The sequence below is a fragment of the Tachysurus vachellii genome, chromosome 12 (genome assembly GCF_030014155.1).
Source record: "Tachysurus vachellii isolate PV-2020 chromosome 12, HZAU_Pvac_v1, whole genome shotgun sequence".
NCBI classification, from domain to species: Eukaryota; Metazoa; Chordata; class Actinopteri; order Siluriformes; family Bagridae; genus Tachysurus; species Tachysurus vachellii.
In genome coordinates, this window is record NC_083471.1 from 21,973,062 (window position 1) to 22,034,277 (window position 61,216).

Sequence of the window (61,216 nt, forward strand, 5' to 3'; positions counted from 1 at the left end):
TTTAACAGGTTTCCAATATCTCTACTCAATCATGGTGTGGAGCAGTAAATGATGCTCATCCATCACACACTGCCAGGCAGACAGAAAAACAGACAAGCAGATTCACACACTTGAATCATACGTGCGTTTACCGAAGGCGGTCAGCACACATTGATTAGAACTCACGGTTATCATTTTGTCCATGACTATTGATTGGTTGTTAATTACATTCAAATTAAACTCTCATTATCTTCCCCTATAGACTTACACTCCCCTACTGGACCCACGAGAGCTCCCTGTTCATCTCCGTCTGTCAAACTGTTCCTCTTCATTCCCTCATTTGCATTGTCTCTATTTTACTGAATCTCCTATGGTTTCATGCACAGCTTGATCTGATGTCCTACTTCTGTAAATCATTAGCTGGGTTTTAAATAAGAGGCTGTATTTAAACTCTACACTTTAATGGCATGAACCAACTACACAACATTTTTATATTGCAGATCTTTTTCATGTTCCTGGCAAGTGATATTGTTCTTCCTCCCGCTGCTGTAGGGAAGGAGATGATCGAGATGTATTTTGACTTCCGTCTGTTCCGGCTGTGGAAAAGCCGGCAGCACTCCAAACTCCTCGACTACGACGACCTCTTGTGACATCTCGTCCTTTCTCTTTAGAGCGCCCGAGAAAGGCGCGTAGCTCCATTTAGGGCCCTATCGTGGCTGTGTTCCCCTCTAGAGCCTCAGTGTAAACGCTCTGAAGCTGGAGGAAGATGATGAGGAAGCATGAAGATGGCTGTTGGAATCGTTCGCGCCGACATGCGGACGAAGGCAGGAGATTCAGCCATTGCTGGTGTCATTTGATGTCCAGACCTTTTGAACTCACGCCTAGGAATGAGAAAAATAACGGATAATGCTGATGGATGGTAGGTTCGTCTAGAACTTAATGATCTGTTTGAACGGAAATGGATTTTCTTATGGGACATCCCAGGAAAGGAAACTAACATAGCCACATTTGTTATTGAGTAGCTGTGTTGTAATGAACCAACAGGGACAATTTTTGGTCTTTGCGATTCAGTCTTTGTTAGCAACTTAGAAAATACTTCTATGTTCTTTATCAGGTAGAGACAGTAAAATGTTTTACTAATCTCACAGGACTCTGTATAATACTGTAGTCAAGAAATTCGTCATAGTATTCCTTACTTATTCAGAGCATTGATATTTTTTGACATACGGCCTGTTTTTTTTTTTTGGAGGAGAACTCAGGTTTTATAAAGTAACCTCCCTGACCTTCTTCCATAGTCAATAAGAGAACAGGCTGGTAGACAACAATGATTCATAATTACTGACAGGAGTAATGGGAGTTGCGGAAAACGAGAGGTCAGACAACATATAATGTAGAATTTCTTTTGAGTGAGTGTGTGTGTGCACTAGATTTCCATAGAGTTAGAAATTAGATTTTTATAGTAGAAGTTTTCAGGCATCTAATATTTGAGTAATGCTTGCGTAAAATTTTTGGGTATTGCTATGTATTTGCAGGGCAGATGCTAGATTTAAAACCGCCGTCTCCGTCGGATGTAGGTACGTGCCAGTGACAGAGCAGCATTTGGTTCAACACAGCATCACACTTACAAATTTAATACAAATCGGATGAATTTAGAAATTCATAACAGGAGCAGGTTCACATGCTGAAAAAAATGTTACGATATTGTTTTTCAAAACAAAAAATAAAACTAAAAATTAGCTATATTTTGTTTTTTAACTTATATTGAAGGTTTTATTTCAGTGTAATAACGTTAATATTTTTTTTATAGTAATATCAGATTAAATCCTTGAATTGCAAAGAATTTGGTCCACTGAACGAATGAGAAATTGAACTAAATTTAGAAACCTGAAAATTCAGTATGTTTTCAATAAATAAAAACCCAATTAAAAGTTAAACTGTTAAAACGCTGCCAAATACAATAGTGTGAAGATATTGTGTGAAGTATGTGTTAAAAAGCTAGGTCATTTAAATGAAAAGCATATTTCGTAGAGTAGATGTTAATATTAGTTAAATCTGTTTCATGTTTCATGTTTATTATTGAGGTGTTCTGATAATCTGAAGTTCATCCTGAGTAGTATTGTTGTAAAACCTCTCGTACATACACGTGTGTGTGCATTCCTACATGTTCAGATGTGTACTGCTACTTTGTTAATGTAGACCTTCATCTCTATAACATTAGAGGGAAGTACCAGAGCTAATGCTTGTTTATAACATAAGGCTAAAAGCTGCTGTTCTTCGCAATACTTATTTTATGATCATAATCATTAACAAACAAATGCTGCTGTGAGAGATTTTAAATCACGATTTTAGATTAAACTTTTAATCTTGCCATAAAATTTGAGGTTTGTCTGTACTCACATGAGCCTAAAAATAAGTAATAAGGTAAATAATACAATACAGTCAGTGCAGTTATAGGAAAATAGTCAATGCCTGTTATGAAGCAGAGCTATTCTTACTACACCAAAGTTGATTGTTTTCCAATACAATCAAGTGTTTTATTAATCTTATACCACTGCATATTAATCCTTCTGTAGTATAATATTAATTCGATTGATCTTATACCATAGCATTGTTGTAGGATTTATTTGTTTATAGTTACTCTTAATTATTAATACTTTTTACTTGTTTTAAGTTCCTGTTATATGTTTCTTTCTCTCTTTAAGTGTAAATAAGATCCTTCCTGAAGATTTCTGTGTCTAAAAGCTTAGTCACAGCTTTTTCTCTGACTGTTACAACACACTGACACTGGAGACTCCTTCCGTTAATGTTAAACACAAAACAATTAGTTTTTAATCAGGCCCTCCAGGAATTTCACCTTCAACCCAAAAACAAGCAAACTCTGCAGTGTCTGGGGCAGTCTGCAACTTAATGCAGATTTTTCACAGATTTGAGTTGAGACATTTCATGTGACGTCATCACAACGAGCATTCAGTCAAAGCCCTCATTTGAAAGAAGCTCAAAAGGAGAATCCCGTGCTTGCAATTTCACCAGCTCAAGTAGTTTTCTGATGAAAAATAAATCATAAAAAACTCTGCAAGTTGCTTTGCAAATTTTGGTGAAAACAAATGAGGTAAAAAGAGGTAGAAATGTGCTAGATTTAAAAGCACCGTCTCCGTTCGGTTCAACACAGCACCACACTTTCAAATTTAAAACAAATCAGATGATCAATATCTGTAACTTTAAACTACACATATATATATATATATATATATATATATATATATATATATATATATATATATATATATATATATATATATATATGTAGTTTAAAGTTACATATATATCAACCATTTAATTACATTTGCCTTTAAAATTATAATAGGATTAGATTAAAACTTTTTTAACCTTTTTATCAAAATGCAAAAAAAAAAAAAAACAGCAAAATCAAATGTTTTTGGTTGCAATTATCACAAAAAAACCCCAACTCATTTTTCCAGGAGGGAAATTCCTGGAGGGACTGAATACATTTAGGTAGAGCGTTAGGTAGAGCAAGTTAATTAATACAAACATTGTTTGTATTTTAACCTTCTGACGAATCAAATTTGAGAATTCAACAATGCTGTGGTATAAGCTTTAAAAATGACCACCTGTGTATTTGCTGTGCTCTTGATCAATTCTGTAATAAGAGGAGAATGTTTAATCTTCCAGCTCCTGTCTCAGACATTTAATTTTTTCCAGCACTGAGCTGTTTGATTTTCTTCTGCTGTATGGGTGCATTTATGATATATCCATGTATGTGAGAGCCAAGGATATATAGGTCAACAAGAACAATAGTGCTGACCTTAATGAGCTCATCAGAGGCCTGGGCTCGGAGCCAGTCACAAAGGCGAGAACCATAAGGACTCAGCAAGAGATGTAGAACCATCTGGGTGTTGGGCGCTAATCTCTTGGACAGGACACCATGTGACTGTGACTTCCACACATGCCTCACCTAAAGCTGGAGCGTGATATTCCAACGAGTTTGTGAGATTTCGCAGATTGATAAATGCCTGGAAGTTTGTTCTGCGTCATGAATTACATCGCCCCGTCGGCTACGAGACTGAACTCTGAGCTCAGAGGAAGTTTTAAACCTGCATGTCTCTCAATAGACATCTTCGAATTCACGGCTTTATTTGGTAGCAATAGACATTGTGACATCAACTGTAGAATATTTGTATGTGAAATGTGTTTTCATGTGTATCTCAAACTATCGTTTATCAGTCACTGACATCGGCGTCGCAATAGAGTGTGTGAGAAACATGTTTAGGATCAGACTCAGGACTAAAATGCTTAACAGATAACAGATAGTGTATAAGTGTAATTATAGATGTATTGTATTAATAGTGTAACATTACACTAAGGACACTAGTTATTGTTTAGAGAAGTCCTTTGTAAGTGTGATTGTGAGATTTAACTTTAGAAGGTATTATAAACTGACTTTACTAATATGTTATTGATACCTAGTGCTAACAGGGTAGTGTTCATAGGGCTACAGAACACCTGCAGAAGCCTTTCAGGACAAATAATATTAACCTACAGAAAATGTTTGTATTATTTCCTCAATTGGAAACAAATGAAAAAATACAGCCACGTGACCTAGAATTGTTGTTGACAGAAGATTATGGTATGACATTTTAGGACTGATGTACATTAAATGGTCTCACTATACAATAAAAGTCATGAACTAATACCTGAATTAATACTTAAATATATAAATATGAACTAATCATGAGTTAAGGTTTAATTAATGAAGAGCCTAACCCCTACCCTATTCACTAACGTTATCCCAACTACTAAACACAAACCTAATTCCAACCCTAACCCTCTTACCCCAAGCCTTAACCCCAAGCCTTAACCCCAACCCCAACTCTGTTACCACAAACATAACTTTGACCCATAACTCTAACCCATAACCCTGACCCCTGAGAACAAATTACAAAGAACAAAAAACAATTGTGTTCAATGGTTAGGGTTATGGGTTAATAGTTAATAGTTAAGTTAGTATTAATTCAGCTTCAGGATTAGTTGTGTGCTGCTAATTTAAAGTGTTACCTTAAATATTAAAGTTCTTTGCACTTCTGGTATGATAAGACCCATAATGGTGGTGATATTGTCTGTCTAACTCGATGCTCTAATTTATAAAATATTAATAATAGCATCAGCGCTAATATACATTACTTACCCTGGTTTTGCCATTGAGTATTCATAAAGATCTGTTAAGATTCATAAATAGTAAAAATTCACTTTACTTAATAGGTACTGAAAATACACACATTTGTCATTGTGTTTCATGGAATCGTTATAGTACACATCAACTTTAACTTTCATGATGTAGTTAACAATGTAATTCCACAGGTTTTCAGGTCAATGTCAAAACCAAATGCCTAGTACAGGAAGCACCAAAGTGTTCAACTTTCCAGCTTAACCTTTATTAGCATCAATGTCAGCCCAAAAATTTTATCGGTCTCTTCAGGATTCTGTGAAAATCAAGCTAACACCTTGAGAACTTCTCACTCCGATTTTCCACAAATTTGAGCCAAGATGCATTTAGCGATGTCATCACAACACACATTTAGCTAGAAATTCATTGCATATGTGTTTTCACCAGAAGGAGTTTAAGAAAGAATCCCGTACTTGAAATTTCACTAAGTAGTTTTCAGCATGAACTTTGGAAAAAAAAACAAAAAAAAAATTTTTGGCCGATTCTCAAAAAAAAAAAAAAAGACAAAAGAATTGATGATGTTGAAATGAAATAACCCTTTATAAATATTTCTGTAGGTTTACTGTATCCCACGGGTAATTGAGGTGTCAGGAATCTCTATAAACACTACTCACTTAACAAAATAAAGCGTTACTCATATAGTATAAGGTTTGATGTCAAGGATGAGTGTGTACTGATTTTAAGGGGTCTGCATTTATATTCGATGAAACAGAATAAAATGTGCACAGCAAAAAGTTCACGATAATGTTCAATGTCAGGAAAGAAATCACACTGGGGTCCTTTTGACCATCTGATTGCTTCTTGGAAAAGTGGACTGCAGAAATTCACATCAAATCATTTCTCATCAGCGCCTTGAATAATCGAATCGCAAATGACACCTTCTGAAGGAGGCCCGAAGACTAAGGTCCTTTTGGTTGTCCTGTTGCCATAACGTTATTTTCTAAAATAACTCCAGGGATAATGATTGGATTAAATTCCTGACTGATTGGCAGTATCGTGAATGCGCTGCATGGTGTCGGCTCACAGAAATGAAAAGCCAGGAGTCGAGGACACTTAGAATCGTCCGGCGTTGAACTTAACGACTCCTCTGGTAATTTTGATACTTTAGAGAACAATGAGCTAACTCATGGTTTATATCTTTATTAGTCCAATATATTTATTTATTTCAGAAATTCTATTAGAAATCTACAGATTTACTGTAACGCTGTACTTACACAGTTGTATGGTTTTACCTTGTCCTGTAGCAGTACAGCACTGAGCATTAAAGATGTTTCTAAAATGGATTTTTCAATAAAAATCTAGGTTGAAGTCTATATCTGTCTTGTTTCCATTTTTTGACCTTGGATATATTTTGTTGGAATACACCTCAGAATAAAAACAGGTTTATTAGATTCATAAATAACATACACACTTACAGCTTAATGGAAGATTCGGATGCTAAAGGTGAGCTGCTAGCTGTAGAAAGAGTTATAATAATGAGGTGATAAATAGAAATAGCATGTTCCCCCAGTGTGTGTATAATTCATCTCACTCATCTGTATTCCCTCTTTATCTGTAATAATGTGTCAGTGATCGTTATTGAGCACACAACAACCTTTTCCAGGACTGAGGAAATAAATCGGAGAGTGTGTGCAATCCACTGGGCATAGACGATCCATATCAACTTTTAGCTAGTAGGTTGGACGCAGTGTCTGATTAATCCGTCTATAGGACGTCCAATCAAACTGGTGTGTGAATGTATGATTCCTTTTATTTTATTATTCATTATGATTTATCTGAGCAATTTAAGAGTCATATGGAGTCATATCTCATGCTGGAAATAGAAAGGAAGGACAGCTTAGTGGCACGTATTTAAAAATTATTAAGATATTCCACTAATCATTGTTTATTTTAGTAACAAGTCGAGGTCAGATAACAAACCGGTAACAATCATAAACCATATCTAGCCCTGAGAAAGAAAACAGTGAAAAAGAAATGGCTTGGAAACATACAGTACACCACGATGAACTTCACAATGAATTAAAGGAATATGAAAGTATATAAAGACAAACTGATGATGGAATGAACACAGAGCACGCACACTTCAGGTAACAGACCAATGATTAGACAGGGGATGAAGACAGAACTGAAACAGAGGCTAATTTAATTTGTGGCCTTTTTTTTATTTATTCATTTATTTGTTAATAAACTCAAGGCATTATGCTGTATGGGTTAGAGACTGTAGCAGTGAGGAAAAGACATGAGGCAGAGATGGAGGTAGCAGAGATGAGGATGATGAGGTTCTCTTTAGGAGTGACGAGGATGGACAGGATTAGGAACGAGCACATCAGAGGGACAGCTCAGGTTGGCTCTTTTGGGGACAAGGTCAGAGAGACTAGATTGGACATGTACAGAGGAAGAAGATGGTTATGTTGGTAGAAGGATGTTGGAGATGGAGCTGCAGGTAAGAGGTCAAGAGGAAGGCCAAAGAGGAGATATATGGATGTGATGAAAGAGGACATGAAGGTAATTGGTGTGAGAGTAGAGGATGCTGAGGATATACTGTAGTTAGGTGAAAACAGGTGATTCGCTGTGAGGACCCCTAACAGGAAAAGCCGAATGTAGAAGGAGAATAAACTCAAGGCAATAATGACAGTCTTTAAAAGCAATTGAAGGTATAAAAAAATAGAAATATAAATTAAAGACTTTGAATCAAAGTTTTTTTAAGCCATTATTAGGGTTTTATCATAATATCAACATATTGATCAGAACACAATCAGCCTTATTTGCCAAGTGTGCACATACACACAAGGAATTTGTTGTGGTTACAGGAGCTCTAGTAAACATAGTGTATACATTAAAAGACACACACACACAAACACACACACACACACACACACACACACACAAAGAAAAATACGTAGACTTAAAAAGTAAAAAGATAAAAATATAAATAATATACAGAGGTATGATTATTATATATAGTATTTAGTATTTTTTTATTATAGACTCACATTCACACAAAATGTGTGTATCTCCTCGGAGCAGTGATGGAGTGGAACCTTGGAAACCTTTCAATTTAATATCTGTTCATATTTTATACCCCATGTGTAAGTGTTTTTTAAAGTCTTAGTTCCTTTATCCCAATTGCACCATGAAGCACCTCTAAAAAAAATTCACTGTGCTTCTTTTAGGAGGACAATGCATACATAATTTAGTAATATTTTTCTTTGTCTTTTTGTTCTACCTCTCAGTTCTCACAGCGACTCCAGCCTGCAGTCCCAAAGGCCAGAGAACTGAATCTCTTGGCATATTCGTAAAGTTTGCACATTTAATTGGTGTTGGTGATATAAAACAGCTTCCCCTTGGGTCTTCTTGCTTCATTAAAAATAATGACTCAGAGATGTTCATCAGTGTAATGTTCTGTTGTGTAATCTGAATACCAAAGGACGTGTGTAAGCAAACACGTGTTCTGTGTCAGCAAAAAGTCTTTGTCAGACTCCTGCTGTGCGCGTGTGTGTGTGTGTGTGTATGTGTGTGTGTGTGTGAGGAGGTGAGTGGCACTGGAACATTGCACATACAAACAATTTTCTGCTGACTCAAACAAAACCTGTATTCTCTGGGACTACATAATTTGATTTATAGTCCTAGATTTTCACACACACACACACACACACACACACACACACACACACACACACACACACACACACACACATTTATCTTTCTGAGGATCTTCCGCTGGCATCATTATTAATGCAGCCAATCATTAATTCTTGCCTTAACATAAATCTAACCCTGACTTTAACCCAGGTCCAATTATTATTATTATTATTATTATTATTATTATTATTAGTGGTAGTAGTAGTAGTGCTTGGAGTATTATTAATTATTAAATTTTTATTTATTTATTTTTATTTATTTATATGTTCTTCTTCATCTTCTTTTTTTTTCTTATGTGTATGTGTAGAAAGAAGTAATCACATGCAAACGTCCTTCACATGTTGTTGGTGTTTTAACCACCATTAGATTTTAATCAGCTGCTTGAAAAGCTTTATGATGCACAAACTCCCTATGAGTTCAAAAAGTTTTATACATCTGTTTCAAAGGCAGGGAATAAAAGTTGACAAATAACATTTGGTACATCTGCTTGTAGCACAGCTAGCTTGCCTCTGGCTTGAATCTTCTCGCAACATATTCTTCCCCAAGCTCCCATAGGTCATTAACCCATAAAGGAAGACATAAATGTAGTGGAGAAAGCTAGTTCCTGTAATATGTAATATCAGACCTTATTTCTTTCAATGAAAAATATAAAATAATCTTAATATCTATATAAATAAATTGGTAAGTAAATAACATTGGCATTGAACCTGCCAACCATTTTTACCCTCCACTTCTTCAAACCAAACTTTAATAACTTCGAAAGTGATTTTCTGAACTTGTTTAATTTAGTGATAATATCTTGCTCTGAAAAGCTCACTGTGTTAACTGGTGCATGCGAGTGCGAGTAGCCAGATTGCACTGCAGATTGCGAGCTGCAATCTAAAGCTTGTGGCATTTAAGTGTACAATAAGTGTACAATAAATGTACAATGTGTCACACACTCCATAGCTCATGGGAGGAAAGTATGAGGATAAGTCTACATTTAAGCCTAGCTATTGTCTTTCTTTTTTTTTTTTAAAGAGAATGCCTTAGTGATAGTCTTATTTTTCCATAATTGGGTTGCCAATTTTTTCAAACTGACATACAGAAAATAGGTTGAAAAAAACAATACAGAAATAAAAAGTCATTAAAAATAAAGTCAGCTTAAAAAAGTCTAAGCTTAATGAAAGAGTCCATTTTAAATAAAGATTGATTTATTTTAGACAGCTTTAAAGAAAAAAAAAATCTTTACATGAGAAAGAAATTCTTAAATTATAGTAATTTGTAAGTAATTCATTAATCCAAACAAAAATTTAGTCGATTAGATCACACCATTGGCATGGCAGCTTGCTAACCACATTTTGTATATTTGCTAATTCTATGCTAAGCATTCAAATTTCTCATTTTGCCACTGAGAGCAAAGACATCTGCCACTGCAGCCACTGAGTGCAAAGACATCTGCCACTGCAGCCACTGAGTGCAAAGACATCATGTAAAAATGAGATGGTTAACACATTTGAAATGGGAAATTTCACTATAAGATTTCTAGTGGTTAGTCTTCTGCGCTCTCACCGCGGTGGCCGGGGGTTTGGTTCCCAGCCAGTCAACCGACCCTGGACACTGGGGGTCCATAAGACACAGAAAGGGAATCCGGTGTAAAAACTTAAGATGGCTAAAGGGTTAAAATAACTAAAAGGCATCCTAATAGGCACCCCTAGGCATATAAACCACATCTCTTTGAACTGTAGTGACTTTTGACTTGATAAATGCAGTGTTTAAAGCTGTGTTTGCTAAATTAAGCTTCTCACCACACTCTAGATGTTAGCTGCATATCAGCAAGCTGGGAAAGTGTGAACTACTGGACGGCAAAGCTTTCAACATTTGCCTGCCCACGTCTCCCTCTCAGGGCGAGTGTGAAGAGGTTAATTGGATTAAAGCGTATAGATCTGTTCAATCTGCTAAATTGAGAGAAAGTAAAAGAGCATGTGGGAGGAGAAGAGAGAGTGATGGGTTTTTACAGCAAAGTCCCGCTTTCTCAAGTCTAATGGTCTAATACAGGACCACATCTTCACATGCGGCTGATTAAAATGAAGTTTCAAGCTATGTACAATACGACCGGCGCAGGGAACTTACTCCCACTAAGACACAGAGAGAGAGAGAGAGAGAGAGAGAGAGAGAGAGAGAGATAACCTGCCCACTGACATTTTCTATTTCTTCACACTTTATTAGCTCTAATTGGTTTCGGCATCACTGTGTCCAATGTGATTAGAGGGGAGATGACAGGAGGGCTCATCAGAGAAGTGGGGATATGAGATATGTTTCCTCGATACATCCATCAATATTATAAGGGACAGGGGTGCGTGTCCACTCGTTCCATGTGAATTACAACCCTAATGATGAAGGGAAGTAATTCTATCTATCTATCTATCTATCTATCTATCTATCTATCTATCTATCTATCTATCTATCTATCTATGCTAACTTGCCATATACAGTATTATTACATTATGCTAGAGACCACTATTCATTTAGCCAATGAATACATGGGACTGGGCAACACTGACTATTGTTAGTAAGCTAAATAACATATTTGTCGTCCCACGCTGATGTTTTAGTTATGCAGGTTTTATTCAGGTTTTTATTCTGAAATATTGAAGCATGTAATTCTATTAGTGTAAAATGTTAAGCATGTGTACGTGCTGTCAGTCAAGTTATGAGGAAGATAAGAGCATAGTCTTAGTTCCTTATAGATGCAGCTTCAGACTAGCTCATGTTCAGTCTAGTTTGCTCAATGCTGCCATGTCTGTAGCTGGAGTAATTCACTGGAGTTGCAATCTGTGATCTTCTTTCCTGATTATGTAATTATCACCTGTAGAGTCCTGTGCCTTAAACCAGCACTCAAATCACTCAGACTGATACTAACGGCCACTTGTCTGAGTCGCTCTTATGATGGCGCCGCGTGATCGCTCAGCCTGCATGTCGTCCCTGCTGTGTCTTCTGATGTGGATTTGTGGGCTGAACTCAGTACATCCTTCCGTCAAGTGCAGTACTATTACACGCTCTTTTGTTCTCTTGTAACTGCCTTGAGATATTTATCTTGTCAATGAAACAATACAAGATTGTTAAAAATCAGATATTCCCTCCAGTGCTGAGTATATCTTATAGCTTTGCGTAATGAGGTAATCATGGGTCTGAATAACCAACCCGCTGGGAGCAAAGCAGTTTATTAGGCATATTTAATTCACTGACACATCCAGCACAGTGAGAGGTTGAATATGATTGCTGTAATCTTAATGCAATCAGAGGACTGTTTGCTCAAGTTATGCATGGACAGTGTCCATATAGAAGTGTTTGTTAGAGTTACGCATAGTTGGCATTGGTCATGAGAAGCGTTTATTGACCCTTTGCATAGACAGTGTTTGAGTCTTCTGAAAAGTGTTTGTTTGAGTCTTCTGAAAAGTGTTTGTTTGAGTCTTATGAAAAGTGTTTGTTTGAGTCTTCTGAAAAGTGTTTGTTTGAGTCTTATGAAAAGTGTTTGTTGGAGTCTTATGAAAAGTTTGTTCGAGTCTTCTGAAAAGTTTGTTTGAGTCTTCTGAAAAGTGTTTGAGTCTAATGAGAAGTGTTTGTTTGAGTCTTCTGAAAAATGTTTGTTTGAGTCTTCTGAAAAGTGTTTGAGTCTAATGAGAAGTGTTTGTTTGAGTCTTCTGAAAAATGTTTGTTTGAGTCTTCTGAAAAGTGTTTGAGTCTAATGAGAAGTGTTTGTTTGAGTCTTCTGAAAAGTGTTTGTGTTCTGAAAAGTGTTTGTTTGGGTCTCATGAGAAATGTTTGAGGCTCCTGGAAAGTGTTTGTTTGAGTCTTCTGAAAAGTGTTTGTTTGAGTCTTCTGAAAGGTGTTTGTTTGAGTCTCATGAGAAGTGTTTGAAGCTCCTGGAAAGTGTTTGTTTGAGTCTTCTGAAAAGTGTTTGTTTGAGTCTTCTGAAAAGTGTTTCAGTCTAATGAGAAGTGTTTGTTTGTGTCTTCTGAGAAGTGTTTGTTTGGGTCTTATTAGAAGTGTTTGAGTCTCACAAAAATGTTTGTTTGAGTCTCTTTGAAAAGTGTTCATTTGAGTCTCATGAGACATTTTTGAGTCTCCTGATAAGTGTTTGTTTGAGTATGCTAAGTTTTGTTTGAGTCTCATGAGAAGTGTTTGTTTAAGTCTGTTTGTTTGTATAAGTGTTTTAGTCTCACAAAAAGGGTTTAAGTCTCCTTAGACGTTTTTGAATCTCCTGATACGTGTTTGTTTGAGTCAGAACAGACCTGTTTTTTTAAATCTATCTGCATTACACACGCATTATGGCTGCTTCCCATAGGATTACATATAAAATGCCAAGTGTGCCAAGCACCCTAATAATTCAGAAACCCTTGCCGAGTCTTAACAGGTGATCATCTAAGGTGCTTATTAATAAATAAGCGTAAAGAGCAGGAGCTTTTTTTTCAGCTTTGATTTTTGACCAGGTTTAAGCATGTTGTTATATAAGTGATTTTATCTAAAATATCATAGCAGTCCCACAGCATGTGCCCTCCTGAACCCATAAAACCCAAGGGAAGCTGTGCAAGGAGGCATGCCATCGCTGCTAAATCGGGTTTGTTCATCCTTGACGTCTACCTCACAGAGAGTGACAGACAGCCGCTCAGGAACAGGGGCACGATGTTTTGGTGCTTCAGGGTTCATTCTCAGCAGGCAGTGTTCTGCTCTTCAGCCTGTCTATGAGGACTTGGTGACATCAAGCCTCTCTGACAGAACACAAATGAGTCCTGAGAGGGTTTATTTGTGCTAAACTAAACTCCTCACAAAGAGTCTCTGCCTTGACAATGATGAAGCAGGGACTGTGTGTGCTGTAGTTTGACTCAATTATACAGGAACATTGCTTTTGTTCTGCTGGAATAAATAGCTGAATTCACCACGAATTCTGGTCACGTAGACCTGTAGGACATCTGATTTCATGTTCTGTGGAGCAAGAAATCAATACATTTCCATGGTCAGTTACTTTACAAAATTTGTTTCTTGTGATTAGTGTTGTTCGATAGACGACACGAGTAGGATATAGGCGTTAAGAACGTTGCACAGTGCTCCATGCATTTTGTCCAGGTTTTTCACACACTGGTGCAAGTGGAGGAATAAGTTCATTCCTGTTGATATTGATTCATGCTGATGCCACTTCATATGCCGTGACAAGTCCATCAGCACTTTTTCTGTACCTACTGTTTCTCTGTGTGTTTATTCAGCTTGCTATTTTGCAACGAAGGTATCTTTCTTTAACTACACATGCAGAAAAATCAGAACTGGCTAGTATAAATGGGCTAGGAGAGCTCTTTTTATCTTTTAAGGAAACATACATAAATTGTTCAAGAGGGTTTTTTATTTTTCAGAACCATCCACACCCCCAACAATGACCCAATTGTATATACAGTAGTATATTATATTTAATGTATTTAGTGAAGTACAATACAAACACACGATACAATCTTGAAAAATCATTGAATTTTTTTTTCCCCCAAAATACCTTCAGCTAATGCCTTCAACTAAGCAATCTGCACAATCAAGTACAAATTCCATAAAAGAAGTGTACATTTTGAGTGGTTTAAATGGAAGAGCTGGCTAACAGAAAGAATGGCTCTTCCGGTTACTTTGTTTAATATTCAGTAGAGACATGAATACAGATTCTCTCTCTCTCTCTCTCACTCACTTTCTACCGCTTATCCGAACTACCTCGGGTCACGGGGAGCCTGTGCCTATCTCAGGCGTCATTGGGCATCAAGGCAGGATACACCCTGGACGGAGTGCCTACCCATCGCTGGGCACACACACACTCTCATTCACTCACGCAATCACACACTACGGACAATTTTCCAGAGATGCCAATCAACCTATCATGCATGTCTTTGGACCGGGGGAGGAAACCGGAGTACCCGAAGGAAACCCCCGAGGCACGGGGAGAACATGCAAACTCCACACACACAAGGTGGAGGTGGGAATCGAACCCCCAACCCTGGAGGTGTGAGGCGAACGTGCTAACCACTAAGCCACCGTGCCCCCATGAATACAGATTAGAAACACTTAAAAAAATAACTAGCGGGAACTGTGTTCTTCAGTCGCAGATCCTTTTCCTGTTAGTGTGTGCTGTGTAAAAGTTTTATGCCTATGTTTAGACTCAGTATAAGTTTTTATTACAGTATAAGTATTACAGTATACAGTATTACAGTATAAGACTCAACCGTAATGGTTTCATAATATCATCACTGAGTTATTGATAAAGAGCAGAATTTCTATCCCATCTGATTCAATATCCTTTATAAGTTATCACTGATAAGTTATGTATACTTACTTTTGTAGTTGATTATTATTTGTATTTGTCTGAATGCTAATTTCAGCCAATTAGTTGGCTGAGAACTGATGACTTCTCTCAGGCTGATAAAAGCTGCTTAGAGACTCAAAGCTCAGTACTAATCTGCATAAAAGCTCAGTCTTTTTCTGCTAAAAATGCTTTGTGATGGACCTCCTCATTTCATTTTAGAGAATTTGCCTGCATTTGCATAAAGCTGTTCGAATCAGACTTTAAAACAGGTCTCTGTGGGTTTTAATGTCAAAACCATCCGAGTACCAACATTCAATACCAAGCAGCGTTTAATTTATTCCGGTTGATGCCAAGCTCCAGTTCATGACCCCACATGACCTATGCAATGATTTGCAATCGTGTCACAAGCTTAATTAGAGAAGCATGATGAAATATTTATTAACATGGCAAGCTACCAGATTATAATCAACAGCTTTGGCTTGCATTGATCTTGCATATACTATAAGAAAAGATTCTGACCTGGTTTTCTGTTAAAGTCGCATTGTTGTGTTTATAGAAATCTGGTGGTGTAATGTGAGAGGTGTTTGCCTTGGATGGAGGAGTCATGTTTACACATTGTTTCTCTTCTTAAATTTACATTTACGGCATTTAGCAGACACCCTTATCCAGAGTGACTTACAACTGAGAAATTAAGGGTTAAGGGCCTTGCTCAGGGGCCCAGCAGTGTCAGCTTGGTCCTGGGGTACGAACCCATGAGCTTCCGATCAGTAGTCCAACACCTTAACCACTGAGCTATCACATCCCACTTAAATGATTCAGTGGACTCACTGCTAACTTGTATTCTATTCCTTCGCTTTTCCTTTTAGGTGACAATTTTTCATCAAAGGAACACTCCAGAATTTTCTACAATTATCCCTCTTCACCACATTTGTAGGTATATTTGTAGGGTATATACAGTTCTCATCGCCAAAGACAAGAACTTTAACAGATTTTCAGGGAAGTTCAGTCCAAACTTATCATCTATCATCAAATTCCAGCTTCTACTTGGCAGATCCCCAGATGTACCTTATCCAACTGTGGGATATAATCTCTTTAACAGGTCCTGGGTCTTCACACAGGTTCTTCACCCAGTATATCTCTAGCAGGAGGCATTCTTGTAAGGTGCCCTAGCCACCTCAACTTGCACCAATTAATTTGGATGACCAGCAACCCTACTTTTTATTTTTGAGGTTTTTGCTCATCCAGATTGCATGTGGACACTAACACCATGTCTGCACGCAGGGTTTATATTTGCTAAACCTACTCCAGGCAAAATACACTAGTTGTTTTTTGTTTTTTTTTCTGTTCTGTGGGGTCACTGATCATCTGACCTCTGTCACCCTTCTGGGAGTATTAAGCTCCTGGTGACATGGTTTGAATTGGTCATGTTACCACTTGTGACTGTTGCAACGATCTCAGAACAGATGATATGCGTTGGTTTTAAATGTGATGCTGGGAGAATAAAACAAACCTCGGGGCAGTGGTGGTTCAAGTGGTTAAGACTCTGGGTTGTTGTTCAGAAGATTGTCGTTCAAGCTGTCACTATTGGTACCCATGCTCTGCTTCAGGGGCACTGTATCATAGCTGTTCCTGCACTCAAAAGCTAGGATATGTAAGGAAAGATGTTCCACTTTGCAGTAATGAATATGTGACATTAATAATAAAGGATTCTATATGAAAAAAAGGTTCTCTTCTTTGTCAGTTTTTTCCCAGCAGTTTGTTTTTGCTATTGTCTTTTTTTCTATTTAACAAACTGTGCCACCAGTTGGCTCAGACCAGGGAGGGTAAATGAAATGAAAAATTCATAAAAACCCTAGTCATGTTGCTAGCCTTTGGTCTGATGAGCTACATATTTTACATAAATGCATTTTACCGGTTGCTGCAAAGATGATACAAATCTACAGATGTTTTTTTTTTTTTTTTTTTACAGAATTTCTTCTAGTAATCAAACTGTTCTGCTGTAGCCTTGATGACCCCTTTATTATATCATGTTCACACACTCATAAACAGATGTTTGGTGATTCACTATTCTTATAACTGCACTTCACCTCCCTCTTGTTCCTGTTTGAAATGAAACGCTTGTAGTACACTGATATCAACGACGATCACAATGTACACTGAAGCTTGTCACTAACCACTCACACCCACACACACACACACACACACAAATACATTTATTTCTAAGCCTGTTTACATCTCCAGCTTTCTCTTGTCACTCCTTCATCACATGAGCAGAAAGTATATTCTACTTTACCGGCTCTCTGCAGCATCTCAAATTTATCACCCATGCATTCTCTCATTCCCTTTTCCATCTCGATCTTCTCAAACCTCCCTCCTTCCTCCCTGGCTGTACCACTTTCATCATGTCTTGTGTGTAGCACAAACAACCTTCATATATTTTTTCATTATGTACTCGACAATTTTCTGTAGAGGGAACAAGATTAAAGTGCTTTCAAATCGTGCACAGTGTGTACACTGTCTAGATTTGATTACCTTACTATGCTACCTTGTGATTTAACTTGGTACAATGTGACCTTTAAACTATAGCATAAGTAAGTAAGCAGTACAAAATATCAGTGCAGAAATCTTTGATGAAAATGATGACACTGAAACTGCTGTTAGGGGTCTTTTTTATCCCCACAGACATCACTTTTGTCACTTTTCATAGATGATGAACATTTCCTGTTAAAGTTACCCTATAATGTTTGAACTCATTAGTCTCACCTGTTACTTGTTACCTGTTACTTACCTCTCTAAGTTTGTCAGTTTAAACCCCCAGAATCTGACCAAGTGATTAATTTTCTTTAGTCTTTAGTGTGATCTCTATGCAGAGTTGAAAAAAGACAGGAAAAGAGCATCAGAGTATTGATAATATTGTTGATCTGTTTACGCAAAACTCGCCTCCGCCATGTTTGGGTGGAGTTTGCATGTTCTCCCCGTGCCTCGGGGGTTTCCGCCGGGTACTCCGGTTTCCTCCCCCGGTCCAAAGACATGAATGGTAGGTTGATTGGCATCTCTGGAAAAATTGTCCGTAGTGTGTGAGTGAATGAGAGTGTGTGTGTGTGCCCTGCGATGGGTTGGCACTCCATCCAGGGTGTATCCTGCCTTGATGCCCGATGACGCCTGAGATAGGCACAGGCTCCCCGTGACCCGAGGTAGTTTGGATAAGCGGTAGAAAATGAATGAATGAATGAATGTTTGCGCAAAATGATTCAATCACTCTGATCTGAATTTTTTCAACCTAGATTTTGTCATACTTCAATTTGAACAAGAACCTCAAGCTGACAGTTGATATAGTCAATTTGATCTATATAGTCATCTGTATGTATGCTTACATCTAATGTAAATTAAACACTTGGCTGAGACTATAACCCATCCAGCTGATAGTTAAAGGTCTAGCAATAGCTTAAGATCCCCTAGAACCTTAGCCACTGACCTACTTTCATGGATTTGATGGCTGGTAGCGCCATATCGCAAAGTGGGAGGTGGTGGCTCAAGCAGTTAAAGGCTCTGGGATGTTGATTGTGGTTCAAGTACCAGCACTGCCAAGCTGCCACTGCTGGGGTATTAAGCAAGGACTTTAGCCCTCTCTGCTCCATGGTCGCTATATCATGGCAAACCCTACTCTCTGAACCCAACCTCCAAAACTGGGATATGTGAAGAAAGAATTTTTTATAAAAGGCCTCATATTAAAGTGTTTTCTTCCACAAGCCAGTGTTTAATAATGTTTCTAAGCATGGTCATGTTGTGTGGTACATGTATTTATAATCGTATATTTCTAAAAATACAAATGTATACCTGTTGTTTTGTGGATGAGACATCCGACATTGAGATATGGTTTCAGCCATGAACAGTGTTGAAAGCTGCACCATGGAGTTAACGTTAATTCCTGTTGACTCTAAGTAAACCTTAGTGTTAGTTCTATATTAACTTTAAAGTTCTATGTCTACTCAGTTAAGACTGAATGGTAGATAACGCTTTTAAATCTACTACTGACTAAAATCAATGATACATGGCAGCACTGTCCTCAGGTTGTTAGTTCTTTTTACTGATTTCTAAAAAAAAATTGTCATTATACTGTCAAATCTCAAGCATCATTTCAATAACATTGATATAGAAAAGGAGAGTGCAATCTATTTCACTAGAAAAAAACAAAAACCCAAAAACAGGCTGATCCAGGCCACTCGTCTTCGCCTCAAGCCACTACTAGCAAATGAGAGATGCTGGCAGAAGAGTCTGTTCTTTGTGCAAGGATTTTGGTATCAGGGTTGCTGGGAGTGTCGTATTACCACGGATTATTGTCTCTGGCCGTGTACTGCAACCCTGTGGTAAATTTAGTCGCTTTCTAAACCCTCCACACAAACAAAAGCAGCGTGATGGAATCGTGAAAGAGATGGAGTGGTTCAACACTGATCCACTTCTGCGTCCTTTCTCTGACCTGGCTCAGAGTTGGCCTGACACACTTTTGTTGGTCTAGAAACTGGGTTGTTTATAGCTGACTCTCCTTCTCTTCTTCTCCATTTGTTTACTATTGACCCAGAAGTCAAGTCCTGCACCACTCTCTCTCATCACACATGGCTTGGATTAATATCGATCGTAGTAATGTGCTTTTTTTCCCCCTCCACATCTAAAGGAGTGCCTGATGTTCATTTACTGCTTCAGTTAGTGACAGAGGAAGTGGAGAGAGTATCACTAAAGGTGCATGTTTTTAGTACGGAATGCAAGAGTTATAATAATAAAGTCGAATAGAGTCGACTAGATTACGGCAGGTGTGGTCAGCCTGGAAAAAGGACCCAATTCTGTCAATGCACTTAATTGTACGCGAGACCTTTTTAAAGGTTTCCACACTTATCACTCAGCATCACTACCCTCCTCTACACCCTTCTCAAATCCCTTTTCATCATGCTCTTTTTGTCCATTATTTTTTTTTCCAACCCAGATAAGTGCAGGCTAAAAGAATTTGGCCAGCAGTCATCGGATAACAAACGGCCGTGTCATCCACCCGGGTGCAATCTGCTCGCTCTGATCTAGCTTCAAAGCCCCACTATGCGGAGAAGTGTAAATCGTTCACCATGGCTATGCTCCAATTACAGAAAACAATGATAATATACAACCCTATTTACACCTACAGAAAGTACAGAGGAGGCTTCATGGAATACAAATTACAGAGAACTAGGGTCACAGTCGTGGATCTTATAGCCTATACAGCCCACAGGCTCTATAGATCTCAAGAAGTAGACGTTATCACCAATGTGAAGCTTGAAAGCGTGACTTTGGCAAGCTTCACTGGCTTGGAGGTCAGCGTTAAGGCATGAAATGAATAAAGTTTATTCCCCACCTTGTTCATGATCCATCTGTGGAGCAGGTCCCTGTATGGCTGAATGTTGTTTTGTTTTTTACATTTCTTAGGAAGCATTAGTTGACTTCAGCAGCGCAGATGCTAATGGGTTATCACGAGCAAGCTGCGGAATACCAATGAAGTGAGCCTCCTTTCTGTTCAACACTACATCATCATAAATGTGTCAGCATCAGAGCAGAAACCAAGATCTACAGGCTTGTTGGCTCATTCCTCTTATTTACTAAAACAATCAATATATTCCAAGCTGTTAAGCTGAGTATCACTCAATCTTCCATTAGCATTTGCAGAAAAGTAACGCTTATCTGTCACCCATATGGTTATTTCATTCCAAATCACTATATATATAGAAAGAGAGAAAAAAGCCACATGTTTACATGTTGTAAATGACATCTGCTTATCTTTTTTGAAAATAATGCCTTAGCTGGACACCATATTAGTGCAACACTCTGCATTTTCTCCATTCGCCGTCCAATCAGTCATAACCTTGACCTATTTTTCGCAAGGCGTCCATCAGGTAGACTACGGCTCTGTATTAGAAAAGCTTCTCTTAAAGAAACACAGCTCTTGGTGTACGAAACATTCCTAATATTCAGTGTTGCAGTAAAATTAGTTATGAGATTTAGTTATGAGATGCATTTTTATTAATTTCCTGTAGAGTAAGTTCAGGTTGACCCGAACAGCTCAAATAAGATCAACGGAAATATATTTGCGTTAAAAAATGTGTATGGTAAATAGAAATAATAAAACTAGTAGGATAATAAAGTAAATCAGTTTATTATAATAAGGACCTTAGCTAAATATACATATTAATAATAATAATGAAAAACCTAAAATTAAATCTTATAATAATAATATTATAATTATATAAATATAATAATAATAATAATAATAATAATAATAATAATAATAATAATAATAGGGGGGGCACGGTGGCTTAGTGGTTTGCACGTTCGCCTCACACCTCCAGGGTTGGGGGTTCGATTCCCGCCTCTGCCTTGTGTGTGTGGAGTTTGCATGTTCTCCCCGTGCCTCGGGGGTTTCCTCCAGATACTCTGGTTTCCTCCCACGGTCCAAAGACATGCATGGTAGGTTGATTGGCATCTCTGGAAAATTGTCCATAGTGTGTGATTGCGTGAGTGAATGAGAGTGTGTGTGCCCTGCGATGGGTTGGCACTCCGTCCAGGGTGTATCCTGCCTTGATGCCCGATGACGCCTGAGATAGGCACAGGCTCCCCGTGACCCGAGGTAGTTCGGATAAGCGGTAGACAATGAATGAATGAATGAATGAATAATAATAATAATAATAATAATAATAATAATAATAATAATAATAATAATAATGGGGGGGGCACGGTGACTTAGTGGTTAGCACGTTCGCCTCACACCTCCAGGGTCGGGGTTCGAGTCCCGCCTCCACCTTGTGTGTGTGGAGTTTGCATGTTCTCCCCGTGCCTCGGGGGTTTCCTCCGGGTACTCCGGTTTCCTCCCCCGGTCCAAAGACATGCATGGTAGGTTGATTGGCATCTCTGGAAAATTGTCCCTAGTGTGTGGTTGCGTGAGTGAATGAGTGTGTGTGTGCCCTGCAATGGGTTGGCACTCCGTCCAGGGTGTATCCTGCCTTGATGCCCGATGACGCCTGAGATAGGCACAGGCTCCCCGTGACCCGAGGTAGTTCGGATAAGCGATAGTAGATGAATGAATAATAATAATAATAATAATAATAATAATAATAATAATAATAATAATAATAATAACACTAAATTATAATTTATTAATTTATTTGACAGTTTTAACTGATGGTGTCCCCTAACATTATTCAGCACTTGACAATATTTTGTATTGTGGCTTCAGGATTTCCGACCTTTTTTTTTATTTTTTAAAGACAGACTAAGAGCAAAACTAGTATTTATACATATGCATGGTTTTTGATTACCTTTAGTAGAGTGGCTGCCACATCCCTAATATATCATATATAATGCAATGGCAAAATGATCAGCTTTGGGGTCTTTTTCCACTTTACACAACCCTGACACTGATTCTTTTCCTCTAACAGTATGTCCTAAACTGCACGATTATAGACTGAACCAGGATTCATGAAGTGATTTTTTAAGGTCATTCCACCCCCTTACAACTCTTACATTCACCAAAAACTAAATGTTGTCCTCTTAAAGCATTTATTAGTCTGCATTTTTGAAAATCAACCCACGAGGCTCCCTGCAGAACTCTAGGCCTGTTAGATTTGACTGTGACATTTAAAAGGTGTCAATTGATCACAGGTTTTGCAACACACCCCGGGGAGGCTGGACCCTGAGGAGGAGGAGGAGGAAGAGGAAGAGGAAGAGGCAACCTCAAGTACCAGAGAGATTGAGAAAGAACGGAAGTGGAGGAGGGACAAAAATAAAGAGGAGGAGATGAAATGTTTGGGCACAGCACGGTCTGATGAACGCCAGACTGTTATTTCTCTAGATGGATACACTGAAAGAAGTTCCATGCTGGCTGGTGTGCAAAGAGCTAATGATTAGCCTCAACTTTTGCTTTTCTATTTAATTACATTTCACTTAATTTCTAGTTCTCCTTGGTTAGCAATTGATAGTTTAGTAGATCAGGGTATAAATAGGCTAGAAGGGTTAAAGTAACCCTTCTAGCCTTTTTGTACCCTGATGTACTGAAATAATAATAAGTTTACTTTTTTACATTTTTTGTTTGCTGTTAACAAATGAACCTGATTTGGATTAACCTTTTTATTTATAGTGAAGCACATCAGCAGTACCCATATATGAACATTGGGGGTGACTTCTTTCTAGCCCAGAGTGTAGATTCCCACACCATTACCCTGAGAGATGGTGGGACAAGTCGAGCAATGATGGTAGATCTGAGAAAGCGAGGTGCAGTGTGAGGAGTGATCAGAGCTTTGCGGTCAGAGGGAGCTGTTCCATTTTTGCTTTTGTAGGCAAACATCAGTGTTTTGAATCTAATGCGTGCAGCTACCGGAAGTCAGTGGAGGGGTCCAGCAGTGGGGTGGTGTGGGAGAACCTAGGCAGGTTGAAAACAAGTCATTCAGCTGCATTTTGGATCATTTGCAGAGGACGAATTGTGTTCATACTGTAGGTAGACCTGCCAGCAGTGAGTTGCATTAGCCCAGGTTTGAAATGACAAAACATTGAACAAGTACCTGGGCATCCTGTGTGGTCTAAAATGGCTGAATCCTTCTGATGTTGGACATGGGTGTCATGGTGCCATGTCCAACATCAGAAGGTTTCGGCCATTTTGACACCATGACACCATGTTATTATCATTCATATCATCTGATTACATGAACTGAAATGATTTAATGTTCAATGAGAAAGCACTTTATTTCTGCCTAAGGTGAGACCGATGAAACCATTGAAATGCCGATGCGACCATTGAAATGCCATCCCCTAGAACCTCCCCTTATGCACCTCCTTCAACTATTTTAAGTCAAGTTATCGTTTTTTTTTTCATTTCCTCCGAAGATCATGAATGCAAATCCTTTCAATGCCAAAGGAACAAAACTAGTTTTGCTGTCTGGGTGATAGGGACGGTTTTCCTCTGTCCTCTGTCACTCACTGCGACAGCCAATCGTCGGGGTCTTTGACTTTACATATGCAGAAGAGAATGGATAGTAAACATATTACGCATGTACTGTCCAATTGAAGTATAAGTGGTACACACTACACAATAGATCAAAGGACAGAGTTGTACATTACTAAAGATATGTCTAGAGGTAAGTGAAGTGTGTTGCCTATGTGTTTATCTATGGCAGTCTGCATTTGTAATAGCTTATTCCAATCTCTAAGAGAACCTCTGCTATGAAGCACCATAATGGTTTTAATATAATAGAGTAGAATTGTTTTAGTCCAGGGGGCACGGTGGCTTAGTGGTTAGCACGTTCGCCTCACACCCCCTGGGGGTTCGATTCCCGCCTCCGCCTTGTGTGTGTGTGTGTGTGTGTGGAGATTGCATGTTCTCCCCGTGCCTCGGGGGTTTCCTCCGGGTACTCCGGTTTCCTCCCCCGGTCCAAAGACATGCATGGTAGGTTGATTGGCATCTCTGGAAAATTGTCCGTAGTGTGTGAGTGCGTGAGTGAATGAGAGTGTGTGTGTGCCCTGTGATGGGTTGGCACTCCGTCCAGGGTGTATCCTGCCTTGATGCCTGATGACGCCTGAGATAGGCACAGGCTCCCCGTGACCCGAGGTAGTTCGGATAAGTGGTAGAAAATGAGTGAGTGAGTGAGTGTTTTAGTCCAGTAGATGACACTTCTGAGAGTGATCATACCCTTGAACCACTCGCACAATTAAAATGCATAGGGATTCGAAAACCACCAAGATCATAAGTTAAATAAAGATATTGGACACTCGTCATCAATTTCTTTTACGTACTACACGAGCTCTTCAGATACTCTGCCCTTTTCCCTCGTTCATTATTTTGATACTACAGCCAGCAGTCAGATGATAACACTGACACTCCATAGAATATTTGTCATCCAGAAACTGCTCTTTTGTGATCTTTTATTTGTATACTTTTCAGGTAAATCTTACCCTTTTCAACTTTATAGTGCACGCACAGCCTGCATATCATTTTAATTAGCACAAAAGAGCTTGAGAATATGTGCACGTGAATCGGCCGTAACTCAGACTTCACAACCGCTATTAAAGCCGTTTATGCAGCAATAGATTATATGATTTCAGCCAACTAGAAGTCAAACGCCTAGCAATTCATCATGCGTTTTGCTATGCAAATGTTTCCTGCAGCATTCAGTTCGCAGCAAGAGACCCTGATTTTTTTTTTTCAAGCTTTTATTAGATTCAAACAAACCTCAAATACAATCACTCCACCATTCGGTTTATCGTATAAATACTGTCATAGACTGTATGATATTAGGAAGCTAATGAGGATCTATGATGACAATAACGAAAGACTGTGGATAGACAGGATAGATGGAAATGTGAGATGTAAAGAGTTATAAAGAGAGAGAGAGACAATTACGGGTTTAATTAAGATAGTGATACAAGGCTGTGAGTTTAGTGTGAGCCACTCAGAGGCTTCTCAGGAGTTTAATTGCAAAGCCAGATTAAGGTCATAGAGCTTTTTCGAGTGCCTCATTTTTCAGCTGTTGTCACGAACCTGAATGGCTAATCATGTGTTATGATTCATTCTTTTCCCGGGACCGGTGGAGCACTTTTAGATGGTGGTAAAGGAACAAGAAAGTGATCAGTGCTTTTAAAATGCAGCATGAAATATTGGGGATTTTAGTCTTAAAGAATTAGCATGAAAACCCATACATTAAGCCATGCTAATAAAAAAAAATTGCACTAGAGCTCACAAGTTTGAATCCCAACAATGATACAGACATTCGAGGCCCAGAGCCACAGCAGCAAAATTGACCTTGCTTTCTGGGTGGGAGCTTTGTCTGCTCTGTCAATCAAACGTCTTCTCTCCAACACCTCCAAACGCTCACACATCACCCCTGTCCTCCACTCGCTTCACTGGCTTCCGGTGCGGTTTAGGGTGGAGTATAAGGTCCTTCTCTTTGTGTTTAAGGCCATCAATGGTCTGGCCCCGGCCTACCTCACAGAATTAATAAAGGTCTACCAATCAGCCAGATCTCTCCGCTCCTCTGGACATACCTCTCTGGTCACTCCCAAATACAAATATGAGAAGTTTGGAGGCCGGTCATTTGCCATCAAGGGACCAAAGCTGTGGAACGCACTTCCAGCACACTTACTATCCATCACTGTACTGAGTGTTTTTAAATCGCAGTTGAAAACTCATTAGGGGGGCACGGTGGCTTAGTGGTTAGCACGTTCGCCTCACAACTCCAGGGTCGGGGTTCGATTCCCGCCTCCACCTTGTGTGTGTGGAGTTTGCATGTTCTCCCCGTGCCTCGGGGGTTTCCTCCGGGTACTCCGGTTTCCTCCCCCGGTCCAAAGACATGCATGGTAGGTTGATTGGGATCTCTGGAAAATTGTCCCTAGTGTGTGAATGAGTGTGTGTGTGTGTGTGTGTGTGTGTCCCCTGTGATGGGTTGGCACTCCGTGCAGGGTGTATCCTGCCTTGATGCCCAATGATGCCTGAGATAGGCACAGGCTCCCCGTGACCCGAGGTAGTTCAGATAAGCGGTAGAAAATGAATGAATGAATGAATGAAAACTCATTTATTCATACAAGCTTTTAACATGTAGACCCTGTTTCAACTGCTTTTTTATGTTCATTGTGTTCTTATTGATTTTATTTTTTATTGTTGTTTCACTGGAAAGCAACTTGTGCTCCTTTTGGCTGTTGTAAGGTGCTCTATAAATAAAATTTGATTGATTGATTGATTGATTGATTGATTGATTGAAACTGAAATTAGCCAATCGGGTCCATCCGTGAGATCAGGATTGACGAGAGAAGATAACGTTTGACTCTGAGTGTGTAGTGAATTTGAAGACGTACAGTTGGCTGAATTCACAGAAGCAAGTTTGCCTTCACACTAGCTGTTATATGATAGGGGAGATTGGGAATTGGCAGGCAACCAAATTGTTGAGAAAATTGGAAAAACAACCAGTCAACCCTGCGAGAAAGCAATATTAGTACGAGAAAATGACATCTGAAAGATATATTCCACATGTGAAATGAAATGAATCATGAGTTATCATGTGACATATGCAAGTCATTCCTACATTTCCTATAAAATCCATTGACTACTTAAAAAAATGTAACCGAGCGGGTTCACTGTTATAGAGAGATGCTTGGATACCGTATGCATCTTCTCAGATAAAATTTCTCATGCCTGAAATGCATTAGCCTGACTAATGGTGGCTCCAGAAATGATTTCAACATTGCTCGAATGAATTCAAAACTGGTTAAAGTTCCTGAGAATATATTAAAACTGGGACATGCAAAATATGCAGAGAGACAGATTTGTTTGCGTAACGTCCAATTTGTTGGAATATATTAAACCTAATAGAAAAGGAAATTGGCTTCTGGTCATCAAGATCCTTCGAAAATGGGTTCAACTTCTACTCTTAAAAGACACTGCCATCTTCTGGAGGCATTAAAGAACGATTTGTCTCTTCCACTAACTAACTAACTAACCCATGATTGAAATATGTTTATCATGATGGTTTCATGCTCTATATTTGAAATTAGTAGTTTAGTAAAAAATAAATAAAAATGCTGCATCGTAAATCTGTGATAATTAATACAGCAGGACAGAATTAATTAATTAATACAGCAGAAAAGAATATAGTCTCTTGATGTTCCCTTGCTGCCACTTCACAAAGGCGAAAACACAAAAAGCTCAGGAAAAAACTGCTTAATTATTCATTCTCGTCTATTCTGCATGTTAATACTGTCTGACAGCTGAGGATGTTGTGTAATCTCTAAATGAATCTGATTCTTTTATGATCTTCTGAAGCCTTTTGTGTTGCTTCAAGTCACTGGGATTTGAGCGATGGTCTATGACAAGCAGCTTTGTGCCTGTTTGAGCCCGTCATTAGTTGAAATATAAGTTTTAATATCCAGTTTCAAGGTTAGAGTGATGCGACATGAGAATCCACAGTATGAGGAGCAAGGTGGACTGGATGAATCGAAGCAGCTCAGAGTTTAGAAGATGCATAACTTCTGGAAGTCATGGCCTAATGGTTAGAGAATCTGACTCCTAACCCTAAGGTTGTGGGTAAGAGTCTCGGGCCGGCCACGACTGAGGTGCCCTTGAGCAAGGCACCGAACCCCCTAACTGCTCCCCAGGTGCTGCAGCATAAATGGCTGCCCACTGCTCCGGGTGTGTGTGTGTTCACTGCTGTGTGTGTGCACTTTGGATGGGTTAAACGCAGAGAACAATTTCTGAGTATGGGTCACTGTACTTAGCTCATAAGATGAGTAAAAAAGTGAGCTGAAAGAAATCACCATAGCCTACACTCTGCCTTAAGGAAAATGGTGCTGCTCAGTTTTCTTCCCCAACAACAGTAACTTTACTCAACAAACCATACATCTAGAAAAATAAGCAGACCTTTATTTAGCAGTATTTGCTTTTAGCTTTAGATTTCTGCCATGTACAGCATTCAGCAGAAACCATTATTCAGAGCAACTTTCATTTTTACCTCATTATACACAACTGAGCAATTGAGGGTTAAGGGCCTTGATCAGGGGCCTTGATCAGGAGCAAAGCAGTGGTAGCTTGGTGGACCTGGGATTTCAGCTCAGACCTTCCGATTGGTAGACCAACACCTTGACCACTGAGCTACCACATCCCCCATTTGGCAGACACTTTTATCCCAAGTGACTTACAGAAGTGCTTTTGAAATGTTTACCGATGAACACATGGATACTGGTTTATAGGTTACAGACTAAGAACATCAGTCTAAAACTCTGTTAGACGGTAATAAAGTGAGAAGAACACCATTTTCTCTTTAAATAAAGTGCTAATTTAAGTATTTCAGGAAGTGGTAGGTCGTCACTTCACATGTGGACTAAAGACTACCAGTGACTCAGCTGTTCTGATGCTCAGGGGACGTTTGTTCCACCACCAGAGAAGATACTTGATCCTTACTGACTTTCCTGAGAGGTGGCTGAACCTCTGATGCAAATGACGTTGGCTGAACTTCTATTGTATATGACACACAAATTTGGAATCAGGTCAGAGGTTTTGAGGTCATCGTCTGATTCACCAAGATTACCGAGAGACGTGTGTCACATTTTTTACAGGTCCACAAAATAGAAGAGAGCAGTCACGTTTAAAACTGTAACAATGAGGACTTATGAGGATCGGCTAAACACTGGATTTTCCAAAGGATGTGAAGTTGCAGGACTTTCTTAAATGAACAATCTATGGTTGCACGGTGGCCAGTCTGTTCTTGTAGGGACATTAATGTTTCGTTTTCATGTCCCTAAACATGACATTAAATAAAATGGTTGCTCTAAATGGTTGATTTACATGTCAGTTACATGTCACACCCTCTTGGCTAGTCCTTTGCCAATAAAAGCTGCTATATAGTCTGGAATTTCTGCTGTGAGTCTAAAGGTCTGGCTACACGAGTCGACAGGACAACATTCGATTTAGAATCTCCAGTCTACCTACTGGAATATTGTTGGGAAGTGGAATGAAACTGGAGAACCCAGAGGAAATTAATGTGGACATGGAGAGAACATACACTTAAACCAGGGACCAGGGAGTACTAAGATGCAACACGTACTGTACTATATGCTAGTATTTTGGGACTAATCAAAAGTCCGGTTTTGAACATTAGAATGCAGCCAGTGATTAATATGCAGGCCCTTGCTGAGGTCTGAGGCATGGCATGAACAGAGAAGCAGAGAGTATTTATCTTCAACACAGCAGTAAAAATTCATTTAGTCACTGAATTATGTAGCCAGGTTGAAGCATGTGCTGTAAAGCCTGAAAAGAAGAGGGCCAAGGGCAGATCCCTGAGGGACACCATGAGTGATGGCACAGTGAAGAATATGTTTCGTGACAAATTTAAAATATTGACTTTTAATGAGGTAGGAGGCAAATCAGGAGAGGTGTACCAGTAATAATAAGCATGTCATGGTCAGAGGAGAGCTGAGATCAATAACGTAAGCATATTAGGGGCATCAGAGCTAATAAAGAATTCGTTAATGATCCTTGTGTTGGAGAAATAAGATGAGACAAGGACTAGATCAGAGTAGCTCATGGACTTGAATAAAAATTCTGTGACTCTTTCAGTAAGAAAGAGAAATAGATTGATCTTGAACAAAATTTGTAAGAAATCAAATGAGTGTAAAGGAATGTGCATCGATTTTGTTTGGGCTTATTTAAAAACAACAACTGCAACTGCTTACCCATCTCCTAATTTAACGGTTTTTGATATTTGTTCATAGTGTATTTTTTGTTGTGATTGTTCAGATGATGCTTATAGCACACAACGCGTTCTCTGATTTGCATTAAGTGGTCCAGTGACAGAAGCTTCAAAGTAAAACAAACCTGGTTTATTACAGAATTAACATAGCTGAGAGTTCAGAGCATGGAGTAAAATAGCAGGTAATGAGATATGAAAGCTAATAAGGGCCTGTTTATGTGATGAAAGGGGTCTCATTACTCTTCAGATCAGAGCGAACGTGACAGTCCTGTTCATTTATAATGTAACAGGATAAGTAAGGGATAAATCATCAGGACACGGGACATGGAACAACTTTATACTGCTGGAAATTGTTTGAAGTTTAAAGGTTTGTTAGTCAAATGTGGGGATGTGAAACACCATAATAATACCAAACATAACCATCTGGTTCAACTTGTTGAACAAACAAATCTCACAAATCGATCTCTAACACAGTAGCTAAGGATTCAATGGTAACTCACCATTTTTGCGTAGATGCCTAGATGGATCTTTGTATACAGTACAAGGAATTTTATGCAACAAGATCTTAAATACCTCACGGATGAATATTCGTATTAATTCATGATGTATTTAAGATCCGTGTATTAAGAGTAATATTATGCAGACCACTCAAGAATGTCCATGTCGTAGACAACATAAAGAATCAGTTCTTATTACAGTAGTTTTGCTCTTTTTGGTTTTACTTTCAAAGCAAACCAAAGATGTATAGATGTGTATAGATTAAAAAAAAAATACAAAAAGGTCTTTTCATTTTAAAATGTATCATTGTCTTGATAAAATCCAAGGGTGCCAATAGTTCTGGCTGTTTCTGTCGATATTTTATACATTTAATATTGTGCAATATTCATAAAGCTCAGAATAAAAAAATGAATAGACTAAATACGTTAAAAAAAAGAGCTGAGATAATCAATAAGGTGCTACACAGATAGCAAGAGAGAAAATCTAGCACACGTTTTGATCCTATTAAATTCTTGATTTTTCTAACAAACACGGATTGACCTGCAGGGTTAGAAAACATGAACGCTTGTGAGAATATAAGTGTTAAAGCAAACCTCACAAGGAAGGACATCGTGTTTGAATAATGTCTCTTTTTAATTCTATATAAGAGATATTTTACACGACTGGGCAAGCAGGCTATAATAAAAAGCAACAAAAAAAAAAACGATATACAAATACAATATAGAGGATTGTGTAGCGAAATACTTGCTACAAAAATAATGACTTTATATGTACAAAAATGTACAAAAATATCAAATAGATTCAACTTTACGCCTGAATCGATAGAGAAAAATGAACATCATCATCATCATCATCATCATCTTTTCTGTTTGCAACCCTCCAGGTCAGGATAATATTCAGATATGAGGTATAAATCTGTGACACATCCAAAAGTGTGACTGTTTAAGGCTGAAAAACGGTTCCACACTGAAGAAAAGACCAAATTTAAACCATACTGTCCATAAAATGTGAATGTGGTGATACACAGAAGTCCGTTTAGCAGCAGCAGCAGCAGCAGCATTTCTGATATTTCTGCATAGCTGTACTGAACTGATCTTTCAGTACAGCACTGAAAACTCTGACTAGAGAATATTCTGCATCTTTTATTTCGTTAAGACGCCAGTCAGGTCTTACAGCTCGGTCTGTTCCCATCTGTCTGTCCGGATCCTGTTTTTTTTTTTGCTCGGATGCACGGGTGAGGCGTATGTACAGAAACGTGCAGGATTCTCTGAAGGACTGTGCGTCATGTGTGATGAAGCTCAGCCGGTGGTCAGGTCTGTGTGTGTAGGTGGCTCCAGCGTCTCTGAGATCTCAGACAGCTCGTCCAGCACCTCGGTGAACGATGGCCTCCGGAACGCCTCGATCTGAAGCAGTAATATGACAGATATGTGATGTGAACGTGTAGTCCACCACTACTGAGAATAACAACTGCTTCTGAGACGTCTCTGTGATGAGTTTGAGATAAAGGCTTTTCTAGTTGTTCTAAACTTTTTTTAATGTTTGTTGGAAGTGAAACGTCTTGATGTCTTGGTAAGAGCAACACTGTGTACATTTTATATTTCCTATTCAGATTTTTTTCTTTAACTGTATATATTGGACAGAATATGTCACTGTGTCAAATTATGTTCATGAAAAGAAAAATAAGTATAAGTCTTTGCCTTATAAACAACATCTCCAGAATTTCATAGATATTTTATGATTCTTGTGGCTGGAAATGTTTGATATTGAGGTTTTTTGCTTTTTTAATATTTGTGTTACAACTTTTTTTGAGTTTTTGAGCATTTTTCCTGAAAACTATTTGAATTCGCAAAAGTACAAGTATGTGATGTTGTACAAGTACGAGAACTCCTACAAGTGAAGACATACAGTATATGTAATGATTGAAGAAGGTGAAAGCATCGCTGTGAGGATGTGACACTTACACGTCTCGGCACAAATCTGCGAAATTTTTCATTTTGAAAATTGTTTTGAAAATTTTGACCAGGCATTATCACAGGGTTTCTTTATTATGTGTTGAAATCTCCAGTTAATCCTCCAGTATCGCTTCATAAATCATTCCTGCAGTGCTTATGTCTGTGTTCTGAAAGCCCGGTACGTACCAAACAGCAGTTAGCCGCCAGGTCGAGTACACGCTGTGGACATCCACTAGCCATCTTATTAAATGCAGAGATGTCTAAGCCGTAGTCCTGACACCCACACACACCCACCCCCACACACACACACACACACACACATACACACACAGTATTAGAAGAAGAGATGGTCCTGCAGTGAGGTCAGACCTAAATATTAATCACAAACTTTCACATACTATAAAAAAACTGTTTCTGTTAACATTATTTGAACCTTTGACCATAGTTATATTATCTATTTATTATTTCAATGTATACCTGCGTTCTTGGAAGTATTTCTGGATCTGCTGGGATTCTGGCCAGGATTTCACACAGTACTATCCCAAAGGAGAACACATCAACCTAATTAGAACGAAAAAAGTCAAATCAGCCTTAAGAACAGTAAGACACAAGCGCATTGACTCGTAAAGTGACTTTAAGTTATTATATTAGCAGTTCGAATGTTTGTCTGTCGGTACCTTGCGGTCGTAAGGTTCTCCTCGAAGCATCTCTGGTGCCATCCAGAAAGCTGAACCGACTAGTGACAGCTTCCTGTCTTTGGCAGGAAGTTCAACTACCTCTCTGGCCAAACCAAAGTCTGTGACCAAAGCCTCTCTGCCTCGAGCAGTCACCCTTATCAAACAGTTCTGTTGGAGGAAAGCATAGTATAAAACAATAGAAGACAAAAAAAAAAGGGTTTGAAGACAGATGTGCATTGAGGTACTGTTCAAATCTGTGTCTCAGTTTGCAAGATGTAGAATAAATATCAGAACATTTCTGGGCCATAAATATTAAATTACTCTTGTGATGACAAACGTGGAATTAGGAACGTTGTGAAACTGATTATAATATGATGATGGACTTAACCTGGAACTTCTTGTAATTCACCAAAGAATCAATGGTCACATTTTATCCTTCTTAATTTCCAGTGTAACACTTGTATTGAGCCAGAAGAGTGCAGTGTAAGCCAACTTCCTGTCTCTCTTTCTCATCTACACACGTTTTCGGGTTTCGAATCTAAGGTATTTTAATTGCTGTAGATCAAGAGGTCAAAAAAATATTTTCAGACATCAGATAAGCAAAAGCTTTTTAAGGACTAGAACAGTCATGGCCACTTCACACACTGGCATGTCCTATTAATATTCCACATTTGCTCCTAATACATATACATATGATTTTCACGTGTCTCGTAGGAAGCACGTTAGACTTCATCCTTTTATCCTATCAGGTTGGATAATGTGTACAGATATAAACTAGGTATACAGATATAATCTAGATGATTACGATGCCCTGGGATGCAACAAAATCTTTAATATGAGGTCAGATACCAAGCATGTAGGAAGTAGGACTGTACTAATGAGCATGAATGTGTTGGTTATTTTCGGCTATATATTTTCAGCATCCTTAGGATCTGTTGTCAGTGTTATGGTGGTCACCGGGGCACAATCTATCCATGTCAGGCTTAATTCTGAATACAGAATAGATTTCTGGAGCACTTAACAGATGTTAGACAGGACCATCACTGATAGCTCTAGCAGAACTCCTACACACTCTCTAAGGCAGCCTGCTTCAATAAAGTCTGCCGTCATCGCTCTCTCAGCTGCATCAATTATTCAGCCTTGACCCTGTATTTCTCCAAAGCCTCTCACTACCTCACTACTCATCCCCTCTGGTTTATCCTCTCTGTTCTTCAGCTCCCCGAGAGCATATTAACAGCCTCAATCTAAGCCGTGGTTCTTGCATGCTTTATTAAAGAGCTGTCTAGACACATGACTCACTTGAGATTTCTGACTCAAGATCAGTAGTGACACTTCTTTTTACAAGCATCATATTAAAAAAAAGCATAAAAACTCTGACTCTAATAGCGTGGCAAAGATGATTGCATGAATCAGGGGGAAACTCCGGTCCTGACTGAGGTACAGTAGGTTAAACCTAATTTTTGGGGCAACAGGTGCTGGTAAACAGGCCAGACACGGTGTGCAGCATCTGGTTTGCATTAGTGTATCCAGATTGTCCAGATTGCCTCTGATTATGTGAGTACTTTGGGAATCTGGCCTATAGCCTCTCAAGTGCTAAATTTAGTGTGAGACCTTGCCAAAGAATTATGTACTGTTCAGCAATATCAAGTACAAAATGGTGGAGTGGGAAAAAGAAACACAGGGAATTGATTAACAAGTCACCAGAATGCTAAGATAAAAAGCATCACATGGACCAAACAAAGATGCTGGAGGTTTTCCACAAACGGAACGGACGCTTTTGCTTAACTAACTTTTGTATGTGTTATGGCTGAAAGTGAGAAAAACAGGCATGGACCTTTACCAGAAGGATCTGATGAACACATTCTGTACACATGTAACTAAATATATTATTCAGAAAGAACAGATATTGTGCCTGAAACGGATACAGATATGAATAGGAGATGTTTTCGGCTTTGTTCACAGGGCAACAGGTGTTTTACTGCATGTTTATGTTAATGCATTTACACCATTCATAATCGCATCCTTAGTAACTGCCTGGTCAAGGTTCAGGTGGCTTAAGTTAGACTGCTAGATTTAGACTTCTGGTTTAGTCCACGGCATCTTTGGCTATCCAGATTTAGGTACGAATGTTTAGAGCAGGAAAGGAACAGATGCAGCTTTTCAGCTTTTTGTTACACCCCTACATGCCTTAGCATGTTAAAAACTCCCTAAACAAACACAAGCTATGTGCAATTCATACGCACTACTGTATAGTCAGTAAAGTGACACTGAGTTTTGACTGGATTTGTTAGACATTAGGCAAATGTCTAAAATCGGAGTGGAGAGAGAATTACAGAAATACGTAACAGCTTTCTTTTTGCTATAAAAGCACCACTGGAAACATGTTCTAATGGGAGCTCTGGGAGGAAAATGCTGATGAATGGATTTCACTCTGAGCTCAGCATCTGCTCTGCATTAGAGTCGGCAGCATGACTGTTATTTTACTCTTTCCAGATGCAGTGGCCTCTGATTATGTGAGGACTCGGGGAATCATCCAGCCTTTAATTCCAGCCTAAATCGGAAATTGAGGAAGAAAGAGTTTGAGTGAGTTTGACTTTAAAGTGGAAAAAAATCTGTCAAATTTTAGTGTACACTTTATTAATGTTAGCTGCATGAAATATATTTTGGGTAAACCAGGAAAATTACAGAACCCAGGGGCAATTTAGCAAGAAAAATTAATATAATTATTTAATTTCTCCCTTTGGTTGATCCAGTGTTGTACATGAATGACTTCTAAGTGACCTAAACTTTACCACAGGCTTTTGGCCTTTTTTTAATCATGCAAATGATATTTCAAACCAAAACTTTTTTATTTTATTTACTTTTTATTGAAATTGTTATTGTTATAATTTTTCTATTGAATGCATTGCTCTAGTCCCTTATAGCATCTCATAGACGGCCGACACTCGCTTGTATTCTCCAATAGCAACATAACTCTCAGCTGTTCGGATGATAACTGTAGACATTTCAGTAAGTTTGGTAATATAATATTTGTTAAAATCGTGTTTAGTAAAAACCATGTTCATAGGACTACACAAGGCATCCATAAGCCCTTTATGTCACCTAGAGAAAATATTTATCCCAGGTGATTTCTTTGTGATGTGAAGCTGGTATGAGAGTGTCTGGACTTCCTGACCAATCAGAAAAGTGAGTTCAACAGCGCTATTATGTTGTAACACTAACTTACTTTAGAACATTATTACACCTGACTTTGTAGCCCTGTGCACGTCTTGTACATGTCTACTACTGCACAACAAACATATTGAACAACAAATGTTTACACAGTGTCACTGCACATTGTTACACACGCACTGCCATCTCATTAATGACTGTTCACCACACGACGTGCTCGTCACACATGTCTAACAAATACAGTCTGTATAGAACTTGGAGAGTTGTGTAGTTGTGTACTGATTTGGATTATTTGTGTTTTTGTAAGTAAGTCTTAGCTTTTAAAGTTAGTTGTGTTGTGATGAGCCAAATTTCTCCAAATTTATCCTTGTAGAATTAGAAAGTACTCTATTATACTCCACACTATTCCATACTACACTATTCAACTGTTATCTAGTCTATTCTACTCTGCTCTATTCTATTGTCTTCTATTCTACTGTTTTCTACTATATTCTACTCCACACTATTCTATTCTACACTATTCAACTATCCTCTGTTCAATTCTATTCACCTGACTGCTGCTCAATTCTACACTATTCCAATCTACACTATTCAACTCTATTCTCTACTCTATTTTACTGTCCTCTACTTTACTCTATACTTTATACTTTACTTCTACGCTACTGTCCTCTGCTTTGTTTACACGATTTTACTCTATTCTACTCTACTGTCCTCTACTCTATACTTTTCTATTCTCTTGTTTTCTACTCTATTCTACTCCACACTATTCCATCCTACACTATTCACCTCTACTGTTCTTTACTCTATTCTACTGTCCCTACTCTACTCTATTCTAAACTATTCTACTCTATACTTATTCATCTCTACTGTTCCCTACTCTATACTACTCTACTGTCCCTACTCTACTCTATTCTAAACTATTCTACTCTATACTTATTCATCTCTACTGTTCCCTACTCTATTCTACTCTACTGCTCTCTGTTTTAATCATTCTGTTCTACTCTACTTGTAGTCTCTTCTAGTCTGCTCTGTTCTTCTCTACTCTACTCTCCTCATTTTTCTCTGCTCTATTCTACTACAGGGGATGGTTGTAACACCTTGAATTCCTCCAATCAGAAACAACCTAGAGCGATGACACTCACTGCACATGCTCAGTTAGTTTCCCTCCATTTTTGCCATAAAGGGAACCACATGTGAATCTTCCTGACGGAGTTATCTACAAAAGATTGTTTTTGAGGTGAAAAACGTACTTTTCTTTCTGATGTACTTTTTTGGATGCTGTTATAGGATCAAATGTCTACGAATTCAAACAGTATTATTAGAATCACTATTTTGTAAGCTAAAAATATAAATGGCTAACAAGTGTTAAATTAGCAGTCAAGCTAGCTCACGAGATGACATGCGTTACAACAGGTTGTAACAGTGGAGAGACTGAATTAAAATCAATTTGCAACCTGTACATATTTCATAAAACCACTTAAATACATTGTTTCAGCAGTTGACAGATTGAAGTTTATAATATAAAAAATTGGTTATTCCAGTAAAAATGGTTTTTGATGTATTGCTAAAAATTGCAAAAAATTGCACTGTCCCTGGTCTCCCCTACTTTATTTTCTTACTTTATTCTTCTTCACTTTACACTACTCTGTTCTATTCTAGTCTATTCTAATCTGCTCTGCTCTACATTAGTTTTGCCAAACGTGACTACAAAAATCGAACAGCAAAGAGCGTTCCATAAAAAGATGCTCTGCAGTGTCTTTTTGGTGTATTTTTGATGAAAACATTATTAAATGAAAGCTACATGTATAACCCTGAGACAAAGAGAAGTTTAGAATACTGACAATAATCACAGAGCAATATGCATTTGCTCTCTGGCCCAAAAACAAAGTTTCATATTTCTACCCTTTTTTTTTTTTCTTTTTTTTTTTTCTTTTTTTTTTTTTTATGAAAATCTCTGGCAATGCTTTGACACTCTAATGACAGAGTCTGGTTTATTTTTTACTGACCTTTGCATAAAGTGAAGTTCATTTTGCTATTTGGATTTTAATGAAAACCTTTTACAGTGCCACTGTGACAGTAATGACAGAGTTGTGCATTTTTTCACTAAACCTAAATAAGAGTGAGTTGAGTTTGGATGTTTTGATGACTGAGTGAATCCGGTTAAAGTAAAGCATCGTAACACAAGCTTACTGTATGTGTGTCCTTTTGTTTTTTATCTTATTATGGTCGGTTCATTGTTAGCGATAATTTGAAAACTTCAGCAGTTTCTGTCAGTTCCCTTAGAAGCTCTTGGTTGCTTAATTCCACTCAACTACAAACTGTTGTAGAAAGGACATTTATTTACATTTACATTATTTCCTGTCCAGTGTCACTCAAAATAAGGAGGAGGTTCACTTCTGTGTCTGATTCCTCTCAAGGTGTCTTCCTTATATCACATTGGGGGGTTTATCCTCACCATCGTTACCTCCGGCTTGCACATTAGGGATAGATTATAGAGATAAATACTTTTTATTCTGTTTCTACACTTCTTTAAAGCTGCTTTGGGACAACGTAAATTCTGTAAATTCTATACAAATAAACTGAACTGAACTGAATTTTAAGTGTTATATGAACTTAGGGTTATAAATGACTGGAGTAGTCTTTATGAGAAGAAGGCCAAATATTAGCATGACCGAAAGTAAGAGCACAGGAAGGAGAATGAAGAAGACGCCAGAACTTACTTGGGAAAATTACTGCTCTATCGTGTATTTTAAATCATACATAAACTTGTTATAGTAATATTATATAAATCGGTTATAAATAAACATTATATTTTATACTGACTAAAATCATTATATTGCAAATGCCTATTGGTGATTATTCTCCTATAACAAGACTATTCCTGACTTATGTAGGTTTATGGCAGTTGTTACTGTATGTACGCTTATGTGTATCATGTAGGTGTCATGTAGCTATATGAAAATCGCCCTTGGATGAAGTGTGTTCAAAAACTTTAGTGGTATTTTGTCTGAAATATACTAAACTCGCAGATTATTTGAGTTAGTTAGACTTTCCAGGTATAGTTTCCCAACTACTTGTTCAGCTTTTCTGACACTGCTGTTAAAAATGTTGGAAATATTAAGACCAGTTACTCCAAAATTCAGCTACAACTATCAAGTATCTTTCAGGTATCAATTAAGTAGTTATAGAGGCAAAGACAAGTGTAAACTAATCTAAATTGGAGACTATATATATATAGTCTATATATATAGTCTATATAGTATATATATATGAATTTATTTTTATTATTAGTTATGCCACAGCAAACTCTTCTACAGTACAAGCTGGCACAAGTTCATGCAACTGCACAGCGCAGTGTGTGAAAGGCACCTATTCATTGTGGTAGCTGGCATGTCGGAGAGTGTGTGTGTGAGCTCTGTGCTTAGTTTTGTTCCCCACTGCTCGATTGTTCTTATCTAAAAGGCTGACAAATGGCTTATTTAAAAGGCTTATCTAAAAGGCTGACAAATCTCAACCGAGAGCAGCGTAAACATGAAAAGAGAGGGTGGGGGTGTGAAGCTGGACTGAACTATATACAGAGCAAGCGTTATGCGTTTTCAAACGATGTGGGAACGGCTGTGGTTGTGTGTCTGTGTGTATGTGTATGTGTGTGTGTATGTGCGTGAGAGAGATCCTGAGAGTAGGAGTGAGTGAATTAGCATAAGAATGGAACAGCGTTGTTGCTTTAGATCTGCTGCTCATCACTAGAGGTTTGGTGAGCACTTGTGGGAATCCTGGCAACTAATGACCCTAACACACACACACACACACACACACACAGAAGCTACACAGCTTGTTCTATGGCTTGCCTTGGAGTTGAGATCTCTGTGGTAGATGTTTTTGTAGTGAAGGTAGATCATTCCTCTGGTGATGTCTGAGGCAAGGTCCACTTTCTCCCTCCAGCACAGAGGAACGTCTTTCAGAGCTAGCAGTTCCTCCAGACAGCCTCCGCTAACATACTAGAAGCACAAATAGAAGCAGATAAATAATAACGACATGAAATTTTAAGCTGCAACAACAATTTGTTAGTAATCATCAAATGTTCAGGGCAAAAAAGATAAAAAATATAAAATAAAAATGACCTAATTTGCATGTTTGGGTGTGCATGTGTGTATGTGTGTGTATGTAGGGGGAGACACTTGTGTTACCTGTGTTTGTGATAATCTAATTTCCTCTGAGACTAAAGTAAAGTAATAAAGTATCTATCTATCTATCTATCTATCTATCTATCTATCTATCTATCTATCTATCTATCTATCTATCTATCTATCTATCTATAAGAAACTCTGTAAGTCACAGAAAGGGTTTTCTGGAATATTGTTTGCTTTCTGTCTTGTAAACAACTTCATGTAAACTTTTTGTTTCACCCAAAAAAATTAGCAGTGTTTATTTTTACTAGTCAAAAAAACCCCCCAAAAAAAACAAATGACACTTTGCGTTATACAAAAAAAAGGAAGAAAAAACTCTCACCTCAAACCACAACCACAACTACACTAAATGTTTTAATTACATTGTACTAACTTTACTTATTATTTCCACCACAGTGACGCTAATCGAGAAGCTACTGAACTGAGTCACCTCTTTCCTCTGAAGCATGAGTTTGTGGCTTTCACCCCTTAGCATTGTTAGCATGGCTTTCGATTTCTCGGGTAAGGTTTGTTCTGTTTGTGTTCAAGCTAATCCGTTTATTATATGTTGCATGTTGATCTAACAGAGCTACCATAAAATGTAAGCAGATAAACTGTATACTAAATCACAGATTACATATCCAACCTTAATGAGGATTAGTATTAGCATCCTGCGCTATCACCGCTTTGACTTGGGTTCGAGTCCCAGGCAGGAAACCAACACACACACGGATGGATTAACTCTCAGTGCCGGTCCCAAGCCCGAATAAAATGTGAGAGGGTTGAGTCAGGAATTAAAGACTGCCTAAAACCTGTGCAAAAATCAATTATGTGGATCGGATGATCCTTTGTGGTGACCCTGAACCGGGTGCAGCCGAAGGACAATGACATCATATCCTGTCATTACATTAAAAGCGAATTAAAATAACAAAACCCACCAACGTGCGGCTTTAAAATACACCTTGCCACATCCAATTTAACCTAAAATATACATAACCTGCTGTGTTGTGTGATAAAAGATAAGTGCAACGTACAAGACAAAATCTATGGTAATATCAGAGAAAGAGTGCACAAGGTGGGAAAACTATGCAATTAACACAAGATAAATGAAAAGAGGGAAAACATGGAGCTCACCTCGAGAATGGGATACAGCTTATCTTCTTTCACACAGATACCAAGATACCTGAAGTAATCACAGAAAAGAGGAAAGAGTCAGGTGTGTCCTGTGTGATCACGGACTGTAGTACTGATCATAAACATTATGCTTTAACCTGCTACTACAGCTCAAAACACACACACTCACACACACACACACAAATACACACACACTCACACCCACACACACAAACACATACACACACACGCACACACACACACAAACACATACAAACACACACAAACAAACAAACACATTTACATTTACTGATGCAAGATACAAAAGTGCTTTTAAGTCTCTATCGATGAATACATTAACACACACACACACACACACACACACACACACACACACACACACCAAGCTGCTGATTCTCACTTGTTTCCTAAATAAACTCCTGCTTGTTCTTAGCCAATGCCCTAACCACTGCCTGTTTACTGTGTTTGGCTGCCAAGCTGTATCAGAAATCTGTACCTTGTGTTCATTTCAACTGCTTGACTTGCATTTTGCATCACTTCGTGACAAATAAACACTCTTTAGAAGCATGATGAGAAAAAAAGGTATCTCAGAATGCACAAGTTACACTAAAGAGCTTCAGTCCTGTCAGCCATTATCAGGTATCTGCCTGGTCAGGTGAAGAAAAAAAAAATCGCCTGGTCTATTTCCAGTCTTCAACAACCCACAGAACTGATGCTGAGTGGATTTTTTTCACACACCTCAGTGTGAACCTGAGATAATGTTGTGTGGAAATCTCTGGAGATCAGCAGTTTATGAAATCCTCACACCAGCCTGTCTGGCACCAGAAAACCATGGCATGGTCAAGGTCACTGGGTATAATGTTTGCGTGGGTTTATGCATTGTGCTGCTGCCATATGACTGGCTGATGTGATAATGACATGATTGAACAGTTGTACAGTTAAAATGGCTGGAGACATCATCATCCTCCTCATCATCATCGTTTATTTATTACAGTAAATAAAGCACACAAATAAATAAATGTCACACAAATAAAACGTAGATAGATAGATAGATAGATAGATAGATAGATAGATAGATAGATAGATAGATAGATGAAGACACAAAACAAACAAATAAACAAATGCATTTCCCTTGCTTTACTGTAAATAAAAAGGAGATATTAAAACTATTAGGAATGAAATAATAAAATTCTGAAATTATTGTCCTTGTCTTATTTTCTTGAGCTAGTGTCTCAATCTCAAGGCCTTAAAGCAGTATTATCTGTTAATATTAAATGCGTACCAGGCTGATAAACCGTGTGCAAAGTACTTCTGGTCCCAGGTAACCGTAGAGCCACAATACAGTTTGATAAGAGTCTTGTGCTTTTATTACACACAGGAACAGGACACTTTCAGATTGCTTAGACAAATAAAATGCTCCATGATGTCATGCGACCTCCGACTGGGTAGCGGCAGTGCTGAGCGTCACAGGCTCTGTTTGTTCACATGTATCAATATTGTGTCCCTCTGTACTGGATTATGATTAAGATCAGGAAAAGAAAATTTAGAGTGTATTGTTATAAAGCAGTCATGATGAAATCAGGAGAGGTCTAATAGCTTCGGATCGGATCGGCTTGCGTATGAAACATTCAGGGCAGAGTTACCACATTTACTCGATAGAAGAACACTTACCTGACTATGTGGGGGTGAGAAAGTTTCTGTAAAAGGCTGATTTCTCTGACGATGCTGTCCTGATCCACGTCATTTTTATAAATCTTCACCACCATTACCTTGCGCGTGTTGTTGTGCATCACCTGGTACCAGATAGTTCAGTTAATATGTGCATGTGTTAAATTGTTCTTGTGAGATAGATAGATAGATAGATAGATAGATAGATAGATAGATAGATAGATAGATAGATAGATAAATAGATAGATAGATAGATAGATAGATAGATAGATAGATAGATAGACCAAACAAACAAACATACCTATACACAAACAAATAGTCAGACAGACAGACAAACCAAACAAACATGCATAGAAACAAACAAAAATACACGAACAGACTGACGAACAGATAAACAAATAAACCTAAAACATACATACATACATATAAACAAACAAATACACAAACATTTAATAAATGATTGCAATCAAGTACAAATTACAGGACTGTATTTAATATTTCACTGAAATTCTGCTTCAAATCAGGTTGTTTCTAATCACCCTGTCATTGATTATTTTCCTATTCCAGCACTCCACTATGTATATCATGCTTCACTTATGGTGTTTGCTTTTAGACTGTGCGTTCAGGTCTTCTGCTCAATTTGAATGTAAGCTTTCAGAAATTATTCCGGACTTTAAAACGCTAGAACTTCACTTCTGGTTACAAAAAAAAGAAACATACTGCAATTCAAGGCAGTCTATAGTATATTTTTTGATAAAATGTCAAAATATGCTTATCGAATTGTTTTCCAGGGCTGACCATAAAGCAATAGTAGAAATATTACATTCATTTATTAAACGAGAAAACAATTTAGCCAAAAAAAAAAAAGGGTTGTACATAAGTGGGAACTATCTGAGAGAAACCATCAATCCCACCAAAACTCCCAACATCTATACCACACAGCATATCCTTTTCTCACCTTATAGACTTTGGAGAAGAAGCCGCTTCCAATAAGTTCATGGCTGAAGTTCTCCCAGAACTCGAGTTTCCTCACGGCTGTGCGCAGCTTCTGCCAACGATCCACGTGATAGTAAGCGTCTGACGACTCGCTGTACAGCGTCGGACTGCTCGGTTCAGACGTCACGTCCACTTCACACATCCTGTGGATCTGAGCTGTTGTGGATGCAGATGTTTTGTTGAAGTCTTTAAACTCCTTTGTACTGTACATGATGCAAAGACAAGACTAAAATACCTGGTTATGTGTGTGCAGGATTAAACCGAATTGAGTTTTTCATCTTATAACACAACTTAACAGAAACTTACAGAAAAATTGATCAATATATTTCCATTCAAAACCATATGCATTGCCAGAGATTCCTGTCACTCTCACTTTAGGGAGGTCAGCTGTAGTAATCAGCTGTAGGTGATGAATAAAGTTTGGTATAAAGATAAACATTGTTATCATGGATATATTTATTTTCAGATTTTATTTAATACATGTTAAAACAAAAGCATATTTAATTAAAAACCTGTTCAACCCCAGGACTAATTTGAGCCTTTTGCTTGAAAACCACATGCTCAATTTAAAATAAATATATCTTAAAACCTACAAGGTGTATTTGAAGAATTCTGGTACTTAGAATAAATACATATATTACCATTATACTGTGGTTAATAAAAAAGTGTTGTTGTTTTTTTTGCTTATGGAATTTGGAATCTGCAGGATCTGGTTGTGTTTGTACCGTGTTGTAAAGGCCGATCTCTTGTACCAGATTTGTTGCTTGGTGTTTAGCTTATTGGTATTGGAATTATGTTTTCTTTTGGTATATAGTCTTCTAGCTGAGCTTCTTCCAATACTTCTGCTATGCTGCATGTGTAGATACATTCAGGATTTGTATGATTAAGAAAAGGATGTATAATTTCTGTCCTGGCTCGCCCCTGGTACTGGGGACAGTGTGGAAGGGGTTACGATATAATATCGTAATCAAGGACAAATTACTGTACCAAAAGAGGAATATATCACTTCAGGACATGCTGTTATTGTAAATCAATCAACTGTAACACAGCTCTGTATCATATCACCACATCATTGATAATTCACTTCAGGAAATCAGAATTCCACTTAATGTTATTCAAAACAGTCTGTTGTGTATTAAAATAAAATTAAGTAAAATGCTAAAATCTATCAAGTGATTGAACAGTGATCTAGTTTGTGATTAGGAATAACACACACATAATAAAAAAAAAAACCTGAATATGCAGCAGATTAATAAAACAAACCTTAAGCTTGGTCTGAACAGTTAATCAGAAGCGACACACAGACACTTCAGTCATGTAGGTGGGAGTGTGGGCAGATGAAAGCGAGCTCACACAAAAGCCTGATTTTGATGTCAGGAGTGCTCAATTAGTTTCATTTATTTATTTATTTTATTATTACTGTTTTTTTTAATGAGCTGTGAGTAACAAAGTGCTGGAGGACTGAACTGAGTGAAATTTTGACATGGTTATGAACAGAGCTCTGAAACGGTTCACCCTCAATTGGCTTTCGATCACTCCAATCCAAGCAAAAGTCCAAGCTGGTCTGATTTAGATGATTATTTTATATTTGGCATGATTTCTAATGATAATCTCAAAAGCTAACTAAAGGTAGAAAGTGCTGCTAACTCCAGGTAAAAAAGTGGAGCTCACTCCAGTTAAATAGAGGAGCTAACTCCAGGTAAAAAAGTGGAGCTAACTCCAGGTAAAAGGTGCTGCTAACTCCAGGTAAAAAGTGCTACTAACTCCTGGTAAAAGGTGCTGCTAACTCCAGGTAAAAATGCTGCTAACACGAGGTAAAAAGTGCTGCTAACACAAGGTAAAAAAGTGGAGCTAATGTCAGGTAAAAAGTTCTGCTAACTCCAGTTAAAAAGTGCTACTAACTCCAGGTAAAAGGTGCTGCTAACTCCAGGTACAAAAGTGGAGCTAACTCTAGGTAAAAAAGTGCTGCTAACTCCAAGTAAAAAGTTCTGCTAACTCCAGGTAAAAAGTTCTGCTAACTCCAGGTAAAAAGTGCTGCTAACACGAGGTAAAAAGTGCTGCTAACAAAAGGTTAAAAAGTGGAGCTAATGTCAGGTAAAAAGTGGAGATTACTCCAGGTAAAAAGTGGAGATTACTCCAGGTAAAAAGTGGAGCTAACACAAGGTAAAAAAAGTTCTGCTAACTCCAGGTAAAAAGTTCTGCTAACGGCAGGTAAAAAGTGGAGCTAACGCCAGGCAAAAAGTGCTGCTAACATGAGGTAAAAAAGTGGAGCTAACAAGAGGTAAAAAAGTGGAGCTAACTCCAGGTAAAAAGTGAAGCTAACTCCAGGCAAAAAGTGCTGCTAACACGAGGTAAAAAAGTGGAGCTAACAAGAGGTAAAAAGTGGAGCTAACTCCAGGTAAAAAGTGATGCTAACTCCAGGTAAAAAGTGCTGCTAACACGATGTAAAAAAGTGGAGCTAACGTCAGTGAAAAAGTGGAGCTAACATTAGTGAAAAAGTGGAGCTAACTCTAGGTAAAAAGTGGAGCTAGCACAAGGTAAAAAAGTGGAGCTAACTCCAGGTAAAAAGTGCTGCTAACTCCAGGCAAAAAGTGCTGCTAACTCCAGGCAAAATGTGCTGCTAACTCCAGGCAAAAAGTGCTGCTAACTCCGGGTAAAAAGTGGAGCTAACTCCAGGTAAAAAGTGCTGCTAACTCCAGGCAAAAAGTGCTGTTAACGCCGGGCAAAAAGTGCTGCTAACAGATTTTGCTGTTAGCTTATAAAAACAACAGCACAAAAGCTTCTTTTTTAACTTACAATTTTCTTGCAACATTCAAAATGAGAAATCTGATATAGAGGTTTTGGAGTAATTGGCGCAAACTTTGAACTCCAAGCAGGCATAGAAGTTACAGTAGATCAGCTTTAGAAGCAGATCGTCTTCCAGTGTTCTCACTTAGACTAGACTAAAGGACTAATGCTGCATCAATGTCTTCGGGTGGAGATGAAGCAAGGCATGTTGAAAGAAGATTAATCTCACACTAATGACTCTGGGTTTTTTGGATGCCAGGGAAGATCGGGTTAATTATAAAAAGTTAATATGCATCACGTTCAGTGTGGCCTTTTGCTTTAATAATTAGCAATAATTAACAAGAGTCCAAGTGGCACCATGGTTGCCAATTCTAAAGATCCCAATGGTCAATAAAACCCCAAAATTTGCCAAGTTTACAAATGTAGCAAGTCAGATATCACCAAGCATTTATAACGAATCCGTCCTTTAAAACACTTTCTTCTTACTTCTGCACGACTTGGTTTCAATCTGCCTAAGTTCTCCCAAGCCACCACACTGCTGGACGACTCCACTGACTTCCAGGAGATTCAAAACACTGATGCTTGCCTACAAAGACAAAAATGGAACAGCTCCCTCTGACCTCAAAGCTCTGACCACTCCTCTCAATGCACCTCGCATTCTCAGATCTACCATCACTGCTCGACTGGTCCCACCATCTCTCAGGTTAAGATGTAGATATACAGCAAGATTCTTCTCTGTTCTGGCGCCGAGGTTGTGGAATAAACTTCCTCTAGATGCCCGAACACCTGAGTGTTCAAACGACGGTTGAAGACCTACCTCTTCCTGAAACACCACACTAGCACTTATTTTCCCTGTTTGTTTTATGTTTGTATTAAAAGCTGAAACTTTTAGGTTTATGGTGTCCTAAGTCTGTAACCTAGTGAAACAGTGTTTATGTATTCATAGACTTAAGACAGACATAAACAGACTTAAAAGCACTTTTGTATGTCACTCTGGATAAGATGTCTATCAAATGCCTTAATTGTAAATGTTCACTTATTTTTGATGTTATTTTCACTAAAGGAAAAATATTGTAAAGTAGACTTTTGGTAACAAGCGTTAAATCTACTCGCTCCAGGTGGTCCCACAGCATGTTTCTTTGAGCATGTGGACAATCTTCTCACTACAATTAAGCATGCTCAATGTTACACACATTGCTAGCCAGGATAATGCGTCTTCATGATATGATTCCACATGGTTGGAGACATTAGTGTCAGAGGGAACAGTACAGTGAGGAGCTAACAGCTGCTACAGACAGTACACACTGTCACTCTCACACAAGAGGACTGATATTATAGTTTTAGACAAATGATCTAGTGCTATTCATCATGACAGTAGGGCACACACACACACACACACACACACACACAATCACACACACACACAATCACAGCTACACAGGATCTCTGTAGAAAACTCACACACACACACACAGACACACACAAACACTTTCTCAATCTGGCTGCCTCTGTCTCTTTCTGTTTTCTTTCTACCTGTCTCTTTCTCTTTTCTCTTATTTTTCTCTCGCTCTCTCCCCCTTTCTATTTCTGTCTACCCCCATTCCTCTTGCTCTTTCTCTCTGTCCATATCTCTCTCTCTCTCTCTCTCTCTCTCTCTCTCTCTCTCTCTCTCTCTCTCTCTCTCTCTCTTTTCGCTCTCTATTCGTCTGTCTCAGTATCTGTGTTTCTCTCACTGTCTCTATTGCTTCTTTTATTCTCTCTCTCTCTCTCTCTCTCTCTCTCTCTCTCTCTCTCTCTCTCTCTCTCACACTCTGTCTCTTTTCCCACCCACAGACCCACACGACAGAAGTGTTAGAAAAAACAAAGCACAGCTAATAATAAGCTAATAAACGGACAAGGTGTTCCTTGTTCTCTGCTGCACTAATGTTTTCTGTACGGTATTTTCTCTGTCTGTATACCGGATGATGAGTTTTGTGTGCATGAGCACATTATTATCCCAACATCATGCAAGATCTAACACCTTTTCAGAAAGGACACGTAAATACAACTATCTAGACAAGATAGGTTATTACATCAAGACATGACGTTACCGTCATCCGTTCCGCAAAGATGTTATACAGCTTTATGTTTTACAATTGGTTTTTAACTCGGTCCTGGTCCTTCACCCTTCTCTAGGGTAAGGGCAAAAACTTTACACACCCAGAATTTGCACACAAGTGAGTAAAATTCCAGCACAGTGAGTCATTAGCTTCTGCTCTGAAACCACAGTTTACTAACTAAATATCGACTTCTTCATGAAGGGTTCCTGATATGATGATCTGTAGATGTGTGATATTTACGAGCTTGTTCTTTTGTACAGATGAATGTCCCTCATTGTGAAGTGTGATAGATGGTGTGAGAACGGGTGGGACTGTGTTGCCTGGATTTATGCAGTCTCTCAGGAAATTCTGTTGAATTAAATGACATTTTATTTCTACAGTGCTTTTAACTGTGGACGCTGCGGCACAGCAACTTTCCAGAAATATAAAAGATAAAAGTACAGAATATAAATGATAAAATTTTAAATAGAAATGTATATTTATCCCTAATGAGCAGGCTTGTGGCAATGGTGGCAAGGAAAAACTCCCTGAGATGATACGAGGAAGAAAGCCTGAGAGGAACCAGGCTTAAAAAGGGAACTCCTCCTCAACTGGGTAAAACCAGGCAAAAGAATCAAGACAAGAGGGTGAAAAACAAGAAAAGGAATGATCAGTAGATCAAAGGCTGTCAATCAGTAAACAAGTCAAAAATGAGATATAAAGGCTTAACAAAGATGTAATAAAAAAACAAAAGCAACTAACCACAAATTATCGTGTGTAATTGGTGCTATTGTGAATGTATTTGAAAGGAGTCTCCAGTGTCAGTACTACAGTAAGGAAAACTTATTAACTTGAATTGATAGGAAAAAAAGAGGGAATGAATGTTTAAAACAGGTCAAATTTATGGTGTGATGTTCTTTAATTACAAACATGCTGAATTTGTTCTTGTATAATACTTAAGGACATGCTGTTTGAAAAAGAATCATCTCACGGCAGGCCCCGTCAGTCCAGCATGTTTGTGATCATTTCATTTCTACACTGGGTGCAAAATAACATCGTCACTGAGGGACAACTGAAGAAAGAAACGAGTGAACAGATGACAGCAGACATGCAGACTGAGTCCAGTCATGTAAAAGTGTGGAGTCATGAGAAAGATGTGCCGATTTCACAGGTACCCGAGAGGCAGTAAAGCATCTGTACACAACACGGACATTCCAGTAACTTGTGCTATGAGAAGACAGAAACGACTGCGTCAGCGATGACGGCGTCGTTTCTCCTCCAGCTCAAGCGACATATGTTTATCCCAAAGACACGTATTAGTTTGAAATAATTCTCACACATTACATGTGCATGAAAAATCTCACAAACTCTGCAAATCTCTATTAATTAATAACGTTTTGCTCTTTGTTGTTTTAGCGATTTAGCTGATTGTGCTTCAACTGTATATTATATGAACTTCCATGTAGGACAATTTAAGGGGATTTTCTTGATTGTTTTATAGTATTGTTTTATGTTTGGGGTAGTGCATGGTCAGGTGACCCTGGAGCAGACAGGGTTAAGGGCCTTGCTCAAGGGCCCAACAGTGGCAGCTTGGCAGTGCTGGGGTTTGAACGCTGATCCTCCGATCAACAACCCAAACCCTTAATAATAATATTTTTGTTCTGCATATTTGTATCATTTAATTATTTTATTTTGGGGAATTTATATTGGGAAAACTGTTCCTAAGGATTAAATGAATGAATGAATGAATGAATGAATGAATAATAACCTGAGAGTTTACAGAGTTCATTTACAGTTAGAGATCAGCTTGTGTGACATGGTTTGGTCCACACATGTTTGTGAAAGCTTTGGCAGAGGATTCAGTTCTCTCCCCCTCACATTCTCTCCCACTTCAGGTCTACACAAAAGGGCAACAGTAGGCAACATGACATTCCCACCAACTGTCGCAAACTTCTATCTCTCTGTTTTTCAGGGTTTGTTTACATCCACCAGATGCTCCAAGACCAGGGCTTCAACTACAAACCATGTGCATTTTCTCATGACATGATCTCATGATATTTAACTACGAAGACTTAACTTTAGGGTTAAATATGAACAGACAAGGTAAAGAAGTACTACAGTGTAAAAAATCTGAGTGTGCCATGTCTATAAATATATATAAAAATATTGTTGACACCTGACCACACCTGAACTGAATCACACCAATATGTGATTCTTCCACAAACTGTTACCACAAGGTTAGAAGCAAACAATTGTATACGATGTATTTGTATACAGTAGAAGTACAATTTCCCTTCACTGGAACTAAGAGGCCCAATTTTGTTCTAGCATGACAATGCCCCTGTGTATAAAGTAAAGTCATGGCCTACTCAGGAGAGTGGAGGTTATTGTAACTCCAATATAGCGATGTGGTAGTGTAGTTTAGTTGTTAAGGCATTGGATTACCAATTGGATGTATGTGAGTTCAAATCCCAGGTCCATTTGTGTGAATATGGATCTGGTTCCTTGTCATTAATTTGCTTCTCATCCTGGGCATGTTTCTTTCTCACACCCAGCATTCCTGGGATAAGGTCAGATCCTGACCATGATTAAGGCACTTGCTGAAAAGGAATGAATGAACATTAGCTAAACAAATTCGTTAGCTTATAAAATATGACACATTTCATGGGATCAGAATTAGTAATCATGGAGGAGCAATCAATAAAAGAAAGCTACATTTTTGAATGTGAAAGTATTTAAAAACATTTCTGTTTTATGAACAAATCTCATATCAGATGCTCTATAACCCGAATTGCAAAAATTCCTGCATCTTCCCCCAATGTCTACTTGATTAACACACTCGCACGTCATGCACTTCCTCAATACGGTCTTATCTGCGGAGAGATTTACAGCAACCAGCTCTTACCTCACCACTCTTTACAACACCCTAAAGCATTTAGCTCATTCTCACAAAGCCTCCTTTTTAAAGCTGCCAGTACTGTTACCAACAGCATGAGCAGCCAAAGGTCCTCACTTTGGGCTCAGTGGTGTGCTAAATGCATTTGTTCCACTCCTGAGAGTCAGACTGCTTCGGTGCAGTTGGAGCGAGGCCGAAGGTGGAGAAAGGTCGCCCAATGACGTGCGTTTGCTACATACCTGAATGGTTTTAGACTTACACTTGCTTATGAATGAGAGGTAGAGAAATAGAAACAAGAACCAAAAAAAGTGAAGTGTTAACTGTAGGAACTTTTGAGTCTTCCTCTTACTATCAGAAGTCAAAAAATATCTGTTGTGTTGTGCTTCAGTTATTAATCATGATGATGCAATAAACTGAATTCAGTTGCTATCATCTTGGAAAGAATGATAAATCTCTTCATCATTAATATTAAGAATTAACTAAAAAAACTGTAATGTAGTGGATAGTGCTTTGGACCATGTTTTAAAATGAATACAAGAGCTCAAGCACAGCCTTATCGCATGTTAGCACTGATATTGTAATGTAATGAAAGGTGTATTTGCTAAACCTTGACAAGAATTCAACCGTGACAGAATGAACACGAAATGATTTAGAGGTCGGAACTCATACAGCGATACAGATATGTGGTCGTATATGTGTGTGTGTGTGTAGTGAGATGTGAGGAAAGAGGAAATGGGACAGTGTGTTTTCCTGCCTAATGCTTAAGTACAGGGAAAAGGTTGTCCAGGATACAGACTGGGAGGTTCTCGCATACCGACAAGTGAAATACTTCTTACTCCATGCAGTAACTTCCCTTTGTTAATTAAGAGCTAGAACAAATATACAGATGTAGAGAAGGACTGAGATAAAGAATGAGAAATGATTGAGAAATGTGAGGGTCACTGCTCATGGTGGACTACACGATCACTGTCACTCTCTGAATGTCGTCATTAGCTTAGTGTTAGTGATGAGATAAAAGTCTCCTGGCTTCTGAACATTAATATCAAAGAGAGTGTTAAAGAATCAGTGCCATCATTTTAATAAATACTTGGATCATTACAAATATTTAACAGCTGCTTTGAAAAAACTATGGACTAATTTTAATGATTTTTATGATGACTTTATTGGCTGATTTGTTGCTTTTTTTTGGGTCAAATCTGTCATCACAGAGCAAGAGTCATATTTTCGCATAGTATTTTCTCTCTACTACTGTATAGAACTATTGTATACTGAGAGTTGTGATGTCATAAAAGGGACCAATCAGGTTCAAGATTGAACCTGATAATAATATATCAGGTATATTTATATATACCTAACATATAATAATATACATTATTATTATTATATAATATATAATAATATAGGGGGCACGGTGGCTTAGTGGTTAGCATGTTCGCCTCACACCTCCAGGGTCGGGGTTCGATTCCCGCCTCCACCTTGTGTGTGTGTGGAGTTTGCATGTTCTCCCCGTGCCTCGGGGGTTTCCTCCGGGCACTCCAGTTTCCTCCCCCGGCCCAAAGACATGCATGGTAGGTTGATTGGCATCTCTGGAAAATTGTCCCTACTGTGTGATTGCGTGAGTGAATGAGAGTGTGTGTGTGTGTGCCCTGCGATGGGTTGGCACTCCGTCCAGGGTGTATCCTGCCTTGATGCCCGATGACGCCTGAGATAGGCACAGGCTCCCCGTGACCCGAGGTAGTTCGGATAAGCGGTAGAAAATGAATGAATATAATAATATAGTTGCTAATTAACTTATAATATAGTTGCATTACATATTGTGGAATGTCCATGAAACAAGGTAGTTCCTGTTATCTCTTTAGCTATAGCAGCAATAAAAAGCCATACTTTCGCTTTCTCCTTGCTTTGAGCTTTTTTTAACCTCAAAGCAACGTTCCACTTCTTTTTTTCTTCTGTTATACAGGAAAAGCTTTCCATAAATGTTAATAAACATCTCTTTACCATATTAACAATTTCAGAGTTTTACTTGGTTGCATAATCACGGATATTATATTAATTGGGTTTATTATTAAGTTTAGGTTATGTGGAATTTCAGACATCCAAATCCATGTAAATGAGCTGTTGCTATAGAAGTATACTGCTATATCAGTATCAAAAGCTCAACAGCACAACTAGTACCAAACTTAGAGATGAATTATCTTAATGGTTTAAAATGTACATGACTAGGAAGCACACACAAATAATGAAGGAATACTGTATACAGAGACTCGTTATAGTCCTTGTAATAAAGGTGTTTTTCCATCACTTCTGCTTTATATTCTTCACTACAGTGGAAATCACCTGCTCCTTTAATCTTACTGTAAATACTGTAGCTGCGTGTCAATAACTAAATAGTATATTTCCATCAACAGCAGCATGACAGTGATGTGCTTTCTGGCCCTTTAAATGTGATGAACCACACACAGGAAATGATACCTGCAAACCTACTGAGGCGACACTTCTGTGTAACATAAGAAGAAAGCAATGCTGACTGTGTGCTTACCTGCACTATGCAAGAAAGACACCTCGTCTACACACACACACACACACACACACACACACACGACTATGTGTGTGCCAACATTCTGTATCCCAAAAATGTACTAAATAGTATGAACGATGTCCAAAGATATAATACAGTCAATTATATGTTTATTGTAATTGATTTGAAATTCTATTAGTATATTTTTATTCTTTTGTTTAATTTCTTTATGTCATTTTAATTGACTTTACTATATTTCACGACACAAACAGTCGATAAAGCATTTCATTGATTGTCGTATGGCGTATGGTTGTGTATTTGAGAAATAAAAAAATTTATTTTACATTTTTAAATTTCAAATGTAAATATATACAGATAATTTAAAACTACAATATGCTAATAAATAATATTATCGTTTGTCTTGCACTGTTCTAAGCGAATTAAAAAATTATTTGTATTGTATTTGTAAAAATCAAGATGCTACCTCTCCTTTATCCTTAATTATTCTTAATTCTAACAAATGGTTACTATAGAAACAACAAGTGCATTAATATAAACCATGCTACTGTCCGAACCGCTGTTATACTAACGTATTCAACACTTTCTGTCCAATAAGAATAGAGAATTTAATAGCGCTGTGGTACAGGGATATTATACTTTGATTATCCTGCTATTACAGTATGTATACTGTATGTAATATATTAGAGAGTGGTCAAGTCTTTAATGATATTTGGTGAAGTATTGGTTTTAGTATAATGTGTGTTAGAATAAGTTAATTGTATTATCACAGTTCAGGTATAAATTACTTACTCCATTTGTTTAATAAGCTATTCACATTCATCTTGAGGCTGGATGTAGAAACGGTCTGTCAGAGCATTACAGTGTAGGACAGCTGATGGAGATCTGATGAAAGAGCGCAGAGGAAAAACAGATACATATGCAACAATGAACACACACACACACACCATGTACAAGCAAAGCAACTGTCCACCACACCAAAACACAGAAGAGCACAGTGAAGAAACTGACAGAGGATGAAATCTGAGCGCAGTGTTGAACATGAAGATGTGACTAACACAAGAACATCAACCTAGTGCTGAAGTTGAAGACTTTTTCTGGGGGACACATTGGGCCTTAAACCTCAACCTAATTAAGGATAGACAGACAGATAGAAAGACAGACAGACAGACAGACAGACAGACAGACGGATAGACACACGAACACACACACACACACAGATAGACTCATAATCCTGTTTATTCATGCTACACTTACTTTAGTGTTAGTCTTACTTCAATCTTCTACTATCACAAATTATTCACAGTTTAATAGTTAGAGTAAAGAAAAACGATTAATTTTACTGTGTGGCTTTAACCATTTTTAGATAGTTGAGTAACCGACTTTTGGTTTCACTTGTGCGCTTTCCAAAAACTGTCCAATTTCACTTATTAAAGTACAAATACATTTTTTTAATCATGTCTAGTTCTGTTTGATGCTCTTGACCACTCCTGAAGCGATTGTTTTGTGTTTGTTCGCACAATAAATGAGAAATACAGTAACTGATGTTTCCATTTTTAATTAAAATGATATATTTTTTTTTTCATTTTATAATTAAGTTGAATGTTGTGAAATTGACCTTAAAGCCTTTTTAAAACAATTTCATGTCTGTTATAAATGATACAGGTTTTTTTTAATCAATGCTAGTCATTTAAATTTAAAAAGGATGGCATTCATTTTACCCATCAGTAGTCATTAATGTTGTGGAGTTATCACGAAAGTCACATTTCTGTTATAAATTACTTTTAAACAGCTAGAAACAGTTTCCACACTTTTACTTGATGATTTTTTTGCTCTATAACGTTGTATCGTCTTTAGCATTCCAAACAATTCAGTCTAATTTTAATTCTGTTCGATTTAAATTTATTCCTGTTCCAATGCTGACTTTTTTATTCTTTTTAAATCAGACAATGATACTTTTTTAAAAATCTATATACAGTTGTATTCATTCTTGTGGAATATCCATGAGGCATGTTAATGTCAGAACTAACCTTTAAGTGATTCCCTGTTCATATGGCAGAGAATGCACTTTTTCAGTATAACCAATTCAGTATAACTGATTAACTGGCAACCTTTAATTTTGTTTCCTAAGTGATCAGGAATATCACCTAGATTTCACTTATATCACTATATAAGTAGTGAATATCACTTCATGCATTCTGTTCACTATGTAAAAAAGTAAAAAAAAAATTATATATATATATATATATATATATATATATATATATATATATATATATATATATATATATATATATATATATATATAAGGAAACATTTTGGATGGAATGGGTTAAAGAGAGAAAGCGTTCACTTACCGTGAAGTGCAGGTTCAGTGTGAAGTGCAGTGTTTAGATGAAAGATGGAGTGTGATTAGAGCAGCATTGCTTCAGCACGACCACAAGTACACATCGACTCTGACGGTCTTTCTTCCTTCCTCTCTCTTTCTCTCTCTCTCTCACTCACTCGCACACTCTCTCTCTCTCTCACTCACACACACACACACACGCGCACACACACACACACACACACACACACACACACACACACACACACAGAAACCACTGCGGGGGCAGGAACAAATATGCTAATGACTATACACTTTTGATCAGTTGTCATAGAAACCAGTGGCTGTTAAGACTCACCAAGAGACTCATTTTATTCAGTATTTTCTTTTCTAAAATGTATTTATTCCTGCTACAGATGTGTACATAAAAACACACAACAACAAAAAATGTTATTAAATCTAATAACATTAATGTTATTTAAAAAAACCCATAAATAAATGATTGCTAGTGCATAAATAGCACATTCACTTTTGGCTCGTGCTCCTTCACTGTGATGCATCAGTCTTATAGCCACCTGTTCAGATCGACACATACACTGCAGTGCTAATGATTCATCATGCTATTTCTGCTATTTGTACCTTCACCAAGCAAGAGCATGGATGAGACTTACTAACACACCGTTACAATCTCGCCTGAGTGTTTCTAGCAGAACTATGAAGAACATGTGTATTCATACAAACAGTGCATCAATCAACACGTGTTTATCAGGAATAACTTGTAAACGTTAACGGTTGTTTACAACAGTTTTCTTAATAATAATAATAATAATAATAATAATAATAATAATAATAATAATAGCAGTAGTTTTCTTCTCAGTAGTCACCTTCTCCCTTTACTTTTGGTTGTTTACGTCCATCAGTGCTGGATCCAAATCATAGGCACTAGAATGATATGATGATGATGATGATCTATGTGATGATTGATAGCTATAATAGATACAGAGGATGTTACCCTTCCTGAAAAGCATGACTGTCAATTGTATGTGGATGTTGATGTTTCCTGAAATGCAGGCTGTGTATTTTTTCAGTCCTCTCGTCTCAACTCCCAGTGTTTGGATGACAACCGTGATCGTCTCAGTCTTTATATTCCACATGAAGCTAATCCCTATTTCCAGGTCTTGGAGAGACTTAGTGAAAGTGCTGTAGTCAGATGGAATAATATTTAGAATATTATTTGCAGTAGTAGTAGTACTAAGTGTAATGATTTAGAGTAACAATCCAACATCAGAAGCATAGAACAGAAAATTAGTAAAGCTAAATAAATAAATACAAATTAACAGAAAGCACAATATAATAGTAATAATAATAATAATAATATAGTTATAAATATAAATATAATATAATTGGGTTTTGTTTATTATATTTCATATTAATTTCCCTGGAACCAAGTTGAATCAGTTGAACTGATGGTGCAAATGGGGGAAAAAAAAATCTATCGGAGAGAACTTATTGGCAGTTTCTAAATCACTCCAGTAAACAGTATCATATAAACAGCTGTGGAATTATAAAGGGAAAGGGCGCCCTCATCTGTTAAATAATAATAATAATAAAAAATTAAATAATAATAATAAAATCTATAATCTGTAGTGCAGTTTTTTAAAAGAATTTTTAGACTTAAAAAGGCACATCAAATATTCAAGAGTACAGTGTTAATAAGTGATCAATAATTTATCCTGATATTCTGGTAAGAGCATGGCATTTCTCCATGACATCACAGTGCTGTGATCAACAAGTAAACAATATATTCTTTATAAAGGCCACTGTTCGCTAATCGACCTCTTCTGATGTCTTTGGTTATATATTTTAGTGCATCGTCAAACTCTAAAGGTTCTGGATCATCAGCATGAAAACCCACTACCCTGGAAATCAGCCCACATGTTTATGATATCCGTGGGACTAAAGCCTGTAACTATGATTCGCTTTGCAAAGGTGCATCGTTCATAGTTAAAATGACGTATCTCGAATAGGTTCATGTAAGGCAACAGTGTCCATGCAAACTCGGGTCGAACTTGTAAGAAATGCAGACACATCCCTACATAAACGTCTTCCATTGGGATTGGACGCACAAACTTGGAGGCCATCGAGATCTTCTTGGCCAGGTCAACTGAAAAGACATATCCAGCACCGGACAAGTAGGGCGGAAACAAGCTCTCTGGGTACACATCATTTGAAAGGTACCACTTGCTGTTTGGGTTCCTGCGAGGCCGGCCATCGCTGATGACTGACCCTGTGATGTAGTTATGCTTAGGCTTGTTTTGGAGGTAATCTACAAGATAAGGCACGTTGAGAAAGATGTCTGCATCGATCTTCATAACATACCGGGCGGAACGACAGTAGACCGCCACCCAGTTCATGATCATCATGGTTTTGATAGTGAGATTTTGATAAGTGTCCATGAAGTTCATTTGTACGATGTCTCTGTATGCCAAACTTTCGTCCTGCAGGTTGTCCTGAAGTTTTGGATCATGTTGACTAGATTCTCCGACAAAGAACACCCTGGCAATGTCCACATTTGGGAGAAGGTTCTCTTGACCCCATGTTTTTCTGATGGCTGCTCTGGATTCAGAGTCCTGACTCGTCACAGGGATCATGAGAACCAGAAGAGGCTTCCTGTTGTGGCATAAGTCAGGCTGATTAATGAGATATGTATAACTTAACGGTGAGATCTGCTTGTAGAAATCCGCTGGTAGAAGCTGAGAAGGTTTAAGTGGTAAAGAACCACTGTATTTATTATAAACATGCAGAAAAAGTGCAATCACAACAGCCAGGACGAAGCATTTCAGCAGCCTGGACCTCAGAGACATTTCTGCCCAAATTCTTCGTACAGAAGCCATTACAACAAAACGCACGCGCGAGGTTGAGGATGAGGACACTCAAGACTTTCTTCACATGGCTTCCCGAACCTCATATTAGCTCACTTTTCATCCATAAAGAGTCCGTATTTAACCGAAAACAGTTGCGTTTCCGCTCCAGTTAGCAAATACTACAGAAAAAAAAAAACAAAAATACTCTCCTGCTCAGAAAGCTTCATATAAAAACAACTGCACGCGCCTGTCTAACCCCTGACATGCGCGTGCAAGCACAAATGTCTGTGTCTTTCAGGTCAAAGACTATAAACACACAGCTTATGGGTGCGGCTTTACTTTGAAAGCCTTCCCACATGATTTAACTGACATGAATAGTCAATAAACACGTTAGGGAAATCTGCTGAATTGTTTTTTTCCCCTAACAGCCTTTACACAGTGAGCGGATGTGAAGTAATTATGTTAAATATTTACAAAAGTATATTATCCACAAGCACAAACTATCTGAAAAAAGTATTTTTAGACATGTTAATAAAACGGGAAAACGTTCTCTGCTCTATATCTCAGTGTAAGGTACTTTTATTTCCCCAAACGTAGGCGGGGCTTAAAGGAAGAAGACCTACAAAGTTAACGTCAATTGGTCAGCTGGATCTTGGAGTGAGATGACCTCTGAACCGCTTGAATAATTATTGACCTACCCAACATGGCTGACATACCACATTTGTTAGCTCCATAGATATCTATACACTAGATGTCGCATTGGGGTCCTAAAAATGCGTCAAAACCGCCGCCATCTTTGTACGGTGCTCCTTTACCTCAAATGCATGGACGATGCCGGACTTCTGTGCTGCATTTGGTTGTTCAAACGAAAGACATCTAAAAAACAGACAGCGAGGATGTGTTTAATGATATTGAATGTTAGGAAATTATATTTCTTGTTCCGTTGGTTTGTTTTAGTCCTTGGTTAACGACCGCAGCTAATCCATGCTAGTTACCTATTAGTTTTTGACAGTTAGGAAAACAGACAATGTTTGTAGATTCCGAAGCTCTTA

The 61,216-nt window shown here is 38.1% G+C and overlaps 3 protein-coding genes across 8 annotated transcripts in view; 1 reads left to right on the forward strand and 2 right to left on the reverse strand.

Annotated features, from left to right (window-relative positions):
- Positions 1 to 2,461, forward strand: part of nsmfb (NMDA receptor synaptonuclear signaling and neuronal migration factor b) — a 47,702-nt gene extending 45,241 nt beyond the window's left edge. Inside the window, exon 15 of the mRNA XM_060883355.1 lies at positions 532 to 2,461. Coding sequence (XP_060739338.1) covers positions 532 to 629 — 98 coding nt within the window. The 3' untranslated portion in view covers positions 630 to 2,461. The remainder of the gene's footprint in view (positions 1 to 531) is intronic.
- A 28,062-nt stretch (positions 2,462 to 30,523) lies between these two features.
- On the reverse strand, positions 30,524 to 57,467 carry zgc:162952 (PKc_LIMK_like_unk domain-containing protein). Of its 6 annotated transcripts, XM_060883695.1 has the most exons (11): positions 57,332 to 57,431; positions 56,047 to 56,102; positions 55,767 to 55,859; positions 44,640 to 44,833; positions 43,685 to 43,806; positions 42,014 to 42,062; positions 40,562 to 40,711; positions 33,543 to 33,710; positions 33,343 to 33,426; positions 33,052 to 33,138; positions 30,524 to 32,316 (listed from the first exon to the last, which is right to left on the reverse strand). In XM_060883695.1, the coding sequence occupies exons 3-11, from the start codon at positions 55,795 to 55,797 to the stop codon at positions 32,212 to 32,214; spliced, it is 990 nt and encodes a 329-aa protein (XP_060739678.1). In that variant the 5' UTR covers positions 55,798 to 55,859; positions 56,047 to 56,102; positions 57,332 to 57,431; the 3' UTR covers positions 30,524 to 32,211. The 6 variants fall into 6 exon arrangements, with proteins under 6 accessions (XP_060739678.1, XP_060739677.1, XP_060739679.1 ...); XM_060883694.1 differs by lacking the exon at positions 56,047 to 56,102 and having other exon boundaries at positions 57,332 to 57,467; XM_060883696.1 differs by lacking the exons at positions 55,767 to 55,859; positions 56,047 to 56,102 and having other exon boundaries at positions 57,332 to 57,467.
- A 281-nt stretch (positions 57,468 to 57,748) lies between these two features.
- b3galt8 (beta-1,3-galactosyltransferase 8) lies at positions 57,749 to 60,448 on the reverse strand. Its single transcript, XM_060884190.1, has one exon. The coding sequence runs from the start codon at positions 60,192 to 60,194 to the stop codon at positions 59,199 to 59,201; it is 996 nt and encodes a 331-aa protein (XP_060740173.1). The 5' UTR covers positions 60,195 to 60,448; the 3' UTR covers positions 57,749 to 59,198.
- Between the last annotated feature and the right edge of the window lie 768 nt (positions 60,449 to 61,216).

Coding starts and splice junctions, on each gene's coding strand:
- zgc:162952 (XM_060883693.1), bottom strand. Junction 42,063..43,684: donor TCTCACCCCCACATAGTCAG/GTAAGTGTTCTT, acceptor TGATTACTTCAG/GTATCTTGGTATCTGTGTGA. Junction 33,711..40,561: donor ACAGAGATCTCAACTCCAAG/GCAAGCCATAGA, acceptor TTCCTCCAACAG/AACTGTTTGATAAGGGTGAC.
- b3galt8 (XM_060884190.1), bottom strand. CDS start 60,194: ATGGCTTCTGTACGAAGAATTTGGGCAGAAATGTCTCTGAGGTCCAGG.